This window comes from Taurulus bubalis (genome assembly GCF_910589615.1).
Source record: "Taurulus bubalis genome assembly, chromosome: 16".
Classification (NCBI taxonomy): Eukaryota; Metazoa; Chordata; class Actinopteri; order Perciformes; family Cottidae; genus Taurulus; species Taurulus bubalis.
In genome coordinates, this window is record NC_136604.1 from 13,900,119 (window position 1) to 13,972,207 (window position 72,089).

General features: G+C 39.8%; 4 protein-coding genes across 5 annotated transcripts; 2 read left to right on the forward strand and 2 right to left on the reverse strand.

The window, feature by feature from the left end:
• Nucleotides 1–3,288: 3,288 nt before the first annotated feature.
• On the reverse strand, nt 3,289–5,707 carry tfpi2 (tissue factor pathway inhibitor 2). Of its 2 annotated transcripts, none has more exons than XM_079231907.1 (5): nt 5,579–5,707; nt 5,194–5,364; nt 4,535–4,714; nt 3,964–4,137; nt 3,289–3,619 (listed from the first exon to the last, which is right to left on the reverse strand). In XM_079231907.1, exons 1-5 carry the CDS (start codon nt 5,649–5,651, stop codon nt 3,606–3,608), a joined length of 612 nt encoding a protein of 203 aa, XP_079088033.1. In that variant the 5' UTR covers nt 5,652–5,707; the 3' UTR covers nt 3,289–3,605. The 2 variants fall into 2 exon arrangements, with proteins under 2 accessions (XP_079088033.1, XP_079088032.1); XM_079231906.1 differs by having other exon boundaries at nt 3,289–3,690.
• A 1,364-nt stretch (nt 5,708–7,071) lies between these two features.
• gngt1 (guanine nucleotide binding protein (G protein), gamma transducing activity polypeptide 1) lies at nt 7,072–7,469 on the forward strand (the record flags this gene model as incomplete). Its single annotated transcript, XM_079231551.1, has 2 exons — nt 7,072–7,167; nt 7,344–7,469. The coding sequence occupies 2 exons, from the start codon at nt 7,072–7,074 to the stop codon at nt 7,467–7,469; spliced, it is 222 nt and encodes a 73-aa protein (XP_079087677.1).
• A 1,222-nt stretch (nt 7,470–8,691) lies between these two features.
• On the forward strand, nt 8,692–29,152 carry LOC306748597 (putative acyl-CoA dehydrogenase 6; the record flags this gene model as incomplete). The annotated part of the gene is made up of 9 exons (XM_079231783.1): nt 8,692–8,892; nt 17,529–17,649; nt 22,366–22,495; nt 24,106–24,212; nt 24,651–24,818; nt 25,032–25,205; nt 26,138–26,299; nt 27,918–28,068; nt 28,705–29,152. 9 exons carry the CDS (start codon nt 8,692–8,694, stop codon nt 28,793–28,795), a joined length of 1,305 nt encoding a protein of 434 aa, XP_079087909.1. The 3' UTR covers nt 28,796–29,152.
• A 118-nt stretch (nt 29,153–29,270) lies between these two features.
• Nucleotides 29,271–31,090, reverse strand: bet1 (Bet1 golgi vesicular membrane trafficking protein). The gene is made up of 4 exons (XM_079231833.1): nt 30,953–31,090; nt 30,715–30,821; nt 30,540–30,596; nt 29,271–30,055 (listed from the first exon to the last, which is right to left on the reverse strand). The coding sequence occupies exons 1-4, from the start codon at nt 30,969–30,971 to the stop codon at nt 29,900–29,902; spliced, it is 339 nt and encodes a 112-aa protein (XP_079087959.1). The 5' UTR covers nt 30,972–31,090; the 3' UTR covers nt 29,271–29,899.
• Nucleotides 31,091–72,089: the final 40,999 nt, after the last annotated feature.

The window sequence follows — 72,089 nt, forward strand, 5'->3', positions numbered from 1 at the left end:
GGGGAGAAGCAGTAGATTTATTTACAGCTATGAGCCATCTGCTGTGGTGCGATAGTGTTGTCTAACAACAGAAGCACAGTAGGTTCTTACAGCAAAGACTTGTGGACAGAGGAGGATTTGTTCAATATTTGGTGTATAAGTGTTTAATAAATACAATAGGTTAGACAAAATATGGTCACAGAGATTGTAGAAATTACTACTCACCTCCAAAAATCTATTACTGCACCACTAAGGGAACCACGGCAGGGTGAAATTACATTATGACTTTTGACGTTAGTGAAATGATTAGTTAGTAAACCTCTTCAACATGCAAGGGACCAGGCAACAATCACATTGACAAACTAATCTATTTCTGTGTGCATTACTCAGCAGATCACTTGATAATCTGCGATGGCTTCCTAAACAATCTCAGAAGCAGGTCACAGCTGCGTGTGTTTGGCAGCCAGATGGATGGTGAAGAAGATTCACATCATCAGATGCATCAAAATAGGTGTGTGAGGGGAAGAGACGGTGAAACTGAAACATTTTCCCCGACAAAGGGTGATGGATGTTGGCACAACATGTTTGGTCTACACTACAGTTTAAAAAGACCAAACTGACAGACAGGAAAGGAATGTTAAAATAAAAATTCCCTTAAATTTGCTTGAAGAATGTTTCTCCTGTTCAATTTATATCAGCAGGTTAGGTCTTCCAACACATTTACTGCTGTGATTTAATGCTGCAGAGTATATTGCAAGTCTATAAGGGCAAGTGATTAAAATACTGTGAATTTTGTTTTGCCATACATTAATTTGAAAATGACTGTGAAAATGTACACCTGAGGTGTGTTTCCATTCAGCACCAACATTTACAAACATTATACTCACATTGTGTTATATTAAGAAGTTTTCAAGCGCAGTAAAAAAGTTACTCATCAATCTAAAGACAGGGCTGTTTTGTTTGCTGATTATATCACAAAAAGCTATCATTTATTTCCTTCTTCTGGCATTGGGGACACTGGCACATTAGGCAATATTGATTTGTCTAAAGCAAAACTAATACTATCAGATTGGGTTATTGTTTCCCTCTGAGGAGCTGTCTTTAAAATATTCAATTACTGCTTGACCACTTACCCGTTTAAGTTTTCTTATATGAGAAACACAAGATGAGTTGGTTCTAAGCCAACAAAAAGAGAGAGTAAACCATGTAGGGATCTCCACCTCTTTTTTTATTATGCTCCCATTATGTGAGAAAAACTCTGAAGGCAGAGCTCAATTCATCAAACCAGATCCACCTACAGAAACAGATTGTGGGAGAGTAAATGCTGCTGAGTCAACACCTGAGCTGCGTGGCGTGGGTTGCTCCAATAGTCCGAAGCACATAGTAAGTACAGATGGCTGCACAATCGGTGGTATCTGCAGTATACTATTTTAATTAAAGCAGTCAGAAAACTAGCTCATTTACTAAGAGGTTTGACACTGAACTTGTATTTGTATTTTAAATAGAAAATATTTACACTTGTACCCCAAGATAAAATAGTCAAAGTTGCCTTTTTTTGCTTGCTAGATATATATGAATCTGCCAATAGGGGGCGCCACTGACACCATAAGTATGTTGAGGCAACTTAGAAGCAGTGACCTGAATGTTAATTTGGTATAATGTTGAATGTTGAATTAGCGTACCGATGCCTTATCTCCAGTAAATATGTAGTACTTAGCCTGTAAAAATAAAAAAGACATTATCCACTTTAAAGTCAGTGTCTTATATCGATAACAACTCTTAAAATCACAAATACAAAACAATGTCTGACAAAAAGTCAAAGCGTACTGAATTGAATTATTCACATTTTAAATGCTAAGTATGCTTCTTTGTAAACGTCCATTAATCACCATTGAGAATCAGAGAAACAATGACCATGCCCAATGCACTGTAGCTAATGAAATAACCAGAGCTGGATCAATTCATCTTGCACCCTCTGGACTACATCAGATCTTTTATAATCAGTATTATATTGCCCACATTAATGGTCCAAGACAGAGCTTTGTTGTGATTAAAAGTTAACCAGCTGTGTCCATCTGTACCATCTCACACATTTGTCATGTCTTTAGGTGATTAAAATAAATCGTACGAGTATTGCTTCCAGGTGTAATTGCACTCTAAACAAAAGATGTGTTACCACAATGGTCATTTTAAGTATAATATGCTACAGAAAAATAACTCACATCTTCATGAATCACTACTGACCTGTACTTGGATGAGATGTGATTTCTACACCTTTTAAAAAGAAATATTTTTAATGATTGAAACGTTATAGGGATAAATAGTTTACCTTTAAAGAGCAGCAAGTCAATAAAAAAGCTTGCCTTCAATTCCCCCAAAACCAGCAGTAGTGATTCAAGATTATGTGGCGTTTGAGAAGCTGAGTTCACGGTTTGGATGACATCCTCTCTCATATCGCTATCAAGTATGATTTAGTTTTAGCTCTAAATAACCAAGGGTATAGCCTAACTTGTATTGCTATTTATACCCAAGCCAGACGGGTGAGCAGTTTCCTTTGATATCTTCCATACATATTTATTGTCTGAAAAATCACACAGCACTTCAAATCTGCTATTATAGGAGGTGGAACAAAGCAGAGATTTAGGACTGTCAGGATATTTTCGAACCACAGTATATTTTGAATGAATAGCAGCTTGGCCTTATGGCGTTACAGTGCAATTTGATTTCTCCTGTTACATGAAGTATAGTATCTGCGAAATAAGAGAAAAAGGAAAATCTCAATTTAATAATTGAGTTTGGAAGAAAATACATGTCATTTATTAGCTTACCATGTATCGTACATGGACCCATTCCTGTCTGATTTGAATATAATTGCATTATAATTGCTGAAAACATTGCTGGAGGCTTATATTATTACATTGATGTAATCCTGCAGTTTCCTCTCCTCTAAACATGAAGAAACGTTCTAATGAACCTGCCACCGTTGCCTGATTGCTTCCTTCCTGATTCAAGGCTATGCAAAGGCGACCGAGATAGGCTTGAGTGTCTTGCATAGTATTCCAGATAAGGAGGGAAGACAGCAGCATTAGTAAGGAATGGAGGAGGCTGAGAGATAAAGTGAAAGTGATTGGGAGAAAATGAAGAAGTCTTTCTTTTATTTTCTTTTTTTGCTGCAGTGTCCTTTGGTAAAACAAATAGACACCCTTGAATATATGCAACACTGCTGTGATTGAAGCCACACCTTTTGAGTTATTTATTTAAATAACACTATCAGCACCATTAAAGTAAAAAAAATAACAAGATACTTCATACAATTATGTATATTTTTATCAAAATAAAAGTGCTTATAAAATACTTTGGCAAATAAAGATGTTTGTATTACGTATGCAATATATATTACACACAATAATATCAATACAATATCAAAATACAACATTAGTGAAGAACAAAAACTTATACAGTAAAAGTATAAAGTATAAAGTAATACATACAAATACATACACATATGTGTGTCTGTGCCACTATGACTCTTCTATTAACAACAAAGAAGAGCTGGTCAACTTTTTGGCATAAAACAGTTCATTAAGTTTCCTGTAAGGACTTGTCCAAGTGAGAATCCCTGAGTGTCAGACGTCTACGCCTGCAAGAAAGTGATCCGATTATTTCTGTTCCGTCTCAGTCGACGGCCTTGGCCTGTGGGTTTTCTTCCGACTGGAACAAAATAATGTGTTTAACAACAGATTAGTATAACCGTTAATTATAATGACTACACTTCTATACTCATTGTAAAGCAAATATAACTTTCTGGTCAGATTTCCCCTGCTTTTCTCTAATAATGAAATCAGCAAAACATTATTATTTATCTCTGACTTTCTAACCTCTCTCCAAATTCAAACCAACAGTACTGTCATTACTGAATCAAGTCTGCAAATTCCCCTCAAATGATCATCTCTAGGTTTTGGACGTTGAGCTTTTCTCACACACCTTTAACGCACACGCTCATGCAGTTCTGCCTCGAGACAAAATTGTTGCTGCTCCCTCCGCAGCCTGAGTAAACGAACTCCTCGCACATCTTGGTGACTTTGTTGTAGTAATACCGAGGAATGGAGGCTGAACACCTCCCTTTGTCCAGAGGGTCCAGGCAGAGCACAGGAATAGCTGTGAAATAAAACACAAAGCCCAGTCATCATCTTCAAAGAAGAGTACCCGTCAGAGTTTTTGATTGTTTTTCCCAAAAGTAAATAATTGTTTTCACCATTTTCCTTTGTCTAAACTATCATTATCCATTGTGCTTCCTCACAAAGGCATGATGAGACATTCTTTTCATACATACCAAATGTATAATGCTATTTCCTCAGAAGGACCACTAAATTACACACGGAAAGCTTGTTTGTTCCTTCTTTCTTATCCATATAATTCAAACTTTTAGAACAAAATCATGTCTGGATATCTCAGTGTTTATCACCATGTTGTCCACGCATGTAGAGATGCCAGTGAGCATTACTTCAGGATTTCTTCAGAGGCTGCACGTCAAAGTAAATAAGTTTGTACTCACTTTTTCGTGGACTGCAGTACTCCTTGCAAGTGGCGAGGTCTTGGAAGCGATTGGAATTGCCCTGGCAGCCACCGTAGGAAAAGGACTCACACTGCATGGTGGTCATGTTGAAGAAGTAGTTGCGGAAGAGGGCACGGCAGGGTCCCTCCTCTTTAGGAAACCTGCAGATTTGGGGAATTTCTGGGGGGAGAATGACAAAATGTGAGATTGGGATTAGATCATGTTGCATCCTAAAGTGTTTGTGCATCTATTGCACAAAAATAACTCACTCTTACTAGAATCTAGATTCAAAAATACATTTATGTTTTTCTTAGTAGTCAAGGTAAGCCATTATAAAATATAGAAAATGAAGCAACCAGTCAAGCCTGTTTTTTTTCTGACTTGTGCTTTGGAAAAACTAATAAAAAAACACCGTTGACAGTTACAGGCAGGTTAAAGATATTAAGCAAAACATCTTGAGTTTGTTCATTATTAAAATAACACAATCAGCCGCATGAAATTGCAAAATACTTCTTCATATTTGGGACCTTTTTCATTTACAAAAAACAACCTTCAAATATAACATTTGAGAGTAAACTACACCCAGTACACTTTCAATAGCAGTCTGAGGTGGGCAAGTTCTCCATCTTAAATGCATGCTCAGCAAGGTGAGAACTTACTTGGGATTCTGAAACATGATTTGTGGCACTCCTGATAACTCTTGAAGTTATTGACATTCCCTTGGCACCCTCCATAGTAGAAAACCTCGCACTTTTGGGTAATAGTATTGTAGTAGTAGCGCTCAATTTCTCCTTTGCAAGGTCCTTCGTCCACTTGAAGGAGACACGCGCCTGAAAGCAGCAAAGACATTGTCACTAAAACACACAAAACTAAGCTTTACACATCGCTGTGCACGCGCAACAGCCGCCAAACTGGTGATCTATTATGGCACCATGGCTCACGCGCATGCAGGTCAAATAATGGCCAACAACAAGAGCACAACAACGTGTTTTAAAAAGTTTGCTAAAACACGGAAGAAACGGGAGAACATGCGGACAGATCTACCTTTAGGTGGCAACGCCAACACGTTGTAAACCGAGGAGGAAAGTGAAAACAGCGCTAATATGCTAAACTCCATTGTTCAACTTTTGCTTTTGCTTCCAGTCTGTTCTGCTTTGCCGACCAGCCCAGTTGCATCCAGTTATATAGTTGAGGGAAGTGTTTCCTATGGGGAACTTTAGGGGCGGGGAGGCAATGACTCATTTTCAAACTACAGCGCAACTAGATTAGAGTGGTGATTAATACATATGCGTGCCATCAGAGAGGCTCGTCTTTACGCTGGCTGTAATATTGCATTGATGAGAGTTTGTAGTGACTAAAGGCATATTCAACCCAACTGAAATAACAAGGAAGTTGAACTCCCACTGCCTTCACTGATCACTGTTGGTCAATTTGGATGATGGTGACGGTGATGGTGATGAGGAGAGACCCAGTACCTACGTATTACGCACGTATCTCTTTAATTTATTCACAGGAATGTCGTGTTGTCTCTAAGAGACAGAAATTCTTGTGAAACATTAATACAATTTAATTGTCTGATCCATCCTGCCAAGATCCCATCACGTATACCCGTCTGACTGGATCTGACACACTCACACACACACACACACGCACACGCGCGCGCACGCACACACGCACGCACGCACGCACCCACACACACCCCCCCCCACACCCCCACCCACACACACCCACCCACACCCACACACACCTTCACTGAAAGCCCTGTTGCCTAGTTTCCATCCTTGTGGTCGATGTTATCTTTGTTTTGCTTATTAATTGCAGCAGCAACAGCCTTTTAAGGAAACAGTAATGTCTTCCACCACTAAACACTCAAGGTCCCCATTCCACAGAGTAAAAAGCAGCATTCAATTTAAGTAAAAACTGCACAATAAAATATAGCTTTGTGATTACACATATCTGTATAATGATATCCCACTTGTTTGTTCCATCTAGTGTTAATTATTCTGTTGGAAAACTGTCATGTTAGGAATAATGATGTGTCCATCTTGACATGTGGAGGCTAAATACAGATTAGCAGTTTTATCAAAGTGACCTGATACATGAAGCACCACCACTTAACCCATTTCTGAGTATGAGGAAAAGCAGAGTCAAAACAGTCAAAATTCAAATTGATCAGCAACCCAGCCTCTTGTTCAACAAAGAATTCTAAAGAAGCCGAATCGACACTTGTGATTCACCGTCCCGTTTGCTAATATACTTAATGGCTTGATCATACAGTGGGGCCTTGTTTTAATCAGATTAACGGATTAGGATTGTTTATGCAGATTACTTTATAACCCAGACTGAGGGAGAGGAGAGGGATTCTTCTGAAGGATTTCAGGGTTGAAGGACTGTTCCCTGCAAGCATCCGTGAGTATTTATATTCTTTCAATTAAGTTTTGTGGAGTGTGGAGAGTTAGAATTCTTCACAACCTTTGATGTCATATGTCGGGGAAGATTTTGCAAAAAGTGCTAAATATTTCCTTTTTTGACAGAACATGCCGTACATAAACATAGACGACCTGACAGACAAGGACAAGGCTCTAATGGAAGTAAACCAACTCAAAACTGAAATTAAACTTGAGAGGTGGTTGGTAAGTTTTTTTTTTGTCTTTGTTGTTTTCAAAGATACCTGTGAATAAATCCAGTTTTCAGACTTTTATACTGGACAACTGGTCAACTATAGACAAAGTACAATTAATTAAATGAACATTTAAAACTGAAATACATTTGTGGATAAGAGTATGTCAACACATTTTTTTCACTTCAGACATCTAAATGCTGTGAGGAACTCAAGGACTATATTCAGGGTGTAGAGGAGGAGGACACCCTCGTCAAAGGCATTTCGGAGGACAAGAACCCCTTCAAGGAGAAAGGTGGCTGTGTCGTCTGTTAGACTGGACTCAAGGAGCTTTTCTTATCTCAGATTAGCACCCAATGACATTGTCCCTCCCCATATAAAATGGATTTGCAGACGGAGAAGACATAATAGAGAAAAACTATTTTAAAAGTTCCCATGTAAACGATTCCCCTTCTTCTGGACAGATTTGTAGCCTTATAATTGTATTATTTAAAAAGACTAAATAAATAAAAGTTGTATTTGGCAAAAGGTTATGTAATGCTTCTCTCATGTGGTGTATAGTCTGAGCAAATGGGCCCTTGTGTTGTTTAATACACTGAAGCAACTGTCATTAAATTTGTTTGTTCATAACTTAGCGTGTCTCCATCATTCACTGTGGGAAGTTTTCAGACAGAGTATAGGGGAACAGATAGATCTTCATAACTCAGTTTTTATATTAGGAGTTCACACACCCCTATTCTCATACATCTTTATGAGATTATTAACATTTTGTAGCATCCTTAGAGGACCATAATGTCCACGTTTTGTCTCCTTTTCTGCATAGTATAACTTTTTGGCCTGGAATAGAATACATTGTATTTTCTATAAATGGTCAAAAACATGCAAATCAAGTGCTATGAATCTTGAAGACAGATGTTTTTAACCGTTTTGCCTTTTGACCCCGTAACATGAATCATGTATATTTGTGACCCTTTCTCACACATTGCATGTGGGATTTTTACTTGGCAGATCGTTTAAATTATCATTGATTCACTCAGTGATTTTATTTGTCAAAGTCTGAAGAGACCTCTATGTCAGGAACCACTGCTTTAATACTGTAAGTGGTGGAAGCTTATATATATATATATATAAATATATATATATATATATATATATATATATATATATATATAAATATATATATATATATATATATATATATATATATATATATATATATATATATATATATATATATATATATATAAATAAACGTAGTGTTTGACTTTCTGTTGGCTTTTGTCTTTTTTTGGGAAATACCGTTAACCAAATAGAAAATAGGTAACCAAGTGGTGGAAGCTTTATAGCTATAAAGCTCTTCTATTTGTTTAACGGTATTTTCCCCCCAAAAAGACAAGCCAACAGAAAGTCAAACACTACCAACATTTAATTTCCCACTGGCGTTAATGTTTAATTAGCGGGAGAAAACCAAAGTTCCCAAAGGTTATTGTATACGGTCACAGGACGCGCATGCGCAGACAGGCGACTGTGAACAGAGATGGCGCTGCCCAGAGGAGCTCTCCGTTTAAACCAGCTGGCCATTAGCCGTAATTTCTACAAATTCCCCTCACATGTCGGTGTCCGGTCGTTGTCAGACAACGCGTCGTCTCGCCCGGTACCGTCCAGTGCCCCAGAGACTGTGGGCGACCATTTAATCTACACACAAGAGCACTTTGCATTAAAGGAGTCCCTCAGAAAGGTAACGCTGACGTCTTCTGGATGGCTACATCGTAGCAAAGCTTCCACGTTACCTTGAACAAAAAGCTGGGTTATTGTTTTGTTCACCTGGCGACAGCTGGATATTTTAATATCTGTGTGTTGTTTGAAAGCAGAAGTGTTATTCCACCTAATGTAACTGTAGGAAGCAGGATAATGAAAGTGGGTGATGGGTCACTAGTTGGCTTGTTATGTAGCGTTGGTTTATATAACAGTGCGTAGGAGCCTCACTAAATGTTTGCGTACGTTCAAAGGAGGAAATGCACGTAACAAAAATCTTGCGTACGGCTGCCAGTGAGCTATTTAATCCCCAAATCAACCTGCAAACTTCCAGCTGGTTCAGCCTCACGACCCTCCCTCGACACGCCCACATCAACCAGAAGTGGTCAAGGCAAAGTCCCTTTATGTATGTTGATGCATAGAAGTGAGCTGCTGATCAGTGGGTCTTTTAAAGTGAATGCCAGAGTACCTATTGCGCAACATAACACATCACGAGTCTCAGTGTAGGATACCATTTAAAGAAACAAAACTAAGTTGTATAGATGAACACAATTTATTTACTTACAAGACTACGATTGATAATGAAGGATGTGGAGTAATTGTACGAGAGCTGTCACAAGCTTTCTTTCCACACTTTGCTAAATTACACGATTTGCCAGGTGAGGTGACTGGAGAAGGTGTGTGACATCACCAAGTTTACTCCTCTGCTCCAGATATTCTTGCATGGGATAGCTGATAACAGTTTGTCTGTGCATACTATGCTGTATCTGTCACTGTGGAATAAACCATAAACAAATCAATAAAGTTGTGTTCACTGCAGAGACTTGATATATGAAAATTCATGTCGTAGTTGGTGATGTATGCACTGTATACGAAGAAGATTATTGAAAACTGATGACGCTCTGTTCTGCAGTTCTTGAACACTATTTGAAGTTATTTCAAGATGATGATGATTTCATCAGCTGACCACGAGCATCAGTGGTCCGGCCCTCTCGTCTCCTCGTCTCCTCTGTGCTGAGGAGAGCGCTGATAAGATATTAAGCAAAGTTTGATTTAAAGTTTGAGTTGGTTTATATCTCTTATAATTGAAATGTGATTACATTTAAGTACACTAAGCACAAATAACACTGCTGGTTTGACTGTTTATGATACAGAGAATATATTAGTGCAAAGTAATGTGTGTTATGAAGTGAAATAAAACGCAAGCGGCATCATTATATCTATAATGATGCCGCTCGCATTTCATTTCTACAGACCACCTCCCCATCTGCCTCTCTTAGGCCCCGTTTAGTGCATACGCTGTGGTTATAAATGAGGCCCGTGGACTGTGTTGGTATCTGTAGAAGCTGCTCTGTATATTAGCTTTTGGCGATGCTACTACTGTTGGGTAGAGGTATTAGAGTATCTGTAAACATCCTCAAATATTGTAAATTTCAAGCGTCCATGTTTTTTTCTTTTCTGTTCACCAAGGTGATGTGAAATTGGTGAATAAAGTACAACGAGGCAGAGCGCCAGGTACACTACTATATACTTTCCTCATTCAACAGCAAGAATAAAGAGCGGAAACATGATTCAGTTCATCGTAATATCAATGTCCACATCTACCGGCATCAAAACAGGAAGTCAGTGAAGTAGTAAAGCAAAGCTTTTCTAGTGACGCGTCTCGGTGTGATCTGTTAGCGAAACAGTACTAGCTTGTGTAATAGTGTTGCATGTGATGACCGTGTCGACTCCCCTACTCTCCATATTTAAACCATTTCCCTCTCTGAAAGTCAGGTCAGGACACATGAGTCATGTGGAAAGGTTTCTGGTACCGCAGGGTTTGCTAATTGATGGCTTTTTGTATGAACTACCGTAGATGAACATTGATGGTGGCTGGACAACTGAGGATGCAGATTCCAAAATGTTCAGGAGGAACACAGATTGTGTAATATGGGGAAAAGGGATTCCCACTTTATTTTGTACAGTATACACATTATAAGGATTTAAGAATATTTTTTTCCGATCTGAACCCAAATGGTGTTTTGTTGTTGGAATTCTGTGCTAGCCACAGTTTGTCCATAACGAACACCATGTTCAAGCATAAGGTGGCTCATAAGTGTACCTGGTACCAGAACACCTTAGGCCGGAGATCAATGATCGATTTTGTAATCGTATAAGCTGATCTGCGGCCGTATGTCTTGGACACTCGGGTGAAGAGAGGAGCAGAGTTGTCAACTGATCACCACCTGGTGGTGAGTTGGATCAGATGGCGGGGGAGTCGGCTAGAAAGACCTGGCAAGCCCAAACGTGTAGTGAGGGTGAACTGGGAACGTCTGGCGGAGGATCCTGTCCGGGAGGTCTTCAACTCCCACCTCCGGAAGAACTTCTCACAAATCCCGAGGGAGGCTGGGGACATGGAACCCGAGTGGACCATGTTCAAAGCCTCTATTGTGGACGCGGCTGCTCGGAGCTGTGGTCGGAAGGTCGTCGGTGCCTGTCGTGGCGGCAACCCGAGAACCCGGTGGTGGACACCGGGGGTGAGGGAAGCCGTCAAACTGAAGAAGGAGGCCTTTCGGGCCTGGCTGGCCCAGGGGTCTCCTGAAGCAGCTGACGGGTACCGGCAGGCCAGAAGGGCTGCATCTGCGATGGTCGCGGATGCTAAAACTCGGGCATGGGAGGAGTTCGGGGAGGCCATGGAGAAGGACTTTCGGTTGGCCTCAAGGAAGTTCTGGCAAACCATCCGACGGCTCAGGAAGGGAAAGCAGGGGCTACCCCAGGCTGTTCTCAGCAGGGGTGGGGGACTGCTTACCCGGATTGAGGACATTGTCGGGCGGTGGAAAGAGCACTTTGAGGAACTCCTAAACCCGGCCAACATGTCCCCCGGAGAGGGGGCAGCGCCGGAAGACTTTGGGGTGGTTTCACCCATATCCCTGGCAGAGGTCGCTAAGGTAGTCAAAAAGCTCCTTGGAGGCAAGGCGCCAGGGGTGGATGAGATCCGCCCTGAGATGCTGAAAGCGTTGGACATTGTTGGGCTGTCTTGGTTGACACGCCTTTTCAGTGTCGCATGGGGGTCGGGAACAGTGCCCATGGACTGGCAGACCGGGGTGGTGGTTCCCATCTTCAAGAAGGGCGACCGGAGAGTGTGCTCAAACTACCGTGGCATCACACTGCTCAGCCTCCCGGGAAAAGCTTATGCCAGGGTGCTGGAAAGGAGGCTCCGACCGCTTGTCGAACCTCAGATTCAAGACGAGCAGTGCGGATTCCGTCCCGGTCGTGGAACAGTGGACCAGCTCTTTACCCTTGCAAGACTACTGGAGGGGTCCTGGGAGTTTGCCCAACCAGTCTACATGTGCTTTGTAGACTTGGAGAAGGCTTTCGACCGGGTTCCTCAGGGGTTTTTGTGGGGGGTACTGCGGGAGTATGGGGTGCCGGACCCGTTGGCACGGGCCATCTGGTCTCTGTACACCTGCAGTAGGAGCTGTGTTCGTATCCTCGGTAATAAGTCAGACACGTTCCCGGTGGGTGTTATATCTAGGCGCAGCCAGGGGGCGGAGAGGATCCGGTTCGGGAGTCTCGGGATCGCCTCTCTGCTGTTCGGGGATGATGTGGTCCTGTTTGCCTCCTCGGATTGTGACCTCCAGCATTCACTGGGGTGTTTTGCAGCCGAGTGTGAAGCGGCAGGGATGAGAGTTAGCACCTCCAAATCTGAGGCCATGGTGCTCTGCCGGAAACCGGCGGATTGCTCCCTCCAGGTGGGGACAAACTGCCTACCCCAAGCGAAGGAGTTCAAGTATCTCGGGGTCTTGTTCACGAGTGAGGGTAAGGTGGAGCGGGAGATCGACAGACGGATCGGTGCGGCTGCAGCAGTAAAACAGGCGCTGTACCGGTCCGTCTTGGTGAAGAGGGAGCTGAGCCGGAAGGCGAAGCTCTCCATTTACTGGTCGGTCTACGTTCCAACCCTCACCTATAGTCACGAACTCTGGGTCGTGACCGAAAGAACGAGATCTTGGATACAAGCGGCCGAAATGAGCTTCCTCCGTAGAGTGGCCGGGCTCAGCCTTAGAGATAGGGTAAGGAGCTCAGACATCAGGGGGGAGCTTGGAGTCGAGTCGCTGCTCCTTCGTGTCGAAAGGAGTCAGCTGAGGTGGTTCGGGCATCGAGTCAGGATGACTCCTGGACGCCTCCCATTAGAGGTTTTCGAAGGCACGTCCAACTGGCAGGAGACCCCGGGGAAGACCGAGGACACGCTGGAGGGATTATATCTCCCGGCTGGCCTTGGAACGCCTCGGGATCCCCCAGAATGAGCTGGAAAGTGTTGTAGGTGAGAGGGAGGCCTGGGTCGGCCTGCTGAACCTGCTGCCACCGCGACCCGACCCCGGATAAGCGGCTGATAATGGATGGATGGATGGATATTATTTTTTTCTCCATTTATTTGCTTGATATAGATTGAAATAATCTGGTGTAGAAATTATCAGAAATTCTCTCCGGTGGAGCCTTAAGGCAAGGTGAACTATTCCTATTTACTTAGATTTATCCAGTATGACTGTATATAGTACATTTTTATTTGGGACTTTTTAATTGGTTTGACTATTTCCTTAATGCTTCAGCAATTGTAGGTTGTAAAGATTTACTCTCCTGAAATATGTTTTTTCTCCCAGGTTTTCCCCCTAAAACTCAGTCTCCCTCGCCTTTTTCGGTTATGGTGCCGGTTTTTATTTTTGTAAGCTCAATATCAATGGCTGCAAACTATAGTCCTACAAATTCAAAGCGGATATTTGTAATCAGCATGACTCATTTAGGATACATATTACTAGACAGACTTTGGAGACAGAGACTGCAAAAATTGCAAGTGGCTAATTTTAAGCAGCCGGCAAAGCTGTGGCGGTAAATAGGGGGACGCTTGTTGTGTGACTAAACCTTCAAAAGGATGCAAGGAGGTTGAAAATAAACTAGCACTGGGAATAATGGGAAGGATGAAAATATGAAAAGGAAATGCAGAACAATATGTTGGCTGTGCAGGAAAGGGAACTTGAGGCAGCATGGTTTATTAAAGGAATTCACTAGAGGATAATGTGTGTTTATAGATGGTACACAAATGGGGTTATAGGAAATCCTTTAGTGACTGCCCAAGGTCAGTTGTTGGGGAGTGTGTAGGGCCACATCGACTGGTGTGTGTGTGTGTGTGTGTGTGTGCTGACTGGTGTGGTGCTCATTTATAGATGAAACGACTTCCCATCCAAAGAAATTAGTCGGGGTTCCTGTCTCCCACATGTACAAACCACCAAAGCATGTGTGAGAGAGGAAGGTCAGCTTCTGCCATTAAGGAGCAAAAATATATTCCCTCAACGCTTCTAGGAAGAGGCTCCTCATGTGCTTTTTGCTTGGTACTTTATGGTGGTTCAAACTTTTGCTAGTTGTTGTCTCTTGTCATGACTTGCTGTGAGTGAGAGGCTGGACAAGCTCTTCCTCTCTGCTATAGAACTGTAAACACTTTATAATGCACTGATGTGATACATTATACGTTTGAGTCCTGCATTAGGAGTATACTTTCTTCTTCATTTACATACGTGTGTAGTTCATACAAAACAATAACCAGCTGGGAATGTCTGTTGATAATCTAGCGAATTATTGACACACATATATTAATATCTTCTTTACATTGAATACAGCTGCCAAATCTCTATCGCCTCATAGTAGGACGATTTGTCATACAATTTTCCAAATCTAATTGACAAAGTGTCTTGATAATATTGTATAATATGTAAACTTATGAATCCCAGTATATTGAATATAGTATATTGAATACTTTGTATTCTATAAATATTTAAAAAATACCTACATTGACACAACAGTTTGGGTTGGCGCTAGGAACCTCTTTATGTGGCGTGCCAGCGGAAAAACACTCCAGACTGGACATTGTGCAAGACCTGACCGTGTTCTTGACCCTGTCCCACTTGGCGGTTCAGTGATGTGAAATTGTTCCGGTATGCAACACAAATGGGCCACAATCGAGATGAAGGATCACTCCCATGTGACCTTTTTGTTTCCCTTTTTTTGCGGGAAAAGGGAAACAAAAAGGTCACATGGGAGGAAAGGTCAAATCCAGAGGAGGGAAAGGGAGGGATGACTAGCTGCGGAGCTAGTCATCCCTCCCTTTCCCTCCTCTGGATTTGAACTTTGAACATGGATGAGTTTATTGCAGGTGAGGGGTCTTTTATACTGCTTGGTCTTGTGTTGGATGTTATGTAAGCTCACCTGATTTTCATGGATTCAGGCCCAAGCATGCCCCCCATATATCTGTTGAAAGTAGTGTCTGTTTTCTGTTTTAAGCAGTAAAAACATGATTTCCATGTTTTCTATCTGCCTCATATACAGATACTCCTCAGCCAATGCGTTTTTCTTGGCTTGTTGGGTGGTTTGGGTTTGTGTGTTTTGGAAGGACGAAATGAGTGTGCATCACTTTTTGCAATCCTGGAAAAAAACCTTTGGATTCTTCTTCAGTACTTTGTTATTATAGTTTGAATGGGAAAACACACAAGATTAGTCTCGTTCATTGCTGGTTGTGCTTTCACTGGCCAGCAGAGATTTAACCAAGTCTACATGAAAGAATAGTCAAATAGCGTTTATTTTCCACAATCCAGATTATTGCACATGGCTCATTTACTATAACATTAAGGATCATTGGCCGAAACTTGAATTTGATGTTTCCTCTTTATGTCCCATGAGATACCTCTTTTGTTCTGATTATTACTTTTCTTCGGCTTTGCCCACCATTTAGAGCGTATTGTTCTGAGCAGAGAAACACATTGGAGCAGATTGTCATGGCTCTGTTAAAACCATGGCCCATGGAAGATGTTTGTGCATTAAAGTGAATAACACCGATAGCGAAGCTGTTGTAGATGTTTATAATATGTTTGCTAAGAAGTGCAAATCCAGTAGTTGGAGAACATTTTAATTTGAACTGAAAAAGCATTCAGCATGAAACGTAGTCACAGCTCATATGTTTTATATATTTATTTGGTAATTTATTTGATTCAAATGGCAGGCACAGTACTTAATACCAACACAAAACTGTTGTTGACATCATGGGCACTAAAAGATTATTTTTAGAAAGCCTTCTATTAGGGGCAGAATTGTTCAAAGAATTGACAACAAAATACCACACTATATATTTGCAGCCTATTCTCTGTGAGTTCCTGGAAAAATTGCACCCAAAAGCGTCTCAAACGTTTCATAAGTGCTTCTCCAGCTGTGGACCACTTCTAGCTCCTTGAAATGAATCACGGCATCAATGTTCACTCATTCTAAAGTGAATTTCAAAGCCAGGTTGCAAACTACCAACTCCGTGCACACCACAACCATGGCACTGGTGATGCGCTGTTAAAGCACAATGCTGCTGGAATATGGTGACGAGAGGCAAATAAAAGCTTCTCTCAATGTTGAAGAACGTTATGTAAAATTATGTAAGATTACTAGAATCCATTTGTTCCTCCCTTATGAATGAATAATTGTATTTAGTTCTGATAGAAATGAGCAGACATCTGGCACATTTGGAGGTATGTGAAGTTAATAAAAATCCGCCAATTAACAACATCCACATCCTATATAGTGAAAATCATTTGTTAACAAAATTAACACACTGTTTCTTCTTTATGTTGTCTTAATATTAAATCAAATAAAAAGCCATCCTTCATTTTCAGGCAGCAGGGTATCCCAGGCTTTGCGGCTCAATAGATGGAGTGGCTGCTAACCAAGAAGGAATTCCATTAGTATGGGTTTCAGTACTGAGCTTTATTTTTGCATGCTGTGCTAAATATTACTTCAGAGGATTTTCTACCCTGCCAAGAATAAAAGGATGGCGGAAACACTGAGTCATTAAAATATAATAAAATATTATTTCAAATAGTTGGATGGATAAGTTTGTGAATATCAGCCCAATATTTGCTACTAACCGCTCAAGTTTAAAAGTCTCTGGGTCATCCCTTTAAAAACCCATATCCCAAAACCCCAAGGCTTTATTGGACAACTTTACCATTTTGTGTTACCAATATTCACTAAATTCTAGAAGTGTCTTGTTTTAAGCCCAATTTGTCTGCTCCCAAATGTCACAGAATGGGATTGAGGTCAAACCTCTGAGTCTGCAGCTTTTCATATTGTGTATCATATTGTATATCACTAGCCAAGCCTCGGTTTTCAGTAGGGGACTAAAAAAGCGTGCACATATAGGAAATGGCATGTTATGCATGCTGTCATTGTGTTTTGCATTATTGTAGATTCACCATGTATTACATTTTTCCAGCCTGCTCTCTATTCATTGATATATAATACCTTATTGTGCTGTCTGCTAGAGATAGATTACATGGACTTAAGTAGAAATGTGCAATGCACAGCAGGAAACTCGTAAAACAGTCAGTGTATGTTTTCACTCATAATGTATATGTCATTGTGTCGCTTATGAAACAGGGAATAGAAAAGCAAGGCTCTCATTTGTTGTTGGCATCATGATAAGGAAAAAAATGCAATATGTGCTTAAAATTCACCAGAAAAAAAATGATAAAGTTGATTTTATGCCCACTATTACAAGTACACACACACATTAACAGATCATATCTCTGTTCTGTTGTGTTTGTGCTCTAGATCATCGACCAGGAGATCAACCCCCACGTCGAGCAGTGGGAAGCGGAACGAATGTTTCCAGCCCATAAAGTCTTCAAGATCTTAGGAAGTGCTGGCTTTCTAGGAGTCAACAAACCAGTTGGTAAGAGTGTTTAAAACAAAAGTAGCACATTCATTTTCATAAACACGCGTTTGGGTGCTGAGTCACCACTCCTGTGGTTGTGGAGTTTTTACATGACGTTGCTCATTGGAATGAAAATTGGCATTTGTTTGGCCACCTGTATCTTTGTCAGGTCTGTAATTGACTAACAGTAAATGCTGGACATGTTTCAGCCCCCGAGAGCCTGAAAAATAATTTAGGATTTCATAAATGTGAGTGATTCTTTTGTTTTGTTTTTAAATCCGAGACAAATGACATATAAAGGTTTAATTTTTCTATTGGGGTTTTATGCGTTATCTCGAGCAGAGCGATTAGGGAAAAGGTCTGTTTGATTTAGATACCCAGAAGCCTTTTTATTTTGTGGGATGTTTGTTTTCTCTGAAAAGATCTAAGGAGATAATAAGCCTGCTGGGAAATGATAATAGCCGTCATGTCAAAGTGCCAAACTCAGTGCACCTTTCGTGCTGTTAGAAAGTAATTTTGTCTGATTGTGTCTTACTGACAACATTCAGTTTAACATGTTAGACTTAACTTTTGTATATTTGCCCTGCTTTTAACATTTTACTTGCTTTCTTTTAATACATTAACCTGGATGCCCTAATCACCTGTCTTCATAATATGTGTTTTTGTGACATGCTGTCTCTGTTGCCTTTACAAAAATGATAAATCTGTAATTTATCTGTGAATTGAAAAGGCCTTACTTTTAAGGGTACCATTTTTTTAAATCCAAGAATACATAAGAATAGCAAGTTACTCAGAATCAGACGTGGTTAGAATCAGCCTGAAGGGATTGGTGGATCAAAGTGTGTCCTGCTGGACCATCTCCGCTTCAAGGAGCATGAGGCATTTCTTTTTCACAGCTGGATTAATTTTCCATTCATATTCTCTCTGTTAGCCATGCATTACATTTGGTCTGGTTTAGAAATGTTCCCACCGTGATGATGGCTGCTGGTGTCACAGCAACATCCTGCAACAGCTGTCTGCTCCACTATATCTTGTTTCCAGATGTGTACCCAGCTGCGTCACTGCTGGGATGAAGGAGGGAGCGGGATAAAAGCTGTACAGTACAGGACCACAAAATAGTTGTGATGTCTGATTCATTCTGAATGTATAAAGGGATTTGTGGGAAGTATTTGACTTTCCGAGGCAGAGATTTAGAATGTCACAGTTATTCAGTTATTCACGCATTAAATAGATATTTCTCAAATAATTCACAGCTACTCATCTTGGTCTCGGTGTGATATTATCACTGTGGTAAAACGGCTACTATAGCTGTTCTGACATTTGACGCTGAAAAGAACGAATCTATGAACAAATATTGTTGAACAGGGAACTCTGAGGAGGAGGACTGCACTACAGGTCTGTAGGTCAAAGAAGAGGGAGGGCGAGGGAATTACAATGTGCTGAGTACACAAGGCTTAGGTATTAGTTGGCAGGATTAGAGACAAGGAGCAGCGCATGCAGTGAAAGACTGTGTGGAGACGCATTGTATTATCAGGTGGTAGATTATCTTGGTTAAGTATATAGAAACAACGTCAGGGTTGACATGTTTCAGCATGCAATTTAAACTGGCCTTGCATACTTGCAGTACAGTATCATTTACTTGGTCTAGTCTTTAAAACTTGGAGTGAAAAAGACGGATGCTCAGTTGCCACACTGTGGAATCGGACTCCCGCCGATATTTTTTGCTGCGTTTGGCTTAATATTTGTAAGAATATAAGGAATAACCAAAGCTGCCATGGTGTTATGTCTTCAGGAAAGTGTACAACTAGACGTGGCTTTGCTGCAGAGCTCACTAATGAAGCTGGCGCTCAAAGAATTCTGCACTGGGTTAATTGATTTAGAGGCTGGTTAACAGGAATGTGGTAGGTTGTTCAATAGAAATGATTTATCGGGTAAAATGGGAGAAGAACACAAAGCCAAATGCATAACAAGACAATCTCGTACAAAAAAGAGAAAGTCATGTGATAAAACATCCGCAAATGTTGTGAGATTTGATAACCTATTCATAATATAAACGTGAGATCACACCAGCCAACCTTATTCTGTCTTGTTGGAAGCGAAGAGGTAAACTGCATGGAAAATAAGTGAAATTATCTCACCTCATAGCTAGGATTGGGATACAATTCTGAATATGCATTGTTTTATGGCAAATAACTCTAAAATGATCCATTCACAAGACTAAATTACTTGATACAGTGTATTTTAATTTCTCAGTAAACCTTAAAAGTGCCATGTTTTACAAGTCATAATGTAAAACAAATGTACTGTCAGGACTTAAGGGTTAAGAAGACGAACCAGTTATTATCCATCTCTGTCTGATTCCAGTGAGGTTTCTGAGCCTTTAATGACTAAGTGTGCTCCTCCGACGTCCATAGGCATCGATGACTTAATATCGGGGAAAACTGAGTACTGGGAGAGTGGACTTAATGGATTTATCCTCGGCAACAAAGTTGATGTTCCTGTTGCCATCTTTTGAAACTCGGCATGTCCCTTTTTTTTATTGAATCCACTGACAAGAACACTCAACACTTATTCTCCACTCTTTTTCCATGCACAAGGAAAAGCATTAGTACCTTCAAAACAGGAGAACGGGAAGTTTTCCTAAGGCAGGGATGACCTCTGGCTCCCTGCCTGCTTTCCTCTGCTCTGAGAGAGAGGTCGCAGTTCACACCATGACAACGGCCTCTTGTCTCCTGCCTGACAGAACCTGGCAGCCTTCCCGGTTTTCCCTTTAGCGGAATACATTTCCTGTTTAGATGAATAAGCTGTTGGAGAGACTTGTCTGTCCAGGCTGTTTCCTTTCTCACAATTTCTAAAAAACTACGATACATGCATTACAATGGCTTGTGTGTGTCTTCAAATACATTACTAACGCAGCGACTTCTCCCATTTTATCGTACATGACACTGTTATGGTGACACATTCACTCAGGGATTGAGTAATAGAATAATTGTTACACAATTGTCACGGATCCAAGATTATGACGGTGATTCATCGGCCCTCTTTCCCATGTTGTCACCCTCCAGGTAGAAGTGGTTTTGTCATCAGGGCGCTCGTGTTGCATTCATGGGCACATAGAGCAGAACGCGTACTCTCTTCGGTGTTACCATTGTCTGCTTGTGCTGCACCTTTAAATTCTCTCAAGCTATATCCTTCCATACAGGCTTCATATGGAGCTCCTCCTGATGAGAACCTATATGCTGAGGAACATCTGGTGTTCAGAAGAAACATGTGTATAGAATTGACATTTGTGACAGAATTGTGTTTGTTTTTCTTCTGCTTGCTTGTTCAACCAGACGGCCTGCTGTTTTGCTTAAAGTGGGATAAACCTCGGTGCTTCCCTTAGTCCACATTATCCACCACAGGGCTTCCAGTGCTCAGAGACTTATCGCTGCACAGCTGCACCTGTTTCCTCTTATTTTTGGCTTCCCCACTCTCCTGTTTGCCTGTCCCACTATATCTCCTTTTTTCTCTGACCCATTTACTTTGCCCTCTTTCTTTTTCCTCCCTGTCTCTCTCTGACGGTCTGCCAGATGGTGCTTTCCATTATTTGATAACTAGTCTGACAAGTGATATTAAACCACTTTGCTTGAGTGCCTCCATGTGGTAAATTTGCTAATAATTATTCATTGTCCGTCAGTGCTAGTATCCATCACCCAGTCAACCCAGCACACTGTATTTAGTCATGGGAAAACTGAGCATTGACTATTTCACAAATGCTCCATCTTGTTACTTTTGGCTGACAGGACATTAGAATTAAGGGATTTGTCCTAAACGAATAACTGTCATGTTACATTTGTTAGACCGGCAGTAGATCATGATTTCCAGTTTATTGTACTGAAGAAAAAAAACATACATTTTCATATCGTTTGAAATGATCTGAATGTGTGTTTGTTTACCACAAACAACTTAAAGTGGAACGTAGTATAAAAGTGAGAACATTAGCCAGCTCAGTCCATGAGTAGTGGAACAAAATTGCCTTTAGCTTTAAGTATATTATTGTAAAAAAGAAAGCCTATTCATTTCATAAAAGATGGTGCGACTGATGATGAAAGGCAAAAGCAAGAAAAGAAAAAGAGAAGCATCTTTATGAGGATAACTGGTCTTTTAAACATGGTTTATGATCCACCGTTCAACTCCATTAAGGACCTAAGGTCTTGGCAAATGCCTCCACTGTCAGAATGAAAGAAATAGACATCAATTTTGGACTTTTTCACTAAATGGGTTGTTCAAAAGATGAAACTCAAGTTTGATATGCTAAGCAGAACCGATGAGATGCCACTGAGGTGTCAGTGACCCTTATCTGCATAATGCTGCTGGTCTCTCAGCAGTACTTTTTACACATAATTACAGATAGCACAATTAATGGTATCATCCTGTAAATAATTGAGCTCATGCCCTGGTGCCAACAGATACTTTCAGAATAGTATGCAAGTAAACACCAGTGTGTACAGAAACATATTAGGCAGGGATTTCGACACAGACGACAGGAGAGATGGAAGAGAGCTGGGGTTGGTGGATGAAAGGCAAGTGTAAGGGGACTGGTGTTGTGATGAGGCTTATTTATTCCAGGTGGTCCACCATTGTTGCTTCCTCTTTCAGCTGAGTAGTGAAGGTCCACATCTATAATCTAAGGTTATAAATGAGAATCCACACAATGTACAATGAACTGTCGGTGTCTTTTGTCCTGTGCAGAGTATGGAGGCCTGGGTCTTGACTTCAGCTACAGCGTAGCAGTTTCAGAGGAGCTGGGCAACATTCGCTGTGGAGGCATCCCCATGGCAATCGGTGTGCAGACGGACATGGCTACTCCTGCACTGGCCAGGTACAATCCCATTAATTCTGGGGTAAATAACGGAGCATGCGCAGTATTGATTTAAATCCACTGATATTTGTCTTTTGTGTAAAGTTTGCAGCTTAGATCTACGTGCACCAGATCCAGTGTTTTCTCTATTCCCTTTCAGCAACTCTTTGGTTGTAAATCAACATTTTACTAGCTGCACTAATCTCCTTCCACCTCTGCCTTTTTTTTCATCAAAAGGACAACAACTAGTCGGGGACTAGGGAGACAATTTCTGCTTTGTGTTCACTAGAGTCACTCGTAACAGAGCTGGAAAACATTTTCAAACATCCACCTTACATGGGCCTGCTTCATGTTGTGGTGATAAAAGGTTGCCTGTATTGCTAACCCTGCCAACAACTGTATTCCCCAATTAGCTTCCAGATAATTTTATTGTGTTTGACATATGAGTTGTTAAAACCAACGCAAAGTCCAAACAAAGTAAAAAAACATCTTCATTTCAGAAATGTTCTTCATTGTTTGGTCCAGCTCTGCAGAGCTGACCGTTTCCTTTTTTCAATCATCTTTAGCTTGTGTTTATTTTCCTGAGGTTTATTGGTCTATATACAGAGAATGATTATTTGAACAGCTGCGTTTGTTAACAAGCAGTAATTTGCACTCTCTGCACTTAATGTGATGCAGTTAGAACCAATTTTATACTGCTACGAATGCTATAACGGGACGGTTTATAGCTCTACTGTTTCTACTGGTATTCCTGTCTACTGCTGAATAAAAGAACCCAATTCTACAAGGATATCACCTCTGGAGGCAGAGGGTTTTTACTGTGAATCAATTATAACAGGTTCTGCTGCACCATCTGCTCCGCTGTGTAAACAACTGAAGCTGACGTTTACTGCTGTATCTGAGTATCATCTCAGGTACCTTTTACTATATTCTGTGTCAAATATATTTGACTTTAATGTTGGCAAACTTATACAGATGAAGATAAAACTCTGACATGCAGAGAATATGAGCTCTCTGATATATTGGCCAAATATTTTATGGTTCATGCCCTGTTTTACTGACGTGGTTGATGTTGTAGACAATATGGCCTTTTGTCCATCCTTTTATCAAAGTTATACTCCCTAGAGAGTGTATGTGTATTGATATATTTAGTAATTGTTTGTCTCACCCATGTTGGACCTTGGCTTGTTCTGTGATATCAACCTGCTATGAACCAGCTGCTGGTGGCAGAATACATAATTCAGTGACATAGACAGTTTGAGTCTCAGGAGCTTAATTAGGGGATTTACACTTGATTGCAACACCGTCTTAGTGCTAAGAGAGCATCATGGAAGCTTTAGGATGAGACTCCCTTCTTTGGTCCACTGAAACTGTAATTGCCTCAAACATGGCAGTGTGGTTTCAAAGCACCAAACGATCTCCTGCTCTCTCTTTCTGTAGTTGCAGTGCACAGTTTTAGAGTTTTACCCGACTTGTATCAGCCGCCTGACGATCATGTTTGTATTAGCTGTAAATGTAGAAGTGTTGTAGGAAATCGACAAACAATGCTCTTAGATTCCCCTTAGTGTGAATTTTGTAATTGCTAATTAATACGTACAAACATGCTTGTATTTCTTCGTATACGTGTGCAGGTTTGGTTCAGCAGAGCTAAAGGAAGAGTTCCTCCTTCCCTCCATCACGGGGGACAAAGTGGCCTGTCTCGGAGTTAGTGAAGTCGGAGCCGGCTCTGATGTCTCAAGTACGTCTCTCCTTCATCATCTTCTGGTCATTTATTATCATATAATTTCCCTTCAAGCTCCTTAAGGACCATTTTGAATGAACTCATGCTGCAGAAATGATTGAGCAGCAGTTTTACAATCAATTTGGCACTGATATTCTCTCAGGAGCAAAGGATGGCATGATGAATGTGAAATACTGCATATTGGCCTACGTTCACCATCGTCAGATTTCACTACTTTTTGCTTCCTTTTTCTGGATTAGTATGTATTAGGTTTGAATACGCCAGCTTTAGACTCCCAAATCTTTTCATTTGAGGGGCCAAAATTGCATTTCTTGGATTATTCATCTGTTAAAACTTTGCATTTAACCTTCTGTCCTTACACTTAACTCCCATTTTTTCTCACTCTCTCTCTCTCACTCTCCACCCATGGACACACTCCACCACACATCAATTCAGGTATCCTGACCAAGGCAGTGAGGAAAGGGGATGAATATGTGATCAACGGGGGAAAGATGTGGACCACCAACGGAACCCAGGCTGACTGGATGTGTCTCCTCGCCAACACAAGTGATGCGCCTCCGCACAAGAACAAATCCCTCATCTGTTTGCCCATGACACTGCCAGGTAGGTCTGTTAATTATTTGTTTCCTGTAAAAGCAGAATTGTATTTGTTTTGGACAAAAAGACCAAACATTAGCCAAACAACAGGATTTTCTTTCTCTCTACAGAATGTATCTGTATCCGTTCTATTAATAGAATCTGTTATTATTTGTGTGCCTTTGCCAAGATAGATGCACGATGACGTAACTGCGTCTTTCCCTACCCTTCCCACTGTAGGAGTACACATCGCCCGCAAGATTGATAAACTCGGTATGTGGTCATCAGATACAGCTGAAGTGTTCTTCGATGACGTTCGCGTGCCCTGCAAGAACATCATTGGCCAGGAAGGCATGGGCTTCACCTATCAGATGCTTCAGTTCCAGGAAGAGAGGCTCTGGGCCGTGGCCAATGGTGAGTGAGCCTTTCTTTACAGTTCGTCATTTCTCCCTCCCACCAGAGCGTATCCAGTAATCAGACATCATCGTTCGTGTTATTTACTTTTCTTTTTCACTTAATCCTTCACCCTCCAGTTTTTCACCAGATCTCTTCTGGCTCCTAAAGATCTTAACTGTAAATTGCCAGTTTATTGTATTATGGTATCATTTCCGTTATAGCTTCCAAGAATTAAGGAGTTCAGGTCACATAGTTCAAGCCATTAATCTTCTGTAAAATAGTTATTTGCTTTTGATTTTTGAAGTAGCAAGCATGCATCAATATTTCCTTTGGCAGAACTTAGGAGAAAATGTTAAGGAGAAGTTAGACTTCAAATTCTGTTACTGATTCTGAAACTGATGCGTCCAGCCTGGTAAACCTTTGTGCATCACCATATATCAGAGACACAAAAGACAAGCACTCACAGAGAGTAGTAGTAGTATAATCTTCAACTACACAGAATCCAGTTCAAGATTCTCCTCATCACCTACAAAGCCCTTCACAACCCCGAAACCCCTTCATACCTCTCTGCACCGACATGCGTACACCCCAACATCACATCTCCCGACGCCAACCTCCTCACCCCCTTACTCTGTCCAAGCATCGGACCTGGGGAACAGAGCCTTCTCCATTACTCCATCCGTCATTCGCCACTTTCGAAACAGCACTTAAAACTAATTTATTTAAATCTGCTTTTACTTGTGATGCTAGTTCAGTATGTTTTTGTGTTGTTTCTTGCTGTCATGTCATCTCTCTTGTTATATTGTTGTTGCTTCTATTATTTGTTTTTACCATGTAAGGTGCTTTGAGTACCTATTTTTTAAAGCGCTATACAAATAAAATGTATTATTAGTAGTAGTAGTAGTAGTAGTAGTGAGGTCATATCTGTCTCTCTATCGTAACATCTCCAGTCGTGACCATGATGGACAACATCATTCAGGAGACCATCCAGTACACACGGCAGAGGAAGATCTTCAAGCAGCCCATCCTCTACCACCAGTCAGTTAACTTCAGGTTGGCTGAGCTGCAGACGGAGGTCGAGCTGCTACGCTCCCTCCTCCATCGCGCCACAGGTGGGATCCCTTTTCATATACAGACATTACATAACGGAAATGAAATATTAATGTTTGGTATAGGGTTGGCTGCATTTGGATGACTCTGTTCCCGCTTAATAATGTCTTCTGTTTTTGGCTCAGAGCATGGAGGCTCACAGAATGAGTATAGTGGTGATAGAATCATCGCAGCACTCGGGTTATCTGTGTTAATGTGTATGTTTGTAACTTTCTTTGTGTAGTGTTTTTTTTCTCTCCTTTTAACTAATTACAAATGTATTGCCGAACCTTTTTGCTAGTATTAATATTATTTATTAGTAAAAAATAACATTTATTTCCAAAATATATATTTATCTACCAGAAAACACCTTTGACAGATTATGTTTTCCTTATAAGATAATGTAGATACAGTTATTCCACATTCAGATATTGCATATCCATAATACCCTTAAAGGTGAGGAACATACAGTATATGCTTGGATTTGTATGTGCAGTATTTTAGGAAAGTCTTCCCAAATGAAAGGATGCAGCTGTCTGTGTGGCACTTAAGACTAATGTCTCAGTAGCAAAGGCCACAGTTGACTTGGCGCTGTAAGAATGATGCGAATGTCAAACTAGTCTTGAGTGGGTCATTTGTCCATGTACGATGCAGCAGGTTGGTTTCAGAGATAGAGGACAACATTCAGGCTGGGGACCAATGTGGTTGATTAATGTTGATAAGTGATAAGTTAACAGTGAACAACAATATGTTTGACTGCTATAGATGGAACAGTAATTGTTAGCTTTAGCAACTAGATTGCCAAAGCAAAAAGAATTTCATGGATGAGTTGCATGAAACTAATGATTTTCACTCCCTGTTTTTATTTATGACTTATTTATTTTTTTAAGCGATATTTCACAATTGTTCAAGAGCTATGCTAACATAGCATTTTCTGTTTTCCAATGCAATTATATTAGTTAATTGTTATCGTGTTCATCGATATTTGATTCTCAGAGAACATAGATATTTTTTTTTGTAATGGAGCAATTTGGAGTTAAGTATCTTGCTCAAGGACACTTGGATTTGGACAGGGGGAGACGGCGGTTCAAGCGATTGATGGCTGGTTTGCTCAACTAAAGTACTGTTGTTTCTGTGTGTACTGGCATAACTTCAAAACCCACAGGCTTGGCCACTTGAAAACTGGCACATGCACAGCTCCTCCAAAGTATATAACCATGTGCTTTACACTGCAGTGTTTGTGATGTGAATATGTGGGTGTGCATCTGGCGGGCGGATGTTCAAGGTCTTGTGATTTTCTCGTTGTGTTTGTAACCAGTCCAGTGGCCAGCAGCTTTGATTGAATTCATCTAGCTGGTCCAATTCTCTTGCCCAGAAACAGAACAAAGCTTTTAAATCGGTTTGGCGCAGGTAGATGGTCACGCGCAGAGACACACACGCAAAATTCTTGCAGCTCACACATGTTCCTTCAGAGGATACCTTGAATCAAGGCACCAGTGACTCTGAATCCGAACCACATTTGTTTATGGTCTTTGTGTCCCTCGCAACATTCTTTTTAATTCCCTTTTATCCAACGGGACCTTTTTCAATCTTCCATGCTTGTGTCACAATGTCTGTCCTTCTTTTTTTTTCTTTCTGCAGCATTGTACATTAAAGGCAATGATGTCACCAAGCTGGCATCCATGGCTAAATTAAAGGCGGGCCGCCTGGCCAGGGAAGTGGGGGACAGCTGTCTCCAGTATTGGGGAGGAATGGGCTTCACCAGTGACGTGCTGGTCAGCAGATTTTACAGGTGAGGGTGGTCAGAAAAAAGGTTTGTGACATAGAATGTCTCTTGTTAAGGGATCTGGTTTTGAAACAACATAGTCTCCATCCGTGATTTATAGCAAATACCATGATTTTCAATTACTTTCAGCCGTGTGCACTTTTAATTTTTTTGTATCTCGTCCAAAATAACAAATATCTGTCCGCAAAGCCATGACATAGCAACACCAGTCACTCGTGTGGGTTGCTAGCCAACTTTGAATATTTCGCTGCCAACTATGCTTTTTGTGAGAGTATAACATTTCTATGGTAGAAACAACCGCACCAGTTGGCAGGAGCTTGATACAGCTTATGGTAGATGTATGAGGAAGTTAAATCAGATTGATGGCATCTACATAAACATAGCATGTGATCAAGTAATAATCATTCTTTAAGACATGCAATTAGTCTGTCTCCTGTTGGACCGATTCAGAATCTGTAGACTTTTTTTTGACACAGTGCTGACACCTGCTGATGGAGCATATATTGCAGATGAACAAGGGGTTCAGGATACACAATGTTACAATGTTGAGGGGGAAAAAATCATTGCTGCAATTATTCAAATGAATTGTGATGATTGTTACAGAGAAAACACCCGTTTGTATTAACTTTCTCCTTTCCACAGAGATTCCAGGTTAATATCAATTGGTGGAGGGGCTGATGAGGTCATGCTGGGAATCATCTGCAAGTACATGGACACACTACCCAAGCAATGATGCCATAAACATCTGCACCAGACAGACTGATGGATGCTGCTCCACTGCAGACAATGAGCCAATTCTTCCCAATAAATTGCAAAACACAAATCACCTAAGTGTACTTGACATATTCGAGGAAGTTAGACTGTTATAGTAATTTGCCTTTGATTGTTTTAACTGTATGTGGTCTGATCAGCTCAAACACGCAGAATGATTAAGCTCCTTTTGTTCTTGTTTTTCAAGAGCACACAGCAGCCTACAGTTGAATTGTGTTATTTGTAATGAGTGAGATTAAACATTTTACAGACTAAATCTATTTTTATAATAGTATTAGTAAAATGTGTGTAAAAATAACATGTGTAAAATAAATATAAAGCAAAGATGTTAACATTGTATTTGTCATTGACAAATTTCTAAAAGGGTAAAATATCATTTCAGTTTTAATGTTTGCAATGCATTCTTTTAAAGTAGCACAAATACTGGTCAATTGCGACCATAAAATTTGTTTATTTACATTTTAAAAAAACAAAAAAAATTTACAACCAAAATAATACAAAGAAACACTGTTATTCATGAATGGATGGCAACTGCTGTAACACATACATTCATTCTTAAAAGCAAAAAAAGATTTGCTTCAAGTAGCATTCTATAACTTAATTACTTAACACAACATTGTATTGACCGATTTGCCAATTCATCTCTTATCACATCTCAATGTGCCCCCGACTGCATTAAGGTTTTTGACACAGTATCTTCTACAGTTGTTACACGTCTAATGTTATGTCTCTTCTCATCCAGGTAAATTGGGCCAAATACTGTCCATGTCTGCATCAAGTATACAAATCCTACTTCACATGGTCGTTAATCGTCTTTGACCCAATTTACTTACTTTTCAGTCACATAGCATCAGTAGGAGTTATTAAATGACTCAATTTGGGGGATTTTATTCATGAAATACTAAGATGTGGGTACATGTACAGCTGAGACACTTAACAAACAAAAAGATCCCTGCCTCTCCCCATCAACATTGTGTGGGTCTAGTTTTGAGACTCATCGGAGTGGCACAAACTGCTGTGGTTGATGAAGGGGAGTTAGGAGGCCAAGTCCAACAGGGCCCACTTATCACCTCAGCTTGATGAACCAGTACAGGATAAAGAAGACGAAAAGACAGAAGAGCAGCATGTAGCACAGCAGTTTGGTCTGACTGCCTCTGGAAAGCTGCTTCACTCGGCCGATAGTAGCACCAAGCAGGCCGCCTGTTGAGTCAAAGTCTGTGTCCTAATGCGAGAGAAGGATACAAAGTTTAAAGTCCAGGCAGACCAGTAAACAAATACACTGTAAGAAGCACTTCCTGGGTTTGAAATACTGTTATATGCAAGTACAATTGTGAGGCACTATAATCATAATAACTATACTCTACTACACTTCAGAGGGAAATATACTGTAGTTATTTTTATGCCACTTTGTTTATGACAGTTATATATCATTAAAACACAAAACTATTATCATTCTCTCCAATATGATAAATTAGATTAAAAAAATACCCAGCAATACATAAAATGTAAAAGCAGCTTCCACCCAACCAGCTGCAACATTAAAATAAACACATAATACTTAGAATGCTTTTACTGACAACACTTGTGTACGTAAGGCTTGTAATAAGCATTTCTTTACACAGTATTAGTACTTAGTTAGATAATCTTGAATAACTTCCCCACCACTCATGTTTAGTGAACGGTTAGTAAGAAAAGAAGAAACTTGCCATATCGTCCAGCATTGTATTCTGGTATTTGACTTCCGCTCCGATGTCGATAGACAGCTGTGAATACCAAGTAACAATACATCATATTACATGTAATACAACCACATATATTTTGTAGTATTCAACAGAAATTAAAAAATCATAACGTAGCGTTACATTCATTAATATAACGTACGTGTTTCAAAGCGCTGACTTTCGCTCTCAGTCCCTCCTGTAGGTGTTCATTTTCCTCTTCGTGCACACTGTATCCACTTGCCACATAATTGCCAGGGCCTCCTTCGCCTAACAAAAACGATAATTAATACTATATTAAAATAATTGATCTCCACAAGGACCATTGATGTACATATGGTAACAACATTAGCTAGAAAGCAGGTCAAGCATGAGCTTAAAACCAAACGTTTGTCTCTTACCCAAACCGGCGCGCCTCATCTCGACCCAGTGAAGTTGTCCGGTGGTTTAACGTTTAACTTTGTCACGTTTAACACAACAAAGTCTGACCAAATGAGCTATAAATGATAGCTAACGTTGACGAGGTATCTGTGGCGAGCTTGTACCACAGACGTTAGCACAACAGCACAGGCCACGTCATCATACGGCGGCCGACGAGGACAATCCTTCGACGACAAGCGCGAAGCGTTAATGCAGACACAGATAAAGCATGCATAAGCGGAAACACTGTGTGTGTGTGTGTGTGTGTGTGTGTGTGTGTGTGTGTGTGTGTGTGTGTGTGTGTGTGTGCGTGTGTGCGTGTGCGTGTGCGTGTGTGTGAATATTCAATATTCAATATTTTTTTTACATTTGTTTGCATTGAAAAGTTTGCATTGGAAAATACAGGTAATGGGGGAAATACAGGTGAATCTATTTAAATAAGCAAGTGGACCTAATTCACTCTCAACAGAAAAGCTGCAGCTGAGTCTGGGCCTGGAAATGTTATAAATATTTGCTTTCACAGCACGTGCCGGGCCACCTCAAGCTTATCCAATTAAGGATCACTGTGGGTTGTGGTTATATTAGTGTTATTGTACCTCCACAATGTTCAAAAATCTATCTCAATTAGGCTTGGTTAATTGCAACACATGGCGAGCCTCTTCAGTGACACCCCCCCGTGACCTGCCTAAACAGTGGGACCAGAGAGACGAGTGGACTGGTCATATGGTGCGTTGTAGAGAAGTTGAACCTGGAGACGACTGTATGGTACTTCACTGGCCCATCATTGTGAGATTATATAGATGTTGTAATATGTGAGCCATATTGTTCAAAGAGTCCTAATTTGTTGTTGAAGTCTCGATGAGATAACTATTCCATGGTTTCCTCATATTGAGGAGACATATCCTTACATCTGAATCATTTGATACATTTTTTTGTGGCTCATATTATTGTGCGTACATGTATTTTATCCACTGTGCATCCATTACACATACCTACATATCCTACATACATATACATATATATATATATATATATATATATATATATATATATATATATATATATATATATATATATATATATATCCTAGATATCCTACTGCAGTGGCATTTTGCAAAATGCAGCCATCATGTTTTTCTGGCTGTTTTTACCCACAATCCTTTGTGCAAGAGGGGCAAAGTGTATGGTGTATACATGTCCACATTTGATTGGTTGCAGGGCATACCAGTTGCTCCGCCTTAAAACAACACAATTATTTATGGTCTATGGTCCAATGCATGCATGGCATACTGATAAAGTCAATATATTTGTCAAGACAAACACTGTAATTAATAAGAAACTAACCGATTTTCTCATCTTTAAAGCATAAGGCCCAAAAGCAACAAACATAATGGATTATTCTCTCTTTGGTGGGAGTAACACATTATTTTAAGGAGAAAAATGCTATGATCTTCCTTTTGGACACAGAGATTGTTTCCTTTGAACATTTAGAAATTTGACCACTATGAAATGGAAACAAATATCCTTTGTAGATTTAATAACGGGGCTTACTGACACATCCATCTGTGCTGTGCAGGATAGAAGAGATATTTCCAAAATCCTAGAGGTGCTATTTAGCAATGATTAGCTTTCCTTATCCCATCATACATCATCCTTCACCTAGCCGTGACAATATTGCAGGAGACAGCTAATATGATTTAGGAGATTAAAATGACATTCATGGCGTTAATTTATTCCAATCCAATATCTTAATATCTTATAAATAAATACAACTTTAAGCTCCTATCTACCATAATGCATTTCAATGCCCCAGCACTCATCTTTTTATGTGCAGCCAAAGGCTTTGCTGTATGCATGACCTTGACTCGAGTGTCCAAGAAACGAAGGGATATTGATTGAACTGTACTCTCATCTTAGCCTTCATGGATTTATCAGATGGGTCTTTAGAATGGAGAAGGGAGTTTGGTCACTTGGAAACTGGTCTAAATCTTCATTGAACCTCTGTAGATCAGACTCATGGTACACTCATGGTGCAACGATCAATCACAAACTTTGGAAACGCATGCACAAAACCATACTGTCCATACTGTGCTTTTACGCTTGATTTGTTTGCTTTAGACATTTAGGTGTGCTGATAGGCAAAGTATGTTATCCATTAGGCAGAGCCAGGCTATTGCAGTCTATATGCTAAGCTGCTAAACTGCTGGTCCAGCTTTATATTGACCATACTAATAAATCTTCTCATGTCACTCTAAAGAAAGAAAATAGGCATATTTCCTAACATGTCGAATAATAATTGATTTAATTAACTAAATCAAAAATCATTAATTTGCCTTATCAACCATTAGGAAAAGAAATGGGAGAAAAAGATAAGTGAATGCTGGAGGACATATGCATTGGCTACTCTGCACATACAGTTAAGAAAATTACATTCCAATATACTTTATTGTCCCTAAGGGGAAATGTTGCTTGGGCAAAAGTGCTTCAAACAGCTGCAATAATCTACAGTATGATGGATCAGAATCAAAGAGTTACTCCCCTGTCAGTAAAGTAGGCGGCCATTTGGCGAGATGGGAACGTAATTAGCTGAAAATGAGAAATGTTCATCTATCCCTGCACCTCTCACTGGATACTGCTGATGCTTAACAATATCTGGCTCACCTTGATTAGCATAATTTCTCAAGAGAATGAAACAACGGATGAGTCAGATGACGGAGGAGTAGAGGTAGAGGAAAACATGCCGCAGGAAAGATCAAAAGGATGCTATTGTGCTTCCTACTATTAGTCTCAGGATAAAGGATTTTGATTCCCACACTTAACATTCCTTTGAAGCACAGTTAAAAGGACGCCGCCAGCCCTTTAGCCGTGCTCGACATTCTCTGGGTTATAAATTGTTATTATTATGTAAGTATTTGGATCATGAATACATGGCTGTGTTTCTCAGAATGAACCTAAATCATCTCATTCATCAGTAAGTAGATTTAACGAGAAATTTAATTGAATAAAATTGTGATGTATTGCATTAATAAATATATTACTAAAATCCAATTCATTATAATGAAACGTTATTTCATCATTCTTATTGATATTTAGGGGCTGAGCCCTTTGATTTAAATGGTTCTCTTACTTTTAATGAAGTCGTTACCATTACCGTTAGCCAGTAGCCTCGTTAAGCTATAGAGGCTAGTTAGTGTACAGCAATGTAACTGTGCATGGTGTTTATTTACTGTAGGACACTCAAGTTGGTTGATTCAGAATTGCTTTGACATTGATGTTGCTCTAGCTAAAAGGAGCTAGCTGGCAACATTTTGGTAACAGTCGGTGAGGGCCCATGCTATTGGCTGAAAGATAAGGGGGCAGGCATTGGTGACATTGGTGACGTTAAAGTTTCATTGGAGGAAATTGCCCGTATGAAATTAAGAAATTATTGAAAATTATGAAAATTAATGACATTTCAAAATAATTAGTTTGGTTGTCAACTTAATGAATTGCAGAATGATAATTTATAAAATTATACACATATACACCTATTGGTTTGTATGTTGTATGGCTTTAAGCCATGGAGAAAAGCTACCCAAACTCGGTATGAGTTTTTGACTTTACTGAGGTTGGTGACCACTGGGAAATTATGGAGGAATCTGTGTAATAAGTACATTATGCAAAATGTTCTTCAAATTAAAACAAACCCTTAAGGAGAAGATGTTTTAAAACACAAAGCATCTGCCTGAGAGAACACAGCTGTCTGTTTAAACCTATCTATACATGATCTGAGCAGATATAGATGTGTGCATGCATACGTATATCAAATATATTTTTTCAGGTTACCAATTTTCATATTTAATTGTAGAGCTTCTGTATTGTCATCTTGCATTATTCTGTTTAATCACAATTTGTCATCTTATTCCTAATGCAGAAATCGCTACCAATGAAATTAAGCACAACTGAAATAGAAAATTGACATTGATAAAGAGAAGTTGGGGGAGTATCAGGGCAGAGCTGTTCCTTTCTCAAATATATCTATTTAAAAGCACACAATTTAGTTTCATGGCATGCTGCTGAACTCCTCGAGGAGATCCCCCGTCACTCCTAATGAACAAGACTATTACTCAGACTAAAATAGGTTGTCACCCTGTTGGATCTATATTACTATTCACTCGTCTCATCTGTGCATTGAAGTGTGTGCGTCTGCGTCTGCAACCTTACGACCCCCCTTCAATCCCATTGAAATGCAGCAAAATCCCCCAATTTAATAAACCTGAACACATGAGCTTCTTGTCTGTCTTTCTTTTGTTAAAATTGAGCTTTGATTCATAGGTTGAGACTAACTGTAATTCCCTTTACAAAGGAGATACAACACCATTTACAAATTAAACTAAATATTGATTCCCTTTATCGCTTCTCACCCCACAGGGAGCTCGGTTTGAGTGGCGTTGTTTTAATTCCGATTATGATGTACACAAGTCTATTTAGTCCTTTCAAACATGTGACATTTTATTCAATGCATGTTGTGGTGGAAATGTATCATAGTGTTCTTCTAAATGAAACTAATTATTTAACTAATTATTGCTGAACTCTGGAAGCAGAGTTCAGCAATAATTGTATGTGTCTAAAACTCTTGAACTATTATTATGGGTCAGACCTCCGAACCATCTTTGGTGAAAGAGCTCTGTCCATTTAATTGAATTATTACAAGTATATGTTTAATACATTTTTCGAATGGATCATTGAGATCATGAGGCCTGATGCAACAGAATGTAAGTGAATCTACACCTGGTGGAAATGATCTTGCAATATGGTAATCATGTTGAAATATGTTTTTTAACTTCGCAGCATTCAATCTGAAGCCAATCGCTCCAGTGAAGATGTGAAAACTGACTAAGTGCAACTACTGCAGTACATTCTTGTCACTGACGATTAGCAGTACTTTCAAAAGTATACATTTTTTCTCATCATAAACACAATACATTACTGATACACTGACACTCCTGTTTTTCCATTTTCAATTATGTAAAAGAGTGTTTTTTGTCTATTTCATCTTGATGAAGTTTTGACCTGTGCTCACTCCTGTATGCATTTACCACTAAGGAAAGGACATTGCATGGTTGGCTCCCTTGGAGGAAACATGGGGCACAAAGTGCTATAATGCCAACACATATAACTTTTATATGTACACCAGTATTTTTTAACTGAGCATACTGTAAAGCCATTTTAATAAGCTTATCATGTTTATACAGAATAGGCAATTTCCTCATTGGGGCCCAGGCACTGTGGTTTCTTGCACGTTGTCATACTTTATAAAAGTATCTTTTAATTATTTTATTTTTTTGTCAAACTATTCCCAGGGCCAATAATTCATGTCCACACTGAAGTTTATACAGTATTTGGTATAGTTCATAACTATACATAATAAAGTAACATTAAACCAACCTCAAAACTGCATTTAAGTAATTAAGTTAATGTACTCAGTTACATCATTGGCCTTAATCCTGTCTTTAATGGCCATGTGAATCAATCAACAACACACTCCATTATTTATATTGTTCAGGCAAACCTTTGTCTCAGGATGTTTAAATATCACACCCGGTTTGGGGAAACTCTTCCAGTCAGGAGTAAACATTTATAGACGCGACAAGTTTAATGTTCAGGAATTATTTCTGGGACAGATAGATTCCTACAGCAAAGCATGTTTTCTTAAACATCTGTACACAGGAATGTTCCTAATATGTGTTGCTCCTCTATTGTTTTTCTTGAATCAGTTGTGTTTTAAATTCTTTAGTTTTTTTGTATTCAGGACCTGCCAAGCATGTTTGTTCTGTTGCCATTCTTTTAGTTTGATCTGAAAAACAGGACAACGTTTATCATGGTAGGAAGCAATTTAACATTTCCCCCGACAAAGGATGTGCCTTATTATTCTCTCCTTGTTTGTTTGTTGAAAAAATACACTTAATATGCTCTGCTGTATTCTCTTTCTTAAGCCTTTTTACACTTGTTTAAGTTGGAGCCTAGACACAAAGCACAGTATGCAACACTGAACTCAACTGTACAGCGACAGCGTGGCCCACATCAATAAAAGCCATTGGGGTTCAAACAAATACATTTACTTACGCAAATCCAATAAAGTAGTAAACTGCTTTTATTTGAGAGGCATCCAAAAAAGACAGGATAAGAAGAAGGAAATGTGTTTTTTTGCAGCTTATGAAGGTGTGAGAGAGAGTTCATACATCGTCTAAAACATTTATCCTGTTCAGGGTCACTGGACTTGGAGCCCATCCCATACACACAGATAATGAATCATAAAGATGAAAAGGCATGCTTAATAACATTAACTAATTAGCTTTTCCTGTATGTCCACTTGAAAGAGAAAAGTTTGCAAAACATAGACACACACAATTAAATTGAGTGAGTCATAAACCAGCCAGGAGCAGATTGAGCTTGTTGTCTTTGATCATATTGCAACAACATTTCGGTCGTCACTTTTAATTCCTGCAGCCAAGTTGAGCTCTTTCATTTGAAGCTGGTTTTGCTCCGGCCTCATTTTCATATGGGAGTCGTGCCATTTGAATGGTGGTGAAACTCTGGGAACTGACCGCACGGACGTAATGATACACCGTTGAGTCATCTGCTTGTTGCAACAGATCTGACAGCTTTCTATTAGCCGTCATGAATTGGACATTTTTTTCTCCTGCAAAAGAGCAAACGAGACAAAGCCTACCCTGATGTGAATTCCATTTGAAAGGCTTACCGACACACCAAAAACATAATCTCAATTTTACGCACTGCTGTGTCCCTCATGTCACCAAAGCTTTGGTCTGCCGCACTTCTCCTCCCTATAATATATCACCGCAGTGTATGCCTTTGTCCTGCTGTAATTGTGCACCACCAGGGCTCAATTCCAGGCCCCTCTTATACCCCTGGTGCTCTCCATGACAGGCTCTGACAAGTAATTCATAGTTTGCTGAGTAGCGCTATGAATTTCTTTAGAGTAAGCTCTCCTCAGGGATGTGCATAATGTCAGCCCTACTGCTTTGTTGAGCTTGTAGAATACGTATTGTGTCCGAAGCTGGCCTGGCCCAGGTAGAGCTTGTATATGTCCAGGCGGAGCCAGGAGTAAGTTTTAGGAAGTATTTGGAGAGCAAATTTCCGCTGCATTACTGCAGCAGCAGATGTGCATGACAAAGAATGAACCATATGTTGGCCATAATGAGGCTTGTTTGCACATTTCACACAGAGAAGAGCATAGCAATCTACAAAATTTGGCAATGTGTGCTATTGCACGGGCTGAACCAGAGCCTGCTTATTACAATACATTATTCTCGCAACACTATAGGATTGATATTATAGCGGTGCTCTGTGCCCTGCATACATGTTGTGCTTTTTCGCACATTGCCACAGATTACTGTACTGGAATGTCCACTATAGTTAAGAGAAAGCCACACAGCTGAGACAAAGCCAAGGTAGCCAGATATACACCTCATTTTATATTACTGTTATTTCTTAATTCCCCTCGGTTTTAATACCAAAAAAACATATCTTATCTATTCCTGTCTGTCTTGTCTTGTTTTATGTAATTCCTTTCAGAATTGATTCTTTTTGCTTTAAATGTAGTAATTGGATCCATGGTTGATATGCAAATATATTGTTATAACAGGTCAAGTAAAACCATGACAATAAGTGTTCTTATTGTATTGAAAAAGCAGCATAATCAATACATAAGGAACAGGGCTATTCATGAATTAAGAAATGCACTAATCTCACTTTTGCACTGAAACAACTTCAACACTGGCATTCCGCTGTTAATTTGGCTCTCGATGAAGCCTCTTTTTTTCATCTTTCATATTTTTAATGGCTTTACACGGCACATTATATCAAAGTTTTCATATGGGTGAGTTTTCTGAAGTTTCACTAAAGTTACAAAGTGACTTTGAGTTCACGCCACCACCCTCTGAAGACACCCGGTATCTTCAAAAAAATATAAAACAAGTGTGGGAGGAACATTCAGATCCCATACTGCCTTTTCCATTCTATAACATCCTGACCCACTTTCTGACTATATGAGCTGTAATCTGATTATAAAAACCAGCACAGGTATTAGCACTGCAGCATTTTCTAAAAAGAGTGACTATGAACCTCTGAAATTTGTCTTAGCTAAGATAATAGAAATCTAAAGCCGGAGGCCATGTGCCAGAGCAGGAGTTATCTTTTAAAATGCAGCAAGTGTCATAATCAAAACACTACTATTATTAAAGAGGACTGTGTAAGACCTGAGGGGTGTAATTATGTATTCATCACAGCACTTTAAAATCACTATTACTGATATCCTGAATGGTTATGAGATGTAAGTGATCACTCACAATGCTGTACTTATTAATTCAATGGCAGTTTTTATCGCTCTCCAACAGTAGTACGACTGAAAGAAGAGCAACAGTGCCCCCTAGTTTAATGTATGAGAGCGATCTGAGTTCTGAAGGAACATTCACCCTAGATGACAAGGCATATAATTAGATTGATTGACACAATGAGTGATTGGTCTGTCTTTTCCTGCTGTGTCAGTGCAGAGCAGATCACATCAACATAATGCTATCAGGAACACATTAGGAGTGACCTTCCCTGATATGCATTGGTTGATCAAATATTTGTGGAAAGAGTTGGACATGAACACAAACAGACTTTATTTAGACAGACACATCCTAATTAGACCAAGGTCAGCTCTTCCCAGTGTTGCTAATTCCTCAGGAGACGCCGTGCAAATGATATCCTCTAACTTCTCGGGCTCAGTTCGAGCTAGAACAGGTCCTCTGTCTCATTCAGTGTTCAGCATGCACACCGTGTAGGCCTCCTGGGTCTGTTCAGCTGTTAGTGACTAGAACGCTTAATGTACGTCCTGGAGACCCCCAAAACAAATCCACACTAATCTGTTTATGCATAAGGAAAAGTGATTTAAATTCAGTTGCTTACGAGGAAGGAGTATTAATTAAACAAGAACACATCATTAAAACCCCTTCTCCAAGATGGCCTGTGCTAACTAGATCCACAGTGGTAATTTGAGGTGTGACGCTGTGTGCCGTGAGCTTCGATATGGAAGGCTAAAAGGTGGTATGCAAGAATGCTTGTTGGAGAATGGCAATCGGCAACATAAAGGAATGCTTCTTTTTGCTCCCTCTGTCTTTAGTTGTTCAACTAGAAACACACACTTTGAAATCGGATTTGTATTCTCTTCAGCGCTCGTGCCCTTTTAATCCTTTTGTTTTCCCCTTGATTTCGGTGACACTGTCCTCTTGTGAGGAGATGCGCCTCGACTTAAATGCCATCTTCAGATCTGCAGGCTCGGGGACACGCACCCACACCCCAGGAGAGCTCCGTGTTTAAATGCAGAAGCGTGGGTTGGTAAAGTTGAGGTGAGGCTGTGGTCAGAGGAGTCATAGTGAGGTTGATGGTAATAATAGCTAATAAACAAGGTGCAGGCAGCTGCTGCTTAGGCCACAGTGTGAGAGGAATTTGAACAGTTCAATCCAATCCTTTTCCATGTATTGCCACTGTAAAGTATTCTTTGAACCTCGGGTGCCCATGGCAGAGAAAAATACAGAAATCAAAGAGTTATAATAAACGGTTTAATTAAAGTTAAAAATGGTGATACAGTGTACATATACTCAGCTGAGGGTCTCTGAGCTTCCGCTCCACAGACCGTTCCTGTCTCGCTTCAGCTCAATGACCTCGAACAGGAATCTACAATCTGGTTTTAACATCCCAGCATTTTGGGCTCACTCGCATACCTGATTAACAATAATCCATTTTAAGCATTGTAATGTACACACATACATCATTATATAGATGTGCAAGTCCAATTTTGACAAACTGAGTTATTAAAACTCTTCACCACCAAAGTGCATGCATCTAATCTCATGTTCTTGTCTCTGTGATTCAGTCACTGGATTGTCTTTCAAATGTGAACAGAGTCCCTGCTTTGAAATAAAGTTTTGGACACAAGGCAAAGCAAACAAACACAAGATGACATTAGCGGCGATTACAGTGTTGCTTCGCCAAAGGAAAAATCAATATGGCTGGTTTTGACTGACAGGATTGTCCTTTGCTGCCACTGAAACGGAGACAAGGATTGTGGAGTGATTAGTGAAACTTCTGACGGTTTGTGCAAATCTGTCATGCATTCTTGTCAATCAACATGAACCATTTTCTTCTGCAGTTAAATTAAACAAAATAACCACAGTAGTGAAGCTATGAAGGCTAGTGGTAATTGTTTACTTGGGGTTTAATTTAAATTGTAAGTGTTTTTATTGGACTATCTGCGGAATCTTTCTCCTGTGATCGCCTCATAGGCCTGAATGTGTATCCTCATGAAGCCTTTTATGGTCTATACTTTGAAGTTCATTTAGCAGCTGCTTATATTCATTACTCTGGTTGTTTTCAGGTCAGTGCCAGGTGTCAAACAAGGCTGAGATTGTTTACCGTTGGTTTCTGGAACCAAGCTGCCTAGCACATTTATTAAAAGTCATAATTTCTGCAGAATGGGGCGGCTTTGTGGTGAGTACTGTACATGTACAACCACATGATTGATTCCATCACTGTCAGCTGTTCATTCAAAGAAATGTAATACTGCACAAATATGTATGAAGCAACAATGACTTAAATGTGGTGCATATAATGTAATTTAACCTTATCAATTTTCTTTAGAGAAAACAAATGCGATGTGACACACGTCTTTAAGCATTTTTATTTAACAGAAACTTAACAGAAGCATTTTTATTTAACAGAAAGCTTTTCACCACGGAGGTCTGACCCAGAAAAATAGTTCAACTGAGTTTTATACAAATGCAATTATTATCGAAATGTTTGCCCTTCCCACCTCCACCCTGCAGTGTCCTCCTTCCTGTGCATGTTTGGAAGATGTTTGGCTGCGGCCCTGAGAGGGACAGAAAGACAAAAGAGCTGACGGAGCCTAAACAATAATAAGATAAATTCTGTTATTGTCCCATTTTGATGCCGCCGGTCCGACTAGGTCAAGATGAGCTGAACTCTGATAGTTACATTTTAGAAGAACACTTTGATAAATTTCCACCACAGTGCACCTTAGATATTGCCAGACATTGCTCTGTGTACATGTAAGAAAACTAGATAGCGCTTGCCAAATATTCACTATTCATTTTATACATTTTGTTTAGTTTTGTATTCCCCTTTTTAAGTATATTGATTATATTTATATAGTTGACATTTTTGTGTGTGAATAAAACCCATGGGAGTCTGGAGATGTGCAGGTGAACCTGGGCATCTCTTTGTTTATATTACCGGCGAACACAGTTGGTTCATATGATTGTAAACTACGTGCATAAAAACGGATGAGCTGCCTGATTTACACCTTTTACTGTGAAATGTAGCTTTTTTAGAGACTATGTTTGACACATTTATAGTGCGTCTTTCAGTAAATAAATCAAATTTAAGTGTTTGGTGTGCTCGGATTACACTGTGATTGTGATTTGTTGGATAATAATAATAATAATGCAAAGACTGAGTATTGCTTATTGCTAAATAGTCCTGAAAAGCAACACAACCCTTGCTAAGTAACACAGTTTGGAAATGTTTGCAGTTATACCTCAGCTTTACGGTAATCTAACAAATTGGTTTTCTCACCTGCTGTGTTGAGAACACAGGGCCATCATGTCAGATCAACACTAATCAACGGAGCCTTGGATGTGCCATGGACTTTCAGTAAAATAATCAAGTGTTGGTGGAAACAGCCGACCTCCTGGTATGCTGGGCCCATGAAATACATAATTGCATCATCTGTACAGGGCAGAGGACTCTGTGTGACGCTTTAGGACATACAGCTATTTGTGTTTTGCTCTAAGGTGTGAAATTACATGGAAAGACCATGTTAGTCCACAATAACCAACACAGGTAGCTGGAGGTTGAGAGGCAACAGGAATGTTCACAACCGCAAATAAAAAGTAATTGTGTGTTGCGTCAATGCTTGTTGAGTATGCACATGTCAGGCAAAGAATATGAACAGACATGTTTACTGACAATCATCATCTAATCTGAGGGTCTTCTGCTGGCAGGCTCAAAATATATGAGCATTAGAGCTCCTTTGAACAGAATCAACGAGTGGTTTCAGTTTTACAATAATAAACGACTGCTGAGAAGCACCAGTTGCGCATTAATTACTAAGATAGCCCTTTTCAAACTAGTGCTTTACTTAATTTTATTAATAGTGTTAATCAGTTGCTGAGAAACAAGATATTACGCAACTTTTACTGATAATGTAAGCTGGACATATTAACATAGTGTTGGTATTTGAGGTGTGTGTTGTTTTCGGGGACATGCGAGTAAACATCATCTCAAATTGCATCATAAGTAAACAACAGTTAATAAACGTTTGGGTCAAATATAGTCAACCCTGGCAAACTAAACCTTTTCCGCCCTAATTGTTTAATAATTTGGTTAGTGATAGAAGTTACTGCCAAAAATCACAGATGTAATGTCTGTGTATGACCCACATGAATCCAGTTTTTAACGGTAACAACAATGTTTTGCAGTGAACAATTCTCCAGCTGATGTTATTTTAAATGTTTTTTTGACCAATTAAAGGAAATGTATTCATCGTCCTTGAAAATCTGTGTAAAGTCAAAGACACGGGCTACAAACCACCATTAAAGGCACAATAGATCGGAACCTACTTTTCATTGTATATTTAGAAGATGAAGCTATGACAGAAAGAATGATCAATTATGTGAGGGTTTGTGAGGAAGACATGGAGAAAAATAGTATTTGATTGTAGATTATTTCAAACGATGTCGCCCTGCTGTTCCTCTGCTTGTTAATATCCACTAAACTGCCCGTTACCCAGCAACCTCAATAAAATCTTTAGAGCCCCCAGATTCTTTATTCCTCCTCAAGGGCACATTTTCACTCAACAGAGCCAATTATCATATGCATGATTATCTATGTGTCCTGAAGGCCCATCTGTCTCTAATCCGCTGATCTCTGCCTCTCTGCCTCTCTGCCTCTCTCCTCCCTGATGCTTGTCTATGAAGTTATGTCTCTTTGTAACCTAATCTTTATGTATGGCTGCTGTCGTGAGCAACTTCCTACATTTACAATTCTAATGTATGCAGATTGAGCTTTCATTTCCCTACTGAGTCTCCTGGTGACTCTTGAATGACTGAACGAGACCTTTGGTGAATACAGCTAAGCCGGGACAGGAGAAGCAAACATGGTGGAGTCGTTCTTATCGTGTCATACGTCAGGCAAGATTTAGAGACAAGATTTAGAGACAAGCCAGAGAAGTGAAATCACATCGGACAACGTTCATTTTGCTTTCAAAAGAAATCGCACATCATAGACCGTATGTATCTTCTTATCGTGGATCATAAATTGAAATGTCACTATATTGGTAGTGGTATTTGACCCAAAAAAGCATCCAGTTAAAAAAAATAGTTGGAGGTTTTAGGATGATATTACGTGAGAATATTGCTCCTAAGAAAAGCTTATAGAAACAGTAATATGTTCTGAGAAAACCCTCCGAGGCAATGCTTCAGCGAATATGGCATTAATCTAATGGCAATCAATGTTTTGCTGCACAATCCACGAAAAAGAGAGAGCGAGTCAGTTCAGATGCTCAGTGTGCTGTAATGATACCAATGTAATCGCAAAATGCCCAGTGCTATTTGTTTATAACATCCATTTCATAGAATGTATACATCCTATAAAGATTACAGACATTTGGTCTTTACCAACTTAAGGGACATATCTGTCTCTTCAGCTGCTACATGCTGTACTATGTTCACCAGCGAGTCGCTAACTGTGTCCTGCTCTTTAGTCCTGGGTACATGCAGCCCTGTCTCCCAAAGAAATGATGTTCCCATACAGCAAAACTCCATTGTGAATTACGTTTCGAGGGAAACCATTTGCATTTGATGAATCACAAATGAGTTTCAAATGAGTCTCTGGAAGTCCGTGTAAGGAAGAGGTTGAAGTCAAACTCTGTTTTTTTTACTTTACCTAACTAAGTTTTGTAGCGCTTTGCTTTGTTCAATAACCACTTGTTAGAAACAGTTCAAACTGTGACCGTTTGGTCATGAAGAAAATGATTGCATCAGAACGTAACGGAGAGTGTAGTTTACTTGTATGGCAACATGATTTTGTTGGAGACAGGTTGATACTTGATGTGCACAGTGGGCTGCAACCAAAAATGCCCCTTTCACATTGTTATAAAACTGCAATGAAGTAGTAGTATTGCTACTTTTACCTCAGTAAATGATCGGAATACTTCTACTGACGTGTTTGCAGAGACAAATTTTCATAGGACATTTATTTTCTCCCCCCTCTTCTGTTGTTCCACCGTCGCTTACAGAGGGCTTTCCCAGTGGAAATTACGCCTCTGGCTTTATTTATGAAGTTTTCATCAATGATTTAAACTGCTTCGATACGGTGAACATGTAAATCCTTATAGCTGCATTCTGCTCAATTTATTCATCTCAAATTACTTTATACCTGCATCTTTTTTGTTCGTACAAAAACTGAGAAAATGATTTATTGCTGCCATATGTTACTTTTGAATGTGGACTGACAGATCACTCATTCATTGAGCAATTCTGGCAACCCGTCTGTCATCCTGCATCGTCAGGCAAATACAGAGCTGCAGGGGGAAATCAAAATCTAATTTATTCTGTTGGCTGACAGCTGGGTCACGCAGCACTCTGAAGTTGTATTTATTTGTTGTGGTGGTCACAAAGAGTTCATGAAGCTTGCAGAGAAATATTTCAATGTGGCTGTGTCTTTCAGTGGAGAAAATGATGCGCCTTGTAGCACAGCAGGAAGTGCCTCAGCAGCAACAGACGAGTTACGTTTGCTTGGCAGCAGACAAACACAGCGTGAGGTTAGCTGTAAACACAACAACATCAACCTACACGACAAATGGCTTTAATGGTTCTCCTAGAAAATAAGTTTAACATGCTGTGGTCGTTTGAGTTGGAAGCGGAGAAAGAAGATGAATCGAGCATCTTTTTGCTTTTGTTTTCTTTTGAACAAAATGAAAAAATTGACTGATTACACATAAGAGGATCTCACAGGAGTGGGTCAATTCAAGTCATTATATAATCACAGCAAATTTGTTGAGGAAGAAAGGAATTCCTATCCCAAAATTGGCAGAATAAAATGGGTGCCCTCGAGCAAGGCTCTTAATCTCTGGCTGCTCCAGTGGCGATTTAGTGACCAGCAGATCAGGTTGCACTGGGCATGTTTGGATTGTATGGAATAAACACAATATTTGGTGGTACAGTATGTGATGCAGTAGCACCCTCCAGTGGACAGTGTGGCCGTGCTTTCCTCAACTGCTCTGTGTAAGAAGGATAGATGTCCCAAGCAGTAGTTTGATCCTTTATTTCCAGCAAGAAATATGCATAATATGTGTATGCCAAAATGTATTCCATCCACATCGCATTAACAGAGTTAAAACCATTATGCACAACATTGTAACTGTGCAGATTACAGTATATTACAGTTTTCCCCACGTGGCAGTTCCAATGTGCTCTGTTGAAACTTCAGAAGAAGAAAAGAGAAAGAAACCCAACATGGGGAGTGTCTTGTTTATTGAGCATTTCAACCAGAAGAGGATGCTGCTCGCTCACTCATGAAGGGACAGATAGAAACTCTCTGTGCTGAAAGTCTTTGTCTGGCCATAACAGAAACAAGAAGCAAAAGAGAACATTACAGTTTTTACAGCTATTATAGTAACTGGGTTTGACACAATGCTTTTAAATTGAAAGTACCACATTACTATTTGATGGCACTTTAAAAGAAAGTGGATGCAAACAATCTAGTTGACTCCTTGTTTTCTTTCTTTGTATCTTTCTTGTTTTCTTTTCACCATTTATTTTGAAAGCAGTTCAGTTTTTCATCTTCTTTCTCTTTTTTTTGTCTGCAGATGTTCAGGGCGGTGCCTAGAAAGGATTGTGGGAGGCGTTTAGATGCTTAATGTCTGTTGCAAGAGGCGATTGAGGTGAAGTGGTAGTGTGATTCTGTCAAATATGTTTAAATGGTGTAATGAGCAGGTCGAGAGAACTAGAGTTTAGATCACTAGTTGTCTGGAGTTTTAGTGTCTGCAGTCTAGACACTCAACACTGGGATGAACTGGTTGATTAACGTGTCAAGTAAATGCATTTACTTATTAAGTTGGAACCTGTCACATAACTACATGTTTTACATAATTTTTGCCTTCAGGTGCATATTGATCACTGGTTAATACCCATTATTCTAAACAAATGAACTAATGAAAGTCAGACACAGACACACATAACCTACGCAACCTAAAAAGTTTTATGGATAGACTGTATCTATTGTTTCTCTATATGTAAAAGCTATTTACCAACTGATATTCTAGGTGATAAATCTGGAAATTATTTTACTTTATGAGTCAAAGTGGAACGCCCAGATTAACCAGGGGTTCAGCTGTTTCATTTGTGGAGAAGGAGCAGGCCGAGTCTGGCCTTCAGGTCCTCTGATGGAGCAGCTTGTGGACCCAGCACTTGTAGAAAAGTATTGACACATACTCAATAACTGACCTATCAATTCAGTTAAGACTTATTTGCAAATTGGCAACAAGTAAAGCTAGTGATTTGGTGACTTAGCTTTGAAAAACTCACATTCATGTGGGAGATTTACAGCTGAATATCCGAGGGGATATATGAAAAAGAGAATGGAATAGTGTAGTCATATTGACAGACTGGTTCTTAAGAATAGATTTGATTTCAACTACAGCGTATCACATTAAAATGTGTGTTCATTTTCTCAACAGATATGCTATTCTGTTTCCTGCAGGGACAAGCTAACTCTACACTGTCCCTGTCATATACAAAAAAATTCTAAATAAAATACACACCCCAGACGGTGCATAGATTTAAGAAATACCAGCTCTATAAAAAAATATCTACTGCAGATTTTCTTTTTAAATTTATCAAACGAGAAAAGTGGCTGAGCACAAAAACGTGTTTTTTTCAAGTCAGCTGCACTTAGATATAACCTGCTGTGTGCATTTTGTGTGTATGGAGGCTCATGTCACAAAACTGTGTGTCTGTCTGAGAGGATTGATCAAATAAGAGAGTGCAGCTTGGTGAATATGGCTCGTGACCTGGGTGCAGCAGCTGAACCATCACTGCGCCCATCATGCAATGCTGTGTGGTCACCAAGCTGCCGTTTAGACTGCAAAGAGCAGGAAGCAAGTCGACTGGACTGACCCTCCCTTCATCCCTGCAAGAACCACATCATATGAGAGGAAAGAAAGAAAGAAAGAAAAAGAGAGGTATCATCAGAGAGAGAGAGAGAGAGAGAGAGAGAAAGAGAGAGAGAGAGAGAGAGAGAGAGAGAGAGAGAGAGACGCCTATAGTAGAATAAGAAATGAAAAAATCAGTGAGAAATGTAGAGCGAGGGAATGAGGAAGAGACATAGAGAGAAGAGGGAGAGAGACAGGGAGGGGAGAGAGAACAGGAGAGACAACGTGGCAGGAGGTTTCATCCGATGTAGACCTTGGATGGGATGATAGGCCTCTGGGTTCATCTGAGGTTGTGAGCTGGAAGAAAGCTCTGCATAACCATTCATAAGTGTGCTGAAACTAAACAGTTATTAACTTTTTTAACTTGTCTAACTGCTGTTTGCACTTTAGCTGATGGGACATTTTGCATCATGCAATTTAGTTTTCACTTATTATTTGATGCCACACCCACAGCATTAAATATAGTTTAATATTGGGCAAAATTAACATAGTCTTCATGTAATAGCAGTATTGCAAAGTAATGCATACATATTATAGAAGATGATCGCTTGTTTTGAAAAACGCATCGTCCAAAGCCCAATATTCTCCTCTCTTTGTGTTTTCTCTTTGCAGATAGACTTTTATCACAATGATCAGGCTGCCTCATTAAGATGGAACTTCCTGTTACACCCAAGAAAAGGACAATTTAGCTGTTGAATAAATCAGGAGCCTCTCAAAGGTCACTGCATACGGAATAAGGTTGTTCAGATATATCAGAATCTTTACCAAACAGTGAAAAAACTGCGTGATTTAGGCAGTGTGACCTTTGCAGGATGACTTTTTGTGCTCTTGTTATCCTTGTTGCGTACTATTCCAACTTTGTATCCATGTTGGCTTTAATACATAGAAGATACCTGCATATGCCAAAAAGAGATATCACAACAAAGGAATCTTTGAAGGGAATAAAGTCTAAAACCGTTGGGCACCTGGGTTTAGATGCAGAGACGCCTCGATAGAGGAAATCTCTAAAAACTTGCAATTCAACACATTTTAAAGAAAAGGGACTGATGTGTTCATGTGAAGGTGTGTGGTATTGAGGAAATATAGATGCCACTTTTACAGAGCAGACAGCAGGTAATTGAAGGTTTCACTTCATGGTCCACCTTTCAATTTACACTTTATTGCTGTTGAAATGGGGAGAGTCTGTTAACATGCAATCACAGGCCACGTGGCTGTAAAGACAAGGTACTGCAGGCACACTCAGAACAGACCTGGGATTTGCAGGTGTGTGTCTACAACTGCTGTCTTCTGCACCATATTGGAAAAACCAGCAAGAGTGAGCGAGATCTTTATCCAGTTATCTAACCAAAAAAACCCAAACCATTGTTGCCAACTTAAAAAAAGGAGGTAGCTAGCAGCCCTAGCTATATAGCTGTAAAGATAATTTGAACAAACATAATAAAAAAAGGTTTATAAAGTACATTACTTACCCTAGCTGAACACTGCTAGCTCAAAGCTCTGATAAACAAGCTTGTTTTGCATTAGTGTTGGAGCTAGCGTGGGCGGTTTTAAGATGTTGCTTGTTCGCAAGGCATCTTCCTTACTAACCCACACAATGCCGTAGCCCACCAGTTACAAACATGCTTAGCCTTTATAGTGTTTCAGGCAAGTTCTGCAAGATACGTTGATCCTACCATTGAGCAAATTGAGCAATAAACAGTTTGACATTTTGGGAAATATGCCTATTAGCTTTTTTCGCAGAAGGTTAGATGAGAAGATTGATGCCACTCTTAACTCTTAGCATACCTTAGCGGAAAGACAAATTAACACCTTTTATCTAATTTTATATAATTTGTGTGCTATTCCCCACAAGGCAGCCATGCAGCCACTGTAGAAACCAGAAAGTTGGTACTCCTGCCCAAGAAATATCTGGCAAATAAACCCCTGTAAAACCAGATGTTTAGATGTGTTGGTAGCCACATTATTTTTTAATCAGAGCTAAGCCAGCTGTTTTCTTGGATTCCATTCTTTATGCTAAGCTAGCTGGGGGTTGCTTCATATTCAACAGACAATTATGGGGGGGCCTATCAATCTTCGCATCTAACTATCAACAAGAAAGAAAGGTGTATTTCCAAACGTGTCACTTGCTAAAGTGCATTATCAACCAGGCCATGACAAAAACTGATCCCAGCTGGGAAATCCTCCTTGGAATAACATAAAGAAGAGGGAGTGGGTGAGGAGCTAAAGCTAGAGGTTTGGCTGGGTGGGACCGGGAGGAGTGAGAAAGGGTGAGAATGCTGCGCAGCAGCAAAGAGAACGAGGGAGGAGGATGAGGAGTGGCTCTACTTTTTTTCCTTCCATCAGTGAAAGTAGGCTAATGCAGCCCATAAGAAAAGCGGTCCGCCTACTCTATTACTTCCCCTCAAACTGGAGGTGTGTTTATCTCCTGAAGGGTGTCATCTTCTAGTTGATCCACCCAACAACACCCTCAACAGCACCTGGGCAGACTCGTCACAACCCCCCTATGACCACCAGGGTAGGGGAGAAAGAGGATCGCTCGGCTATAGAGATTCCATACAAGTGTCATTCCTTCCCTGTTTGAGTTTTGGTTCCACTGTTCCTGACGAGCACTGCAGGCTGAGACAATCCAGCAGTGGGAGTCTGAACTCAGGGAAAGAGAGAAAGGGAAGTGGGGAGAAAAAGCATGGGGGAGGGGAGAGTTTTGAACCGTTTTAAGATGTCTGTGGAAAATGAATCATGGAGGCCTGCACAGGGGAGATCCAGAGGAGAAACGCATCTGGTTAGGATGAAAAAAAGAAAAGAACAGGATTGAGAAAAGAGTAGACACACATTTCCTTTAGGATAGTTAAAAGGTGTGAAGGGTTTGTTTAAAACGTCTGTTAGACGTCATGTGCCTTTATCAGAATACGATAGTAATGACGGTATATAAGAAGAAACTGAGATAAATAAAAAAGGAGATGCATATATACAATAGCAGAAAGATTACACAGTGATAGATGAGGAGAGAATGGGGGAAAAGGAGACTGTGAGTTTAATGCCATGTTATTCTAAGCTGGAGACAGCCCTTCCTAAACACTGACTGTTCTCCACAATAGGCGGGCAGACGCAGGGAAATACAATCCAACGCTGCCAGCTCTCGATTCACTTTGGTCTCCGGGGGTTGTCATTAAGATTTTTTTCCTCTGTTCTCTTTTAGAAATTGGTTTGAGCCACGAGAGGCAGTCACCGTCTCAGAAGTCTAACCCAGCCACGTCATCTCCAGGTCTGTGAGGAGGGATATGATCACTGTGCACCACATCATTATTAAAAAAAAAGTTGTTTTATCAAAGGAGGAAATCATTTACATTCCATAGAACTGTTTAAGCCTGCTGCCTTACAGTTTTCTCTTTTAGTTTCTGTGTAAGGTTGTTAGAAAAAAATATTCTTTGGTTTGAATATTATTACATTATTTAACAGTAGTATTTTTTATCACTGCACACTTCCATCAAAAGAAAATATTTAGAAACGTTGTTTGGTACACAGTGCTGCGAAATTCAGCAGGCAGATGCGGAATCTTTAGGATTTGAGCTGGAAATATTCAATAAAGCTTGATGGGTTTGAACATGGCATGGGTTTATAATGATTGGTTTATCTGCATGCTGGTGGGTTGCCAGTTTTACTGGAGAAATGTAAGACAAAAATCCAATATATTGCACAAAAAACTCTTTGAACCATAATAGGAAATGCTAATGCTTAGTGTTTCAAATGCAAGCATTGCCTCAGAGGGAGTAGTCAACAGACACTGTAGAGGAAAGGCAGAAGGAATAGAATAGAAGAAGAAAAATAAGAAGTAAGGGAGGAGAATTCCTGCCATGTTGGAAGAATACCAGATCCGAGAGGCTGGAGGCTGCAGATTTAGAGCTCAGACTACGTGGAAGAAAAACCTTCTCATTTTACTCTTAGAAATTTCACTAAAAGTACAATGTTGCAGTATTCCTGATTGGAATAACTACTGACCGTTAAAGGGTTTGTACATTTTGAAAGAAAGAATGGGAAGGTAAAATGTATCAGAAAGCAAAAGAAAGAGAGATTTCTCCAATGACACAAATACATATAATATCTCTCAAACATACACTTAAAAAGAAACGGACAAACTTGTATCAAAGAAGTGTGTGTGCGTGTGTGTGTGTTAGAGAGAGGGAGAGAGAGGGAGAGAGAGAGAGAGAGAGAGAGAGAGAGAGAGAGAGAGAGAGAGAAGGAGTGTGTGAGTTGACACTGAAAACCCCAGGGAGCAGTTGGCGGAAACACCCCTGATTCCTGCTCAGTATGTTCATCCTGTCTGACACCGGCTAAGAAAATACAGCAACATGTGCACCTCCCCACCAGACGTGCTCACCTGAGTGTGTGTATTAATGTGTGTGTGTGTCTGTTTTCATACATTAATGGATGAAACCTGAAGTGGATGATGTTAATCACTTGGCGTGTAGAATGTCTTTAATGTCTTAAAGGAGGACTCAGGTTTTGGCCTTGTTGATCAAGACATCCGTTACATTAAATATATGCTGAATGCTTTGCTGTCATTATAGACAAATACACGTGTCACTGCTGGGATGAGCGCGCCTTTTCGACACTGTGACAACATCCTATGAGGTAGAAAACAAATAAATTAAATTGAATTTGTATTACTTTCATATATCGTCATCTCACATATCTTCACATAGCAAATATTTTAGTTCAAATGATAGAGCAGGAAGATAATTATTAAATATATCTTTGAAACATTGGTGTAACAAAAAAGAAAAAGCTTAAATCAGTTTTGTAGTTGGATAGTCCGACTGCTTATCCATACTCATCACTTCAATGGTATTGGTTTACATATATTTATTTAAAAGAAAAGTTGTATAGATGAATATATGGTGAGATACTTCAGTCACATGTTTTGGTTTTGGAAGGAAAAACGTGGTTGGGATCTGTTGTAGTTTTGTGCCTGAGGGAGAGAAAGGTGTCACATGTCCCAAAGCAAGTCTCTACATCTGTAATCCCAGCCTGGTCTCAAACAACCATGATGTCAATCATCATGGTCACAGAAAAATAAATGATTGCTGGGCAGATGATGGTCAGGGATTAATGGGGAATAGGGGGATTTACAAAATATAAAAGTTGCAAATCACTTTCTTTATATCCATATATAAATGTATGTGTATATATAAATATTTATATATATAGCCTTACCTAGGTTACTCTATATCAATCATTCAAACTTTTATTGCAGACTCAAGGTCCAGATAATGCAAAATACATTAAATAGAATAAAATACATACAAAAGCACAATTAAAATACATATACCTATCAATGCTTTATAAATAGACAGCTGTACCAATGTCTGCACAGATGGGACTGGTAGCGGGTATACTAAACTTTATGTTTGATAAAACCATGATGATCTCATTTTCAGAGTTATTAACTTGACAGATACATTTATATATAAGATTTCTTCAAATGAGTTGGAAAGTATTAACTCCTGCAGCCACAAACATTTCACTTGCACTACACCATCTCGTTCTCTTGGGTAGTATTCTCATGGCGTCATCATAAGCTACTTGAATCTATACATCTAAAATGAGAAAAGATATTTACACCTAACTGAGCATCTTTAATACTAATCTTCTGGGTGTTTCTGTTTGAAGAGGAAACAAACATGTATTTAGGATGAAAGCCCAACAACAAGCACAGTGTTATTATTTCCTTATTCAGATCATAATAGGGTGCAATCCTAAACTACCGCAGCTTCAAAGTCCTTTTCGTCTGCTTTTTAATCCAATCAGAAGATGAGATGATAACAGATCCTGGGGCTACTTCTGATTACAGTCAGGTAAACCCTTTGATACATAACTGAAGTTTCATTTCATAGGCCCAAATATCTCCTCCAGTCTTTATCCCTTAAGCGTTTCAGACTTAAACTTCTCATGCTGAAATATTGACATATGTGATGAAGAGCACAACCCACGGTTCAACATTAATGATTTTTCTATTATTTGCCCAGTTGGGCAAGAAATCTAAATGCCGGAAGTCAAATTTGACTTGCCCCTTTATGATTTAATTTATTTATTATAGACTAATAAATGGCAACAAAGATTGAAGATTATTGTCATGTTTAAACCACCTTGCTCTCAAACTTAATATGTAGTTGGAGTTTCGCTCCCATCCTCTATAGCGCCGCCCAGCTGATGTCGTTATTCTAGGATAATTGAAACGCTCGCTTGAGCTTAAGCTCACTTATCTTTACCAGCCACCATTTTCTCACCAGTGCCCAGCAGATGCTGCGCATGTGCATTACTCAGCGGAGTGAGAAGGAAGCGAGATGGCTCACTCCTTAATACTTCAATCATCAGCTCTAGAAAAAGGGGATGTGTTTACTTATTCTTTACCACATGCCTGATTGGGCAAGTGAGTTAGATTTACTATCCCGACGTGGCATTTTACTTGCCCAGGGTCAGCAGGCAAGCCCTATTGTTCAGCCATGTAGTCTGTCTTAAGTTTTCCTTTGCATTTTATAATAATGTATATGAGTTGTACATAATTACACATTCTCAGCAGCCCACTGCTCCTAAATTGCTATGGATGGGTTAAATGCAGAGAGCAAATGTCATGCATGTAATAAAGTTTAAGTTTAAGTTTAATCATGCAATTTGACACACTTTCTTTAATTCAACAGAGGTTTTTACTAAAGGATAGGCCCTCTCTCTCTCTCTCTCTCTCTCTCTCTCTCTCTCTCTCCCCACCCCCCACCCCCGATTTAGGGCCTGTCCTCTTCAGCTCAGAGTCGATCTTTGCTCTCTAACCCCCCAGGCAGACCGCCTTCGCTCTCTCCTCCTCTCAGTGACCGGGTAACTCAGGTCACAGTGTTGAAACTAGCATCTAGCAACTTTGTCTTAACGCATGCTATAAATATTGGACTGACTTAAGGATTAATGTAAAACAAAGAACAAAATGTTTTGTTTGCAAACAATATTGCAAAAACAATATTTTTTTTCTATTTTCCTTTCACAGTTTTCTTGCTTGCTGTGTTTCTCTATATACTGCACATTGTGCATGTTTCCGACCATCATTACGAGTTATCATATCAGTTTATCTGTGTTGCTGTATCTGCCTTCCTATTGCTTTAGTGTAAGTGTGTGTATGTGCATCCCATCTAAATTGATAGTTAGCACTGAGCACCCAAAACAACTGTTAATATTTAAGAAGTAAGAAAAAAAAATGCAGGAAAACCAGACATGTTCTCTTCCTCCCCTCCTCCATCCAAATCTAACTGTGGACACGTGGAAGAATATTCTGGTCATCATGAAGTTTTGGGCTCAGGAAGGGAAAAAAGAAAGGCACAAAGCGGAGAGGAAGAAAAGATTTTTTTTCTGTAAAATCTGACTCCTCCCCTGCATTACGACTGGCTGCTGTAGATCATCTGGTCAACAAACTGAACGGGGTGAAGAGGGGAAGTGTGGACACGCCCTGAAGCTATGAAGTGTGTGTGTGGCATGTATGTGTTTATATTACAGACAAAAAGAAAAGACAGACCAAGAGTAAAGTAAAAGAGAGATGACAAAGAAGGAATAAAAGAAATAAAAAGTTGTTTTCTTCCTTACATAGTGATATGAATAAATCTGTATCTTGGGTATCAAATACGTATGCCCGAAAAGAACCAAAAGAAGAATGGAAATATTTGAGTGCTTGTTTTCTTTTTCTCTATTAGGGGGCTATGTAGTTGATTTGCAGGTAGCTGGAGAGAAGAAAAGGTGTGTGTGAGGAGGTGAGAGGGAGTGAGACGAGCCCATACCTGTCCCACGAAAATCCTGGAATGACTGGGAGTCAATTCAAGAGTCGGGACCACCTCATTGTTTTAACAAGTGGTCTCATCCATTAGTCTTTACTGTCGTTATAAAACCAGTGCTCAGCTGCCTCACCAAATACCTCATTCTTTTGCTATTTGCATGTGCAGGAAATGCTTCTTGTAAGTCATGGCCAATGTAAGGCTTCGTAGTAGATCTGGGTATCACTGATTCTCTTACAAACTGTGCTTTTGGGGCAAATTCACTATATTTCAGTCCGCTTTGGTGAACATACGTTTTTCTGTGATACCTTACAAACTTCAAAGTAGAATTCATGTGTTATTTTCCTTGTGTTGGTAAATTATCTCTTGAGAGAGATACAATACAAAAGAGACAGTACTTTCCTGCATAACAAGGACAACTCTGGAGTTAGTGAGCTGATAGCGAAAGGGACACTTCCTTTCTCAGCATAATGATATGGACCAGTTGGGTTTAAAAAGTCTATCCGTACACTTTCTGGGTTACAACAGCAACACATTAAGCTAATTGTCTTATTCTTTCTCTAAACATGTATCATTTATGTATCCATTTCCATGTTTTCTTTAATCTTAACCAAACAAGATACATTGTGTTACTTTGTATGCTTTTAGCATCGAGCTAGGCTCACTGTTTTCGCCTGTTTCCAGTCTTTGTGCTATGCTAACTTAAACTAACTGGCTATTGGCGGTAGATTCATATTGAACATAAAAACCTAAGCGTTATCACTTGAGCCCTCAGCAAAAAGCAAAAATGGCCAAAATGTCAAACTATTCCCGCTTCTGCTAATGACATCGCCGTTTCTACTGGTAGAGATTTAAATGATTCTGAATTGGTTCCTCAAGATAAAACGGCAAAATGGCGAAGATCTTTCCTTCAAACAACACTGAAACATCAACATTCAGATTGCCTCCTTTCTGTTTCTCTGTCCATCTGTCCGTGTTTCCTTCTTCTTTGTGGACAGAGACATCAAGACAAAGAGACAAAGAACAGTCAGGTAACAGAGAGGAGATAAGTCACGGAATTAAATAAGAAAATGAAATGAAAAGTGAAGAAAAAGAAGCAGCAGAGAAGTAGAGGGAGGAAAGCAGCAGTAGATTTTTACCAGATGCAGAACTTTCACAGTGGGCGTCAGCCAACAGGCATGTACTCATGCTTTAGCTATGTCATGGGCTGCTTGCTCTACCCTAAAACCTCCCCCTTCCTTCACTCTCTCCCTCACTCTACTTCTTTTAGCCTCTCTCTCTCACCTACCCCTCTTCTCTGAACCTCTCTAAACCCAGTTAACCCCCTCTCTCTTTATCTCCCTTCCTGTCGTTCTTGCTCTGACTCATCCACATGCTGCATAAATAGACGTTTGACAAAAGGGGGGACGTGGCCTGTGTGTTGTCATGATAAATGCTGGTCATGAATGTTGTCTTGGTAATAAGTAGGGTGGCACATTTAAAGGACATGGCATTAAAGTACAACAACTGGTCCTATGAAAACTCAGATGGACATGGTACGAGTTTTGTCTGACTAAGTGAGGTTGAACAGACGCGCAGGCGAGCATTTGCTATGATGGTGATTTTCCATTGAGTGCTCAAGAAACGAGAGAGAGAGAGAGACACACAGACTGAGAGAGAGAGAGGGGGGAGGGACGAGACAAAAGAAATTGAGAAAAAAACATCTGTAATTTTCAAATGGAATTTCTTCCATCATGAGCCAAACCTCCAAATGTAACCAGCAGAGGAGGTCAACACACACTACAGTGGGAGCCTGGTGGATCTGGTGGCCTACATACACTATAGATCAACACAAACCCCACCTACATTAAATCAGGAAGACTTCCTAAAACCAAAACTATATGAGCTAAGTCTGGAGATGCTTGTAGGTTATTTGATGTGCACAGGGGGAAAGCATCACTCCTTCATGCAAGAATAAAGATCCTAATTCAGAAAGATGGTCATTTTAAAAAGACCCTTTATATTGTAGGTTTCTGTTCTTTGCCTGAGATGACACCTTGACCTGTAATTGGGGACAGAAAGGTAACTAAAAATATAAAATCCCCCTAGAAGCACAACAAGGGGGTCTACCTCTGTGAAGATGTCATCGGGCCATTCCAAACGGCCAGACTGGTGGGGGGTGAGGACTTAACTAATGACTGTAGTGTGGGAAAGACTACCCCTGCCACTTTAAGACTGTGCCCGCCACATGGCTCCATAAGGACGTAATGCATTCCAGGTGTGGCAGAGGCTTTTAGTTTTTAATGTATTCACTCTCTCACACACATGCATGCAGAAACAAACAAACAGACGCCTGCATACGTGATCTCACAAGTTCTGCACACATCAAACATCACTTCTTTTGCATGAAGGACATTTTGGCTTCCCATGACATACACACACAGCTACGCAGAGCAGCATATTCAGGTGCTATAACAAAAAGCATTTTAAGCCGAGCTACAAGCTCCTGTGGAGCAATCTCTAACTTGCATTAACTCTGAGCAATTTTCCAATTAGCAAGTTAAAAATGATCCCTTTATATATGGTGTCCTGCTGAATAGACCTTCATTTTATAAAGGTCTATTATTTTTATATACCGTACACGGAAATTATAAATGGATCTAATTATCTTCTTCAGTGTTTTATACAGTGTGTGTGAGCCTACACATGAGGAAAGATAATTAAAGGCTTTACATTTACTGTAATGTCTCATGTTTACAATTTTCTCATGTTTATATTATCAATACATAATAGTTTTAAAGGCGGCCCTGTGCTATAGTGATGTGCAACCGTTCTCACCTTTACAAACCACAAAGCCACCATGAGGCCAGGCTGTCTATGAGGACTGTAATAAACATACCTGGTCAGCCACTAACTTCCAAACTCACCTGGAGATTTCCTGAAGCAAACCACATTTTCACCAATTAGTGTACTCCACTTTCCTTAACCTAATGCTCCAAATCCATTGTGATTAATGCATTGTCATTTGAAGGTGCAATGTGTAATGAAAGCCAACTACTAACTAACAGCAGGGTAAGAATACTCAAAATGTGCCTAAACTGCTGAAACTCTGAGGGACAGTCAAAAATAACACCACTAACAAGGGCCTTTACGAATCGTGGACATTTTGATACTTTGTGTAAGGCAGAAACAAGAAAATTGTTTCGTCCTCCCCGCTAGCTGGAAACGGACAGTCAGTTAGAAGTTGTAGAAGCTTGTTGGGGTTTGCATCGACTGAATTTAAGCTAACTGCGAACTGAAATCCGTCTCACAGAGCTGTCGCCCATTCTTCTCCCAGCAAAGTATTTTAATTTTTTAAATGGCAGGGAGGACAACACAACAATGAGAGTCCCTTTGTTATTTCTGCCACTTTGTATTTAATACCAAACTATCAAAACGCACATGGACCCTGTACCTTCAACGTGACCCACGGGGCAGCTTTACCTCTTGGTCCTCCCATGTTGGACTGAGGATGGACGCTCCAGTGACTAGTATTAAGAGACAGGGCGGGTCGGGGCCAGCTGTTTAACTTGCTCATTTCAGTTGCGAAGCTGCAAAGATGTCTTTTCACTAACATCAGCACTGTAACCTTTACACATTCTGTTGATAATCATTCATTCATTTATTTTTGGAGTGTTTTAAACAAAAATTCTGGCCAGATCTTACACATTACACCTTTACAGCAAAAGTATGGGACAACCAGCTGAGCTCCCAGTAGACCACAAAAACACTTCAATCACTTCAATCCCTTTAATCACTTTAATCACTTCAACCTGTGCAATATAAATACACTTCATTTTCTCTACTGTTTTACTGTTTATTTATATTACTTGTTTTTTTTATTTTTACTAAGTCTCTTGTGTGCACTTTACCCCGTTTGCTGCTGCACTACTGTAAATGTCCCCATTGCGGGACGAATAAAGGAAAATCTAATCTAATCTAATCTAAATACACCTATGTCACATAATTTGAGGATTTGATTTGTATGTATTGTTTGTATTTTATTGTGCACTTAAATGTTTAATTGTTATGTATTTAAATGCCACTGCTGCCCAAGCACGCCAGATGCAAATCAGCTGGTGCAATAAGCAATGTTTGATCTGTATTTTTCTGATCTCAGAATGGCCTCACTGTGAGTCTTTGCAAAAACTTTCTTCTGTCAGTGAAACAACTGGCTCTTTAACACACAATGCTTGTGATGATTTTTAGTGTGACATTTGTTTTCAGTTAAAGACGTATTGTATTATACATTACCCCAAAAACATTGGATTTTGGTGTACAAATCTGGATTTTTCAGAGCTTTGAAACCAAGCAGAGTGAATCCATATCAAATGCAAACAGCAGTGCTTCAAATCTGTATCTCTTAGCAGCATCACAGGACACAGAAAACTGTTCCCTGCAGTCAACTTGAATTGGTAAATGCTCCTCCTTTTGTTTGGCTCTGCACTGTGTTTTCTCTGGACAGCAAACCCTAACATTTGGACTGCGATGCAAAACCATGGATCCAGACAAGCTGTGCTACAGACAGAGAAGAAAAGTGAATGCGAGGAGCATTTGGGGAGAGAGGGAGGAGGTGGAGGAGGAGGAGAAGTGATGATGTGGAGCTTGTGCAACTCGGAGTCAGACTGAGATTTAGGATTTTTAGAAAAAGGCAGAAAGGGGAAAATGCAATTTGTGAACAAATGCATTTAATATAAACTGAAAAGCAGATGCTATTTGCCTAATTTCAACTCATTAGAGACGCTTCACATCCATCACATATTTCATCATTAAATCAGGAACTATAGTGCTCGGCAAACAGAGTTTAACTAAATCCATTTGATTAAGAGACTGTTAATTGAATGAAACCTAAATTAAGCTAACTTCTATTTGATATCAAAAGTGTTGTCTTTTGTGTATCTTTTTTCCCCGGTTCATTATTTCCCTGTTGGCTTCTCTTTTAAAATACTTTATCTATTTTGCTTTGGAATATATTTTCTCATCATCAGCATCCTCTCCATCCCATCTTATCGATGTAGAAGCTCCTCCTGCTGTTAGTGTGTGGAGGTCCCATTGACAGTGTGGGGAAGCTCCTTGCATTCTTCAGTTTCCTGTGACCCTTACAAACTGCACTTATTGTCGTACTTACTTACTGTACAGTTACTTACTGTACAGTGTCATCAAACTTAAAATGTATCTCTTTTTTGACTATTTGAAATAAAAAATGAAACTATTTCAGTTTGATTTTAAATTGTTTTCAACAAAATCAGTTAGCATTTTCAAAATCTTGGATTTAAGGCGGCCTGGTTTTCCTGCTGCCGATAGAAGATGTCTTCCACCCATAGCTTTAGCTTTCTGCTGCTGCGGCCCTCCTCCCTCTGGCTTAGCGGGTGGAAAAAGTGACACAGCAGCTGAGTAAAATGCAGGAGGTAAGGCTGCTCCCAGACAGAGTGATCAAATGGAGACAAAAGAGATCTCAGAGCTTTATTTAGTTTTGCAGAATTTATTCAGAATAAAGAAACATACTGTTAATTAAAAAAAAACATTGTTCACTGTGAAACACAAATGTCGAACTAAATAGTGTGCAGTTACAAACAACAACATATGGAACATGTTCAACTGTGGAGACGGATGTGGATAGTATCCCCAACCCCCAACACACACACACACACACACACACACACACACACACACACACACACACACACACACACACACACACACAAGACAGTCTCTGCTCTGATTCGAGCAATCTATTGGCTGAAGTTGCTCAATAACTAACTTTTCATGTCCTTTGATATATTTTAGAAACTTGGGATTTTTAACAAAGAATTAGGATGTACTACAATTCTCCGCCATGTACCACATTGAGTTAAACATCTAAAACAACAGACTTTCAGTTGTAATGGTCGTCCTCTCTCTGTCCTCAGGCTGCATCATTTGGACCACAATTTCAAGGAAGTTAAAAAGGCGGATTGCCCTCAGCAAGCATCCACCAGGTGTTTTATGTGGCAGGTGGAGGTTTGATTGGTAGCAGGTGGCAGACAGTTCAAGTGCTCAGTTAAGCCTATAACCCAGAAAAGACAGGCCGCAATCAATTTTAGTGGTTGACTACACTTAAAAATCCCTGCAGAGAGAAGCAAGTCATTGAGGGATCCTTTACTTTTAACATCCATTGTAATATCCATCAATACACATTTTACCAAGTAGCCAAACAATGGAATTACAATTTCTGGGTCCATCACGTGATGTCATGGGGCCCTAAAATGACTTTTCCCATACACTTGCAGCAGAATCCATAGTTACATTCTTTCATCTGTTCATGTGAATGAGCTGGAGAACGAGGCTCTATAATGTGAAACATCCGGGTGTTTTCATCTGAAAGTCAAAAATGTTGTGCCTCATGCGCTGAGCAGCTTTCATTAACATTAATGGGGAGCCGCCTTCAATGCTGTATCCTGTTCTCTTTACACATCCATGGTTTAAGTATACTTCCTCTAAGCTATTGGTGTCCAATGGTGCCATGGAACAATAGGCATGTTTTCATTACAACCAAAAACTTTACGAGGTTGATTCTTGAATCATTACACCTTCAGAAGAGAAAGAAGAGCCCTTGGTAAAATCAGTATGTGTGATTTATAGTTTCATGTGACTACTTTCTTTGAATGAAAACTGCTTTACTCTCTTCTCCACTCTAACCCGATTGAACCACAGCTGGTGTTATTGTTGAGGATCGCCTGTGCCACGTCAAATCCTTCAGACAATCATTCTTGCACAACATCAATAAATGACCAAAGCAGAGAGATGTTTTCAATGTATTTTAAATGATGTTATATTTTTGGTATACCGAGATGACCAAATGATTTACTTGTGATCATGAGATAACGGCGTTAAAAAAGCACAGCCGTCCTTTGCTTTCATAGAAGCTAATTAAGTTGAAATGATTAGAGGCATTGTCAAGATCAGATATCCCACCAGAGCAACATGAATGTAAGAAAAGTAAAGTAAAAACTTTTGTTCCTGCATCAGAAGCTTTGCCTGGCTTTACAAGATCCAACTGTTTCGTGGACCGTTCTCCTCCTTCCCATCTGTGAAATCATTCAAGTGCGGAGGAGGTCTGGAGGAGTCATTTTACTTCCTTGTTGTCAAACCCACTGCAGCCGTAAAGCCAGAGAGGCCAGGCGCTGGAGTTTTTTCCTGACAAAAACTGTGTGAGCAAAGGAATTATTTTCAACTTGAGTGTACAGCCCCACCAAAACTAATTCTTCTGGGATACAGGGATAGAAAAGGGTGCCGACTTTACATTTTGCACTTTCAAATCTGTTTCCTCTGAGACGACAATACCTGCACCACGTATTAACGTGTTGAATGGTTTTGCTTCCACTGACAATTATGAAATGACTGTGAATTGGCATTGGTGTGAGAACACTCCAAAGGGTTTTATGAAAGCTGATGAATTAAAAAAAAACACCAAAGCTCACACTTGGCTGGAAAATAATTAATAATAGTAACAGAAGATGAAGAAGGTCTCCAGTTTAGGTTCCTTCAAACGCGTCCTGTTCCTTCACAGGACATGGGAGGGTTGAGGTCAGTTATGAAGGGGGTGGCATATGTGGACCTTTAAGTGATGCATGGAGGGTTTTTTTTCTCTCAACTTTGACCTCACCACTATAACTCTTGTTTGTCACCCATCATTTTTCCTGCAGGGACCCTACCGTCTTTGTTTGTTTGTGTCTTGAGGAAGACAGAAACAGGATGGAAAGAAAAAGAAAGAAGAAGGAAAATACATTTTATCCATTTATTCTACCAAATAGCATGTGCAGAGAGAAGCAGTTGAAGTAATGGAAGCAATATTCTTGTGGTATGTGGAACTGGGACTGAACAGTTTCCATACAGGAAAAAAAAGAACTGTAAGATTCCTCCCTCCCGAAAGTTCGGCAAGTCTACCTCCATCATACCAAAATAAAACTGCAGGAACCGAAGCAATTTGAAAGAGGTGGAGTTACTAAGGGGAAGTGACGGCAGGAGAGGAGTTGAAGTATCAGATTTCCATTTGTGTTAATATCGATGCCACGGTTTGTCGTGTTCACAATGTTTGCAGGGCTTCGTTGTTTTTTCTTTAAGGGTATCAGGATGCCATTGGCTTCATAACAACCCTGACGCTCTCTGTCCTGGCTCTTATGGAAACAAAGTGGTAGTTTTATGAGGCATGCTGTTGTATTATAAACCTTTTGTTCTAACATTTAACTTATTTTTAAAACTCTCCTTCATCGTTTACTACAGAGGTTAGTTAGTTATCCGTTAGTTACGGATGGAGCGCAGAGTCTCTTTTTTCTCTGGTGTGTCATCCGGGGCTCTGAGTGCATTTTCCCAGATGTGTAATGATATACGGCTGTGTTGTACTCGCCCCTAACCAGCCAGAGAGAGAGAGAGAGAGAGAGACAGAGAGAGACAGAGAGAGAGAGAGTGAGAGAGAGTGAGAGTAAGAGAGAGAGAGAGAGAGAGAGAGAGAGAGAGAAGGAGGGAGAGAGAGGGAGGGAGGGAGGGAGAGAGCGACTCCAGACAGCTGAACTCACTTAAATGTGTTCCTCATGTGTGCCGTAATATGGAAAAGATTTCAGCGCTCTCCCCTCCGCTCACCATAACTGAGCTCAGCTTAACCCTTCAACCGCCAACACGCTCCTGTTTAGTGCCGTCTGCAGGTCCTGTATCTTTTATCATCAAACATTTGCATCCACACAACCGTACAGTCAGATTGCGAACTTCAATTCAACCACTAACACAATATGTCAGAGTAACTATAAATAGTTGAATTTCAATTTGTTTTAAAGGTTTAAGCAATATGCTATCGTTCTGCTGTGCCTCCTGTAGCTTATAGTAAGAGTCTGATAGTGAATTTCATTCTTGGGTTTGTGAGTTTGTGAAAAAGTTCATTGTTGACCATTAAAACTACAACGCTATGCCAAATACATCCGGCATACCTCAACAGGACTTAATTCTGTGACTGGCCCAGCAGTGCTAGAGTGACATGCTAATTTTAGCTCACTTTTTCCATTGGATTTTGGCAGAAAATGAACAACACGTTTATGATCAAGTTTATGATACTTACATGTTTTGTTCAGCAAAATTAACTTGTATGATTGTTGACGCGTAAATGCAATCGGCAGAACTGAAAAGCGTTATAGGCTATAAACGAACTACTGTCACATGACGCCAACAACACTAAGTTAAAGGCATAGTTTTCGACGTGAGCACGGTTGTAGTCTCATACTCACTTGTTATCAACCACCTTTTTTTTTAACATATAACCGCTTCAAAATTCACTAGTGGAATATTTGCTGACAATTTTGTATCGAAGAAAAAAAATTGGAAATCCTTTTGGGGTGTGTAAACCACAAACCTTTTTCGGGCATCTAACCGAAAACCCATTCAAAAACCTATATTGACTTCAAGACAAGGAAAGTGCAACAATACAAACTAATTTCTGGGATTTACGACTCATTTCTATAGCAGGTATCATGTTTACCATGTTTACCATCTTATTGTGCTAACATTTGCTAATTAGCACTAACAACAATTAAGGTACAGCTGAGGCTGATGGGAATGTCAGTAGTTTTGGATGTAGCCTATTTGGTCATAAACCAATTGGACACATTTAACTTTTGACCTGATGATGGAGATGATTAAAAGATAAAAGTTGTATTGATTAGTAAGAATTGTAGTTTCCCTTGAACCATGTGTGGCAAGTGTAGCTAACAACTGCCTCTGGGTCTTTGACTTCTTGCACCTGATGATGTGGAATGATTGTGCTTAGTTGGGGATCAACACATTGATATTTGGATGTGAATATTAATGTAAATATGCTATGAATGTGATGCACTCCTTTTAACAATGTAAAATGATTCTCTGTTTTGCTTTAAATTAGAACGTGACTGTTAATTATTCATTTAGTGGCATTTAGTTACTTAAACCTTGTGGATGAATACAATATCCCAGTTGAATGGATAATCTTTAATGCGATTGTGAATGATAACCAGTTATCTGTAATAAATTCATAACCTTGCTACTAATGAGAACAACCCCTTTGACTTGTATCTCCGCTCCTTCCAAATCCTTGCCTGAACTTTGTCAAAAGATCAACTGGATTCTTTTGCATATTTATGCAGCCTTTAAAAAGAATTTAAAAAAAATACATTCTCTTGCTTTACACTTATATGAGTTGGACCTTTTTTCCGCTCTCAAACCACGGCTCAGCTCTATCTAGCAATTAACTGCCTGCAATGGACTCTGGTGACATTGTGCGGGGATATTTCTGTCACGTTTATTATGCGTTTGCTGACCAGACTGTGAGTCATGTGGACGCAGGCATATCTAACCATGTGTTAGTCCTAGCCAAGGGAGGTTCCCTACTTTGATTTTTTCCCCTTTTGCCTTCTACTTTTGTGCAATTCTCACGTTCTTTCTCATCACTTGAACTCTTTCATTGTCAGAAAAGCTTTTTGAAGGATTGTCTTTCCTAAAATTTGTATAGATGCAAGAAATATGCAAGAAGCCATTTTCACTAGAGAAAAGCTGTATATTCTTTGACGTGATTAAGCATATCTCCAGTGAAAGAGCTATTCCCTGTGACTCAACTTCTCCACCATGGTTGCTTGTGTTTCCTGACACATATTTATACTCTCCCTTACCCGTACCCCTCACTCCCTCCCCGAACCCATCCCCAAACTGACATTAGAGCAGCTCCTCAATAACCCCGCCTCCAAGAAACTCAAGTACAAGAAATATGTTCCACTGGAAAGAGCCTGCAGATGTGGTAAAATAAGGGAGTGAAGGTAGACAGGGAGCAAGAAAGGCAACTATGAAGAGATGGTGGGGAGTCGCTGAAATGATACGAGAAACCAGGGGAGAACAGGAAAAGCAAGAGAAGGAAGGGAATGAGCGAGAAAATGTGTTAGATATACACATATTCATATCACAGGATGTAGTAGTATAGTATAATTTGAAGCACTTAAAGCAAATGAGAGCTCCTTAAAAAGCCTTGGCCTGTCTTTTACTAGTTCTCCCCCAGTTCCTTCCTTCCTGGGTGCCACAGAGTCAGTCAGCAGGGTGAATAGTGCCGGTGGCCTCAGCATGCTGATATGCGCTGAGGCCTGTCGAGCCAACAAGAAGGCGGAATTCTTTGACGTAGCCAACCTTTTTGATCGTTGTGCTTAAAGACTCGAGCAAGTGCCAGCAGCTTCCACGTTGTCCTCTCGATCTAAATGGCGCTAAATCTGCATGCCTGACTATTTCTGTTGCCTGTTGCTGCTTTCTTTAAGTGATTCAATTAAGTGATTCACTGCTTATCGCTTCGACAAAATAAAGAAGTATTGATGTTGCTCCGTGATTTGTTTTGACCCCTCTGACCTTCTGGTGGATGAGTCCTTGCGAACTCATGATGTTCATCCAGACGCTGTTCAAACCCGGAGAACTTTATTTCAAATTGTAGTTTCAAAAGATGCCCAATATGTTGAGCTGCATTTAGGGGAGTCTTATAAAATGATTCACTCTGCATTTGGAATATTTCTCTTCCATGGGATGGTTCAGCCGATTATAACATTTAGTTGGGCTTGAAGTGAGGTTATGTAACTCTTGAAAGACGAATTTACACAATTATCCAATGTTAAGCTGAATTCATTAGCAATATAACACATAATTGTTCAGTTAAACACATTCAGCGAATGAGTTGCTGAAGCATCACATGGTGTGGTATGACCAGTAGCTAATAGATATTGGCTAGTGACTATTGTTAGCTAATTTTAGATAGATGTGGCTTTGTGTCAGAGCGTTGATTTTTAGTTTGACAGAAAATAAACCAAAATACTTCAGAGATGAAGGTTATCGTTCTTTGACTCTCAACGATCTCAACAAAAGACATCCTCACTAACTGCAGCAAAATAACTTTCTTGTGTTTGTGTACTTATTCTTTTTATGTAACAAGATAATCTTTACTCATTAGCGCTACTTTTATTATTTTTGGGAATTGGAAATGTACAATTGCTGACTCATTTACAGGTTTTAGGACTCAATCCTGCAGCACTCTATAAGATAAGATAATTAGTTTATTAATTCAGAAAGATATGTGCGATATCAAATTATGTAAAAAAAACTGAAATAAATTGTTTGACATTTTAGGGAGTACCCTAATTTGCTTTTTTGTTGAGAGTTAGATGAGAAGATGGATAGCTCTCTCTCTCTTGTCTGTGTTGTCAATATTAGGCTACCACCAGACGCTGGATAGCTTAGCTTAGCACAAAGACGGGAAACAGGAGTAAACAGCGAGCAAGGTTCTGTCCAAGGATACAAAACCACTTGCAACAAAACTACAATGTGTCATTTTTACACTTGACAAACTTACAGTTTTTGTTCGGTTCAAACAAACAATACATAACATATTAGTGTATGAGCTTTAGAGGTACTGGTTAGGAGGAAGGGGTTGTTGCCTTTGAACAGATGCTCCAATTGTTTTGCTAAGCTAACCTGCTGCTGTCCTGTCATTTCTTAATCAAGCTGAACAAATACAGGTGTACCATGAGAAATCAATATATGGTGACCCAGGACTCTGTTGTGCTATTTGGTGCCAGGATGCCAGACATCTGCAGCAACTTCTGATTCCCAGTTGAACCACTCGACACTCCAGTTTAGAAATGACAATTATTGAACTCTTTTTTTTCATAGACGTGCAGAGTTTCATAGTTTCTTGTTTTTACCGACAGTATTACTGTGTGGAAAGTACGTTGCAAGTTTTCAGAGAAGAGACTGACAAAAACTGACTGGAATATAAACTGTAATTTGGAAACTTCAACCGCCCCTGCATGTCTGCTGTGTGTGTGTGTGTGTGTGTGTGTGTGTGTGTGTGTGTGTGTGTGTGTGTGTGTGTGTGTGTGTGTCTGCAGTACCCTGTTTAATTAGTGACTCTATCTGTGTGTGAGTGTCACAGAGAGCAGTGCGTCTGAACCTTTTTATCCATCCCTCTCTGCTTCCTTCAACCATTTTTTTGATCTATACTCATCTCTGTCGTCTCTCTCTTTGCTTCAGTCTGTTACAGGATTATAGGGGTGTGTGTGTGTGTGTGTGTGTGTGTCCCTCCTCTTTAATCACTAACTCTCTTTTTCTCTCTGCTCCATCTCTAAACTTCCGACAGACAACTGCCGGTGTCTGAGTGTGTGGGCCACATATACCCAGACCAGTCACTCTATTTTATAGTAGAATCACATTGTCCCCTTCTAATGAGACACCCTGCAATTTATAAAGTAAATTTCACTCTGTTAACTCTTACTGGCTTTTCCTCAAAGTTGTGGTATGGACAAAGGCAACACAATAAAGGGAAAGCCACAATAAACGATTGCAGGTGAGGGGCAAAAAACAACTAATAAACATCATCATGAAACTTTTCTATAATTATCTTTAAATATATGTCTTTTGGTAAATTTAGGAGAAATCTAGAGACTCAGATAGAGATGCATTAAAATAAACACCTATCAGTAGATGTTCTTTATGCTTCACATCATTTCACTTGCAAGTGTTACCATGTGTTCTTTTCTGTGTTTCCTCGCCGAGATATGACACGACACCATCAGTTATCAAGGATGCAATAGTTCTACATTTCCATCCAAGCATACAGCAGCTGATCAAACCTAATCTCACTGGCTGTGTGCTCTTTTCCTCACCAGCTGGGTGGCAGGTGGACAGTCACCCCGACACGAGAGGACTGCACCCATAATCCTTAGCGCTTTCTTCCGCATCAGAATGGAAATATGAGCCGCAGTGAGATGAGGCCAGTGAGAAAACGACTTCAACAAGCCAATCGGAGCGCAGCACATCTGGAGGAATCGGTCTGCAGGCCCAGCTGGCAGCACTATGGGAGACAGCAGAGCAGAGGAGCAAGATGTGAGATTCAAAATGGCTGAGGGATTAAAAGAAATCTCCAGGAGTGGAACTTTATGAATCTTGTTTGATTTTAATTTAGCTGACTTTACTTTACTCTTTGCCATTGGAGAATTCTTAGTTCATTAATAAAAACATTGTTAAAAGAGCAATACATTTTGAGGCACAATATTTAACTTTGACGAAAGTAGAACTGGGAGACTCTACAGACGTGAGACTGGGGGACCAGTTGTTTGGGTGTATTTCCCAGGAAACACTGGCATGTTTTAGAATATAGATATAGATAGCATAAACTAGCCGTCTACCCCCACTGATAAATTGACCCCGAGGACTCCCTCACAATCTTGAGGAAAAGAAACTTTGTCTCCTGAAAATGCCAATTAAAACATATTGACTGGAAAATGAATTATCAAGTAAATAACTAAAGCACTTTTAAACAAGTGCTTACAGGTTGAATAGTTTTTGTTTATTTGCATCCACTGCCATGTTCATGGTCCTTTGCTTTTTGGGTTACATTTGCAATCTTTGCTTTCAAAAAGTGTTTTATTTTGAATTCTTAAAGCTAATCATGTTTTTGAATGTCCGTAAAGAGCAAATAATAAGGGTAAAACACAACTGACTGTTTCATGTGAAACGTGGTAGAATCAAGAGGGGGAGAAAAAAAAAGTCTGATGATGTGGAGCTTTGCAGCCATCTTTGATTTCTTACGCCGCCTGTCTGGTCTCTCCGGCTACTTCAAGGCTTTAGCTCCTCAGCAAACATGAGAATGTAACTCTGCAGCGAGTGGGAGCTCTGCCATCTTTAAAACACATTTCATTTCGGTCGCCCCTCCCCTTCTTTTTTTCTCTGTCTTTCTATCTTTCTGGTTCGACTCAGGGAAGAGTTGAGGTGAAGTTGTTGGGAGTGTCCAACAATTACTTTTTTTTTGTGGCACAGACGGGGGAGGAAGGAGAACGGGCCTCTCTGTGGGTAGGAGGCAAAGAAGAGCTTCAGTTCAGTAAACTGTAATATAACAGAACCAGGATGTAACCTCCTGTATTGTGTCTATATTCTTTTAGAGTGTCTTGGTGCTACCATTGTTGCAAAACACAACTGTATAATACATAATGAATGATAAAGTCATTCAGAAACAACAAGCTTTGTATCATTATGATCAACAAGAAAAACCCAAAAGGCTCACAGAAAAGTTTCAAAGAGGAGATCCTTTTCCTTTCCACCTGTAATATGTTGCCTGACAGACACACTAGTTTACATATTTAGTGTTTATTGAGGTGAATCCGGCTCCATAAAATACATATAGAAAATATGTAAATATGTCTTGGTGATTTGAGAAAGATAACAACTTTTCTCCTTATTGAATATATGGTGCAGCAAATATCCTTCATGAGATGCAGAATCGGATAAGAAGGAATAGGGAGGTAATTATTTCCATCACTGATTGAAATCATAAAGTAATTGTACTGGTTTATTCCTTTATAGCCACTAACCGTCTCTCATTTAAAGAATAGCTTCTCAACTGTCATCATGTGCCATTAGAACATGTTCCTATTGTGATTATTCCTCCTGTGACTTGAAAATGTGTGAACTCATCCTATAAGCCAGGACACTGCTGCACTGTGGCATACATTTGTTTTAGTGGTGAATAGATTGAGTCCGGTTAATAATGTAAATGTGAGATGATGAGATGTGTTCAAACACTGAGTGCTGTAATAATTTAGGAATATGTTCATGCTGTGTGCTTTACTCCCTGGAAAAGACTGTGAATGTGTAATATAAGGCAGCATGAGAGCCACGCTGACTGTTGTTGGAGTGGAAGAAAAAAAAATGACATGTCTGGTCATGTGGGCAGGTAAGATCTGCTCAGAGAGAGAGAGAGAGAGAGAGAGAGAGAGAGAGAGAGAGAGAGAGAGAGAGAGAGAGAGAGAGAGAGAGAGAGAGAGAGAGAGAGAGAGAGAAAGAGAAAGGTTGAAACTAGATCTCTTCTTCACACCTGTCTTTTGTCAGTCTAAAACTCCAGCACACTGTGTTGAATGTGAATTGCTGCATTCCACTGATAAGCTTTTGCAGAGTAAAGACTTCAGTGCGTTTTATTCCACTTTTAAACTAATCTAA

Excerpts from the sequence above, each read along its gene's own strand:
- tfpi2 (XM_079231906.1), bottom strand. The coding sequence starts at position 5,651 with ATGGAGTTTAGCATATTAGCGCTGTTTTCACTTTCCTCCTCGGTTTAC. Across the intron at positions 5,365-5,578 it reads GTTGGCGTTGCCACCTAAAG|GCGCGTGTCTCCTTCAAGTG; the intron begins GTAGATCTGTCC and ends TGCTGCTTTCAG. Across the intron at positions 4,138-4,534 it reads GTACTGCAGTCCACGAAAAA|CTATTCCTGTGCTCTGCCTG; the intron begins GTGAGTACAAAC and ends TTTATTTCACAG.
- bet1 (XM_079231833.1), bottom strand. Across the intron at positions 30,597-30,714 it reads AAGTCAGCGCTTTGAAACAC|CTGTCTATCGACATCGGAGC; the intron begins GTACGTTATATT and ends TGGTATTCACAG. Across the intron at positions 30,056-30,539 it reads ATACAATGCTGGACGATATG|GACACAGACTTTGACTCAAC; the intron begins GCAAGTTTCTTC and ends CTCTCGCATTAG.